Raw genomic sequence first — 72089 nt, 5'->3', positions numbered from 1 at the left:
TCTATAACGTGAATGTCAAGAGGCATAAGCCTAATGAGATAAATCCGACATACTTCTGGCATTGCCGGCTTGGACACATTAGTCTAAAATGCATGAAGAAGCTCCATGATGATGGACTCCTAACTTCGACCAACTTTGGGTCGTTCGAGACATGTGAATCATGCTTGCTCAGCAAGATGACTAAGTCTCCTTTCACAAAGAGTTGTGAGAGGGCATCCGAGCTATTGGAACTGATACACAGTGATGTGTGTGGACCAATGAGCACAACTGCCAGAGGTGGCTATCAGTACTTCGTGACTTTTACCGACGACTTGAGTAGATACGGATATATCTATTTGATGAGGCACAAGTCACAGACTTTTGAAAAGTTCAAAGAGTTTCAAAATGAGGTTGAGAATTAGCTTGGCAAGACTATAAAACTTCTACGATCTGATCGTGGAGGTGAGTACATGAGCCAGGAGTTTGATGATCATCTGAAAAGCAGAGGTATAGTACCTCAGCTCACACCTCCGGGTATGCCACAGAGAAATGGTGTATCGGAATGGAGGAATCGCACCTTGTTGGACATGGTTCGATCTATGATGAGCAGGTCGGATTTACCCTTGTCATTCTAGGGATACGCTCTAGAAACTGCAGCTTTCACACTTAACAGGGTACCATCAAAATCCGTAGACAAGACACCACATGAGATGTGGATCGGGAAGAGTCCCAGTTTGTCTTTTCTAAAGATTTGGGGTTGTGAAGCATTTGTCAAGAAACTTATGTCAGACAAGCTTACACCCAAGTCGGATAAATGCATATTCGTGGGATATCCGAGGGAAACCTTGGGGTATAGCTTCTACAACCGGGAAGAGAACAAAGTGTTTGTTGCTCGGAATGGGGTTTTCCTTGAGAAAGAATTTCTCAGTCGGGAGGCCAGTGGGAGGACGGTCTGACTCGAAGAAATTCGAGGACCACTCGGGGATGGCTCGGCTGGTGATGAGATCATACCGGAGTCAGTCAGGGAACCCGTAGTGGAAGCGGCACCGAAACCACGGAGGTCAGAAAGATTGCGCAGAGTGCGCGATGTATTGTTGCTAGAAAGCGACGAGCCGGCCACATATGCAGAAGCGATGGTGAGCCCAGATTCCGAGGCATGGCTGGAGGCCATGAGATCCGAGTTAAAGTCCATGGATGAGAATCAAGTTTGGGACTTGGTTGATCCGCCGCCTGGCGTAACGGATATTAGTTGCAAATGGGTCTTAAGAAGAAAACCGATGTGGATGGAAATGTTTAGATCCACAAAGCTCGGCTTGTCGCTAAGGGTTATGGACAAGTTCAAGGAATTGACTACTACGAGACTTACTCGCCGGTAGCGATACTGAAGTCGGTGAGGATCGTACTAGCTATAGCTGCATATTTTGATTACGAGATATGGCAGATGGATGTCAAGACGGCTTTCCTTCACGGAAATTTAACCGAGGACGTGTATATGATACAGCCTGAGGGTTTTGTCGATCCAACTAGCACTAGTAAGGTATGCAAGCTCAAGAGATCCATTTATGGGTTGAGGCAAGCATCTCGGAGCTGGAACATTCGTTTTGATGAGGTCGTCACTGGTTTCGGCTTCATCAAAAGCGAAGAGGACTCTTGTTTATACAAGAAGTTAAGTGGGAGCTCGATAGTGTTTTTGATCTTGTATGTGGATGACATACTACTGATCGGAAATGATATTTCGATGCTGAACTCGGTCAAGGAGTCATTGAATGGCAAGTTTTTGATGAAGGACCTTGGTGAGGCAATGTACATTTTAGGCATTAAGATATATAGAGATAGATCAAGGAGGCTGCTCAGCTTAAGCCAAAGCACGTACATAGATAAAGTGTTGAAGCGGTTCAACATGAGTGAGGCAAAGAAAGGGTTCTTGCCACTCTCACATGGTATAAGGCTAAGCAAGACTCAGAGTCCTTCGACATCTGATGAGCGAAGCAGGATGAGTAGGATTCCATATGCCTCGGCAATCGGATCCATCATGTATTCCATGATATGTACGCGGCCCGATGTTGCTTTTGCAATAAGCCTAACAAGTAGATACCAGGCCAACCCGGGTGAGAGTCACTGGGCAGCGGTAAAGACTATTTGAAGTACCTGAAAAGGACTAAAGAGATGTTCCTAGTTTATGGAGGTGAGGAAGAGCTCGTCGTAAGGGGTTACGCCGATGCTAGTTTCCAAACTGACAGAGATGATTGTCGATCACAGTCCGGATCCGTGTATGTCATGAACGGAGGAGCAGTTGAGCTGGATGAGTTCCAAGCAAGATACGATGGCCGATTCTACCACACAAGCCGAATACATTGCGGCTTGTGAAGCTGCAAAGGAAGGTGTTTGGATCCAGAACTTTCTGGATGATCTTGGTATTTTCCCAGCCTCGGTAAAACCATTGGACCTTTATTGTGATAATTCTGGTGCCATCGCACAAGCCAAGGAGTCGAGGAATCACCACAAGGTCAGACACATAGATCGGAAATATCACCTGATACGAACAATCGTAAAGAGTGGTGATGTAGAGTTATGCAAAATTCACACGGATGCAAATGTTGCAGATTCGTTGACTAAGCCGCTTCCACAACCCAAGCATGAGGGGCACGTTAGAGCTATGGGCATTCGATGTCTATTGATTGACTCTAGTGCAAGTGGGAGACTGTTGGAGATATGCCCTAGAGGCAATCATGTATGATGATATTTCCTATGTGTTTATGAATAAAGATAGTCCTTGGACATTATCAATGATGTGTATCAGCAAGTACGTGACTTGTTTGTGGGACTATGCATTGTATGATGATTGTCCTGAAAGGTCCCTAGTCGAAAGGGCTGTGTGGACACGCAGCCAACTATACTAGCATATGACACAGTCGATGGCTTGGTCTCACTAACCATGGAGCATTGGATGCTAACCGGATAATATGGACTTGGAAGGATCTGGTCAGATTCGACGTGGTCGGATCCGAGTCGAGATAAGGTCCGAGTCGGACAGACCCAACTATGAGACACAACGATATGTCATCTGTGAGTCTCTAGTACAACATATGTTCTATGTCCTAAGACCTGAGCTGACGCATGTACTCGGGATGGTGACAGACTTGCTTTGGGCCGACCAAACGCTGCTCCGTAACTGGGTAGTTATAAAGGTAGGTTTCGGGTTTGTCCAGAACCATGTTGCGAGACGTGGTCGAGCAAGATGGGATTTTCCCCTCCGACCAGGAGAGATATACTCTGGGCCCCTCGTGTGATCCGACCAGGATAAGCATGGCCATGCGACAAGGATTATGAGATAATCCAGTTTGTGGTCGGCATCACTGGAACGAGAAAGAGGTCGGGCTAGCACAAGGATGACAGACTCGCCTTGAGCTCGACAACATATATCGTGTGGCAAAAGGAATGGAAGTGTCATGTACAGGTTCGCTAACCAGCTTCATAGTCTGCTTGGTGTTCGGCATGCCTTGCTAGAGGCCGCTACAAACCATGCAGTTCGGAGGTGATCCGAACTGCGGCCAAGCCGACTTGAACCTAAGGGGTCGCGCGCTTATGGGAAGGAACCTACGAGGTCGGATCCGAGGACACTGGTCGGATGTGATCCGAACTGTATTCGGATTGTGGCCGAGTAGACTTATGGGCTTTAGGGTCCGTGCGAGGACCAAGTGTTGAGCCCGTGAAGGACGCCTATATATAGTGGAGGTGCGGCACACTCATGGGGGGGTCGCTTCGGAGTTGTCACTAGGGTTTGCATGTGTTGCGAATAGACACCTCCACTCGCCGCTGGTTGTGTGATCGGACCTAGTAGTCCGTCGCACGACGTTCCTCCTGCACGCGCGGATACCGTTAGAGGCGGTGCACTTGCACCGCTCCGGTGAACCTGTACGTGGGAACCGACCACCGGCTGTACGAGGGAGATCGGACGAGGAGGAGACGATCCATGCGGACGCGCTGCCCCAACTCTTCTTCCGCTGCACGGCATTGCGCGTCTAGTGGTAACAAACTGTGATCCATCTCCCGTAGCATGTTCTTGGTTGTTCTGCGCGTAGGAAATTTTAATTTGCAGTCGACGCCCTGAGAACGAGATATGTGCAGCTCCTATCGGGATTTGTCGGCACATTCGGGCGGTGTTGCTGGACTTGTTTTACCATTGTCAAGGATGTCTTGTAACCGGGATGCCGAGCCTGATCGGAATGTCTCGGGAGAAGGAATATCCTTCGTTGACCGTGAGAGCTGGTGATGGGCTAAGTTGGGACTCCCCTGCAGGGATTTGAACTTTCGAAAGCCGTGCCCGCGGTTATGGGCAGATGGGAATTTGTTAATGTCTGGTTGTAGATAACATGAAACTTAACTTAATTAAAATGAATCAACTGCGTGTGTAACCGTGATGGTCTCTTCTCGGCGGAGTCCGGGAAGTGAACACGGTGTTGGAGTAATGCTTGACGTAGGTTGTTCTAGGATCACTTCTTGATCATAGTTATTCGTCCGTGCTTTTGCCTTCTCTTCTCGCTCTCTTTTGCGTATGTTATCCACCATATATGCTAGTCGCTTGCTGCAGCTCCACATCATACCTTTGCCTTACCTATAAGCTGAAATAGTCTTGATCGCGAGGGTGCGAGATTGCTGAGTCCCCGTGACTCACAGATTACTTCCAAACCAGATGCAGGGACCGATGATACCGCTCCAGACGATGCGCTTGAGCTCAAGTGGGAGTTCGATGAAGACTCTCGTCGTTACTATGTGTCTTTCTCAGATGATCAGTAGTAGTGCCCAGTTGGGGCGATCGGGGACTTTGTCGCATGTGGGGGTTGATCTTTATTTTGGTACCGTAGCCGGACCATGAGTGTATTGGATGATTGTAATGTTATTCATGTATTTGTGTGATGTGGCGAGTGTAAGCCAACTATGTACCTTTTTCCCCTTTTATCTATTTACATGGGTTGTTGTGAAGATTACCTTACTTGCAACATTGCTTTCAATGCGGTTATGCCTCTAAGTCGTGCTTCGACACATAGGAGATATAGCCACATCGAGGGCGTTACAAGTTGGTAATCAGAGCCTTCCCCAACCTTAGGAGCCCCCTGCTTGATCGAATCATTGGTGTTGTTGAGTCTAGAAAAATGTTTTGAGTCATCTAGGATTATATGTATCGGAGAGTTTAGGAATTCTTTTTACTCCCCAGTCCCTTCATCGCTCTGGTGAGGCATCCTGACGTAGAGTTTTGACTCTTCTCTTCTCAAATTTCATAAAAAAAATTTAGGATCTCGCGGGTATCTTGGAATCGTTCCGATCGATTTGTGACGAGAACATTGTTCTTGGTGCCTCCTGTCATTTAGGGGTTGTGGCAGTGTCCCGGGGAGTTGAGCTCCGAGGTGTTGTCGTCACAATTTTATCGTTGAGATTCTGGAATACCTGAGTTTCGCCGACATCGAAAATCTCTTTTATGTAGTTGTTGGTGAGATAACCTCGACGCCACCCAGTACTGGGGCAGGAGTTCGGGAGTATTGCCATAACTTGTATAACGGATGCTTTTCGAAGGTTGACGTAAATGATTTCCGAAGGTTTCTCGGTTATGTGTTGAAGGATGGATACAGCTGGATGTAGGATTTGCTAGATTTGGGTGAGATATTATGCTTCCCCTGTATCCCCTACACCTGATTGCATAACCGGAAAGGTTCGGGAGTTTCATAGGTGGGAATTCTTGTAGCTCTAGTTCTTCTTCCGCGGATATTTGGTTTGGGATTGGGTAATCCTCACCAAGTATTTGTTCTTGTTCCGTACCTTGTTGTTTTTCTTCTACCTCAATTCTAAGTGGCTTCTCAATTTATGGTTATGTGACCATTTCGATTGGAATGCATTCGTTCATTTGGTTCGGATGTGAAGACTATATGTTGCAATTTCAACCCGTTTGATTCAGCTTCAATATTTGTCTGTCATGATGCTAATGGATGTCAACCTCTTCAGGATGGCTCCTCCAACGCGCACGACTCCGAATCCTGATCCGCCACCACCACCTCCACCTTCGGAGGCATGGCAAGCTGTGATGGCCGCTACCAATGCAAACACGCAGCTGATCATGCAACTTCTTCAAGAGCGGAACCAAGGGAACTAGGGACAGGGCAACAATCAGAATCAGTTTGCTACACTCAACCAGTTCCTTGCTAACCAGCCAAAGACCTTCAGCAATTGTGTTGAGGCAACAGACGCTGATGATTGGCTCGTGGACATATGCAAGCATTTCAAGTGCACTAACGTCAGGCCTGAGGACTTTGTCAAGTTCGCCTCCTTCCAACTCAAAGACCAAGCTGCAGAATGGTTTCAGCAGTACAAAGATTCGAGAGGAGGCCGTGTGATTACGTGGGATGAATTCCGTCAAGACTTCAAAGCTCATCATATTCCTCAGAGTGTGGCTGAGAGCAAGCGTGAGGAATTTCGCAACCTAAAGCAAGGCACTATGTCTGTTTACCAGTACAACATCATGTTTCAGAAGCTCGCCCGTTTTGCTAAGCAGGACGTCCCTGATGAGAAGAGCATGATATATCAGTTCAAGGGTGGTCTCAGAGAAGAAATCCAGCTAGCTCTCGTCCTCTTTGAGCCCAAGAAGTACGATGAGTTTTACAACATGGCATTGAAGCAAGAGATTGCTCAACTGAAGTGCGATGCTTCCAAGAAGCGAGCCAGAGATGCAACTCCTTCTTCCTCAACTCAAGTGGCTAAGCAGCAAAAGTATTGGCTTCCTCCTCCTCCGTTTCGTCAGCCTTATCAGTAGAAGAGCAAAGGTGGCAGTTGATCTTCCCACCCACTCGACCCTGGCTTTCAGAACAAGACTTCGTCTCAAGCTCCAAGATCAAGTGCTCCGTATCACCGTCCGCTCTCGGAGGTCACGTGCAACAAGTGCCAATAGAAGGGTCATTATGCCAACAAATGCTTCAATCAGAGGCGTCTCCCTCCTCCTCCTGTGAGATCGGCAAGTACAGCTGTGGTCAAGCATAACCCCAAGCACGCCAAGGTCAATTTGATGAATGCAGCTCAGGTAGAGGACTCGTCAGATGTCATCATGGGTAACCTTCCTGTTAACGATATTCCAGCTAAAGTACTTTTTAACTTTGGTGCATCGCATTCTTTCATGTCATTCCCATTTGCATCGGAGAACAATTTTGGTACTAAGGCATTACCTAGAGCATTGCAAGTTGTTTCTCCAGCTAAGCGTCTGAGTTCTAGCATGATGGTTCCGGATATTTCTATCATGATGGGTGATTTCAAGTTTCTGGCTTCTCCAATGGTCCTTGGTAACTCGGACATTGATCTTATTCTTGGAATGGACTGGCTTTCTAAGCACAAGGCTCAGCTTGATTGTGCCGCCAGGCAGATTCAATTGACTCATTCGTCTGAGGATGTAATTGTCTTTGCCGCTTGGGATAATACAATCCGTCTGTTTTCTCTCAATGAGAAGGATGAACTGGATGCCATCTCTCAAATTCCAGTCGTTTGCGAATACCAAGACGTCTTTCCAAAAGAGCTTCCAGGAATGCCTCTGCACCGGCTAGTTGAATTCGTCATCGATCTTGAGCCTGGCACGGAACCTGTTTGCAAACGTCCTTACAAACTGGGACCTAAAGAGTTGAAGGAGCTAAAGAAGCAACTCGATGAACAAGAGCGTATGGGTCTCATCTGACCTAGTTCTTCTCTGTGGGGTTGTGGAGTTCTTTTTGTGAAGAAGAAGGATGGAACGGACCGACTTTGTGTAGAATACCGTCCATTGAACAAGAAGACTATAACGAACAAGTACCCACTTCCCAACATCAACAAGCTGTTTGAACAACTCAAAGGTGCTCAAGTATTCTCCAAGCTTGATCTCCGTATGGGCTATCACCAGATTCGAATTCGTGAGCAAGATATCCCCAAGACAGCTTTCAGAACAAGCTACGGTTCATATGAATATACTGTCATGTCTTTTGGCCTCGTCAACGCTCCTCCGACTTTCTCTCGCATGATGAACTTCATCTTCAACCCCTACACAAATGACTTCGTCTTGGTCTACCTCGATGACATTTTGGTCTTTTCCAAGAACAAGGAAGATCATGCCAAGCACTTGCGTTTGGTGCTGGATAAGCTCAGAGAACATCAGTTCTATGCCAAGTTTTCAAAGTGCGAGTTTTGGCTCGATGAGGTTCTCTATCTTGGGCATATCATCTCTGCCAAGGGCATAGCGGTGAATCCTGAGAAGGTGTCTGCAATTGTGAATTGGGAACCACCTCAGAACGTGAAGCAACTACGCAGCTTCCTTGGTCTCGCAAGCTATTGTCGAAGGTTCGTTGAGAACTTCTCAAAGATCGCGAAGCCACTTCCCAACCTTCTCCAGAAGCACGTGAAGTACGTTTGGTCTCCTGAATGTGACATCGCTTTCAACACCCTGAAAGAGAAATTAGTCACTGCTCCAGTTCTGACTCCTCCTCATGAATCCAAACTGTTCGAGGTCTTCTGTGATGCCTCTCTTCAAGGGCTTGGTGCAGTGTTGATGCAAGAGTAGAAAGTTGTGGCCTATACTTCTCGCCATTTGAAGCCCAATGAAAAGAACTACCCCACTCACGACCTCGAGTTGGGGGCAGTTGTGCATGCTCTTTTGACTTGGAGACATCTCTTATTGGGAAGAAAAGTGGACATCTTCACAGGACACAAGAGTCTCAAGTACATCTTCACTCAGCCTAATCTCAACCTCAGGCAGACTCGTTGGGTCGAAATGATTCAAGAGTATAATCCGAGTATCGAATATACTCCAGGCAAGGCCAATGTAATTGCTGACGCTTTGAGCAGGAAGGCTTACTGCAATAGTTTGATTCTCAAGCCTTACCAACTCGAGCTTTGTGAAGCTTTCCGCAAACTCAATCTGCAAGTTGTTCCTCAAGGTTTCCTCGCCAACCTCCAAGTCTCTCCAACTTTGGAAGATCAAATTCGCGAGGCTCAACTTCTTGATGCTATGGTGAAGAAGGTGAAGATTGGGATTGCCAAGAGTCAATCCAAGTACAACTGCTATCGCCTTGGTGACAAGGATACTCTATTCTTCGAGGATCGCATTGTTGTGCCTAAAGGTGACCTTCGTAAAGTCATTATGAACGAGGCTCACAATTCACTCCTCCCCATCCACCATGGGAGCACAAAGATGTACCAGGACCTCAAGCAGGCGTATTGGTGGACTCGAATGAAGCGTGAGATTGCTCAGTTCGTGAATGAATGTGATGTCTGCAGAAGAGTGAAGGCAGAACACCAACGACTAGCTGGTCTCCTCCAACCTCTTGCCATTCCAGAATGGAAGTTTGACCACATTGAGATGGACTTTGTGACGGGATTTCCAAAGTCCAAGCGTGGCAATGATGCTATATTCGTTGTCATCGACAAACTCACTAAAGTGGCTCATTTCCTGACTATCAAAGAGTCTATCACTGCAGCTCAATTGGCGGAGCTTTATACCTCTTGGATTGTCTCTCTACACGGCATTCCGTAGTTGATCTCTTTAGATCGTGGCAGCATCTTTACCTCCAAGTTTTGGGATTCTTTTCAGAAGGCCATGGGCACCAACATCCGTTTCAGCACAGCTTTTCATCCTCAAACTAGCGGTCAAGTCGAGCGTGTCAATCAGATTCTCGAAGATATGCTCAGGGCTTGCGTTATCTCCTTCGATATGAAATGGGAAGATTGTATTCCATATGCCGAGTTTTCCTACAACAACAGTTTTCAAGCGAGTTCGGGCAAGGCCCCATTTGAAATTCTCTATGGCAGGAAGTGTCGTACTCCTATTAACTGGTCAGAGACTAGTGAGCGCCAACTTCTTGGAAATGACTTGATCACGGAGGCAGAAGAGACGTGCAAAGTCATTCGTGATAACCTCAAAGCAGCGCAATTGCGCCAGAAGAGCTACTATGATAGTAAGCATCGTGATTTGGCTTTCGAGATCGGAGACCATGTTTACCTCCATGTCCCTCCAATGAAAGGTACTCGTCGCTTCAGTATCAAAGGGAAGCTTGCCCCTAGATACGTGGGTCCTTTCAAGATCGTCAGCAAGAGGCGATCTCGCCTATCAACTCGAGCTTCCTTCCAACTTTGCAAATGTGCACGACGTGTTCCATGTCTCTCAGCTCCGCAAGTGCTTCAAGACCCCTGACCGCACCGTCAACTTCGAAGACATTGAACTCCAAGAAGACCTTTCTTATCGTGAGCACCCAGTTGCTATTCTTGAAGAAACTGAGCACAAGACTCGCAACAAGTCAATCAAATTCCTCAAAGTCAAGTGGTCACACCATTCCGACCGTGAAGCAACCTGTGAACGTGAGGATCACCTCCGTTCTGAGTACCCGGAGTTTTTCCAGTCCTAGATCTCGGGACGAGATCCTTTCATAGTGGTGGAGTGTTGTAACACCCCGGATGTAATTTACCTTATATGTATCCCAACTCTTGCCGTTTCCGGCACTAAGTTATTTTATTTTCCTCGGGTTCGGGTTTTTGTCTCCGTGTGTTTTTACCTTTGTCATGCATCTCATATCATGTCATCATGTGCATTGCATTGCATACGTGTTCGCCTCATGCATCCGAGCATTTTCCCCATTATCCGTTTTGCATTCCGGCGCTCCTATGTCACCCGGTGCCCCTTTCTACCTCTTTTCGTGTGTGGGCGTTAAACATTTCCGGATTGGACCGAGACTTGCCACGCGGCCTTGGTTTACTACCGGTAGACCGCTTGTCAAGTTTCGTACCATTTGGAGTTTGTTTGATACTCCAACGGTTAACCGAGGGACCGAGAAGGCCTCGTTTGTGTTGCAGCCCAACACCCTTCCAATTTGGCCCAAAGCCCACCAAAAACCCCTCCATCTTCTAGAGCGTTCAATCACGATCGCATGGCCGAAAACCGCACTCCATTTGGAGCTTCCTAGCTCCTCCTACCTATAAAACTAGGTCTCCCCCGAAATTTTCGGGTCTTCCCTACCCTAAACCTAGCTTCTCTTCCTCTCCGCGCGCGGACACGTCCGCCGCGCCGGACGAAACCGCTGCCGCCAATCACTGCATGCCACCTGTCCCGCTCAGAGCCCACTTCGCCGCCCTCCGCCGCGGCCCGTGGGAGCCCGCAACCGGCCCCCGCGGCCCAGATCTGCTCCGCCGCCCCACGCCTCTTCCCCGCCGCCCGGTCCTCGCCGTGCCGCCGTCTTCGCCCCGTACGCCGCCCGCCTCCGCCGCCCGCCAGCTCGTCGCCGGCGCCGACCCCACCGCCTTGCCCGGCCGCGCCTCGCCACCGGAGCGCCGCCCCGCTCCTCCGCCTCGGGCGCCGCCCCACTCCAGCGCCGCCGCCGCCTCCAAGCGCTCCTCTCCGTCCTCCGGCAAGTCCCACTCCGGCCGGATCTAACCTCCCTCTCCGGCGAGCTCGAAGATTCCGGCGAGTCTCCGTCAGCTACAGTACCCCAGATCCCAATCCGGTCTACAGTGAAGCCTAGATCTCGGTTGACCTCTTCCCCGAACCCTAATTTTTTTTTTTGCAAACTTTGGCATGTCATAACTCTCTCATCATACATTCGATTCGTGCGTGTAGCATATCAAAATGTTCGTCTCGACGAGTACATCATTTCATCTCATTGCATCATTTTCATTTGAGCTCATCTTGATGCCCAAAATGCTGTTGGAAGAGGGCTATGTGATGAATTTGGCAGATCTTTTCAGCAAATAGCATTTTGTCATTTTTGCCATGATTAATGTGTGCATGCTATGATCCTGAGCTCTACATGTGTTTTGTAGAATGCCATGACATCTTTACTGAGGTGCTTTCCATGTATTTTTGTGATATTTGTGGTGACTAGCACAAGCTTGCAAAGTAGCATAATCGGTAATGCTGATTTCAGGGACTTAGAATTTCACTAAGTCCTTGTCCTGTTTTTGTTGTTATGCCATATGTTCTTGTTGTTTCCTAGTGATCCGTGCCTCTTTTGAGGATGATCAATAAGGATGTTTTTTTAACATTGTGGTGCTATATCCATCCATGTCTTTGTTTGCATTTGAGGAGCGCCCTAGCTTGAGTCAATCGAGCTCTACTTTTGCTATAAAATGATCCTGGCAGATTGTTGACATGTTTAGCGATTTTGCCGAGGATGTTGCTATTGATCCGTGCATGCTATGATGTTTTTCTTGCTATGTCTAGCTCCTATGCCATGTATTCTTGATGGGTGCATGCTTAGTTTGTCATGCCATGCTCTGTAGTGAGTGCATCGAGCTCGTAAACATGCCTACTCGTTAACTGATTTGCATGCTCCGGTTTTTCACCGTCTGAATATGTTTGTGTTTTTGCTATGTTCACATGCGTGCAATTGTATTTTCTGATCCCTTTTGGCTCAAGGTCACTAAGGGACTTTTGTTAAGTGCTTTGAGTAGCTTCATGTCATGCCTTGCTTTGCCATTTTAAGTTCCTGTAGCTTGTAGTTTTCATGCTCTAAAGTGTGCTTCCTGATGATAAATTCCAGACTTGTGTTAATTTAAACCTAGCCTCTTTTTCCCTTGGGTTTCCGGAGCCCGAGGGTCATCTTTATTTAAACCCCCCCCCTGGGCCAGTGCTCCTCTAAGTGTTGGTCCGACTGAGCTGCCTGCGGGGCCACCTCGGGGAAACTTGAGGGTTGGTTTTACTCGTAGCTAGTCTCATCTGAGTGTGCCCTGAGAACGAGATATGTGCAGCTCCTATCGGGATTTGTCAGCACATTCGGGCGGTGTTGCTGGACTTGTTTTACCATTGTCAAGGATGTCTTGTAACCGGGATGCTGAGTCTGGTCGGAATGTCTCGGGAGAAGGAATATCCTTCGTTGACCATGAGAGCTTGTGATGGGCTAAGTTGGGACTACCCTGCAGGGATTTGAACTTTCGAAAGTTGTGCCCGTGGTTATGGGCAGATGGGAATTTGTTAATGTCCGGTTGTAGATAACATGAAACTTAACTTAATTAAAATGAATCAACCGCGTGTGTAACCGTGATGGTCTCTTCTCGGCGGAGTCCGGGAAGTGAACACGGTGTTGGAGTAATGCTTGACGTAGGTTGTTCTAGGATCACTTCTTGATCATAGTTATTCGTCCGTGCTTTTGCCTTCTCTTCTCGCTCTCTTTTGTGTATGTTAGCCACCATATATGCTAGTCACTTGCTGCAACTCCACATCATACCTTTGCCTTACCTATAAGCTTAAATAGTCTTGATCGCGAGGGTGCGAGATTGCTGAGTCCCCATGACTCACAGATTACTTCCAAATCAGATGCAGGGACCGATGATACTGCTCCAGACGATGCGCTTGAGCTCAAGTGGGAGTTCGGTGAAGACTCTCGTCGTTACTATGTGTCTTTCCCAGATGATCAGTAGTGGTGCCCAGTTGGGGCGATTGGGGACTTTGTCGCATGTGGGGGTTGATCTTTATTTTGGTACCGTAGCCGGACCATGAGTGTATTGGATGATTGTAATGTTATTCATGTATTTGTGTGACGTGGCGAGTGTAAGCCAACTATGTACCTTTTTCCCCTTTTATCTATTTACATGGGTTGTTGTGAAGATTACCTTACTTGCGACATTGCTTTCAATGTGGTTATGCCTCTAAGCCGTGCTTCGACACGTAGGAGATATAGCCACATCGAGGGCGTTACATCAGTTTTTAGGGGATGGACAGAATGGGAGTATAAAACATTTGACTATTGTATTTTTTAAATACTTATAAACATGGAGTATATATCATCGAGGTAGTACATGGATATCCAACATAATCAGAGACCTTATGGTCGGATCGGTCTTCATATATAGTAGAATGTTTTATTTGTTTGCGAGTTAGGTAATTGTTTTTTTCCTAGCCGTGATGTTTTCCATAGTACTAAATTAGTATTAGTTATTCCTACAAGTGTTAGTTGTTCATAAGCATATAATATAATATGCTACTATCAATATTTACCTCTGAAACTCTGGTATTCTACTCCTTTATTTCCCTGATACCTTGTCAGTCAATATGTACTGAGTATATCCACACTATAGGTTTCTGTAGTTCAAGATCGAAGGCAAGAATCAGCCAAATATGATGATGAGAACAATGCTAATGATGGAGAACCTTTATCTATCAAAGCTGAGCGGTCTATTGGGAATACTAAGTTTCAATGCACATCCTAGGTTTCAGTTACCTGAAATCAAGGCCAGTTTCAGTCGATGCCGAAGTAAACTACCACATGTAAGTTTAGGGACACACATTAGTTTCCGGCTAGGGATTTAATGGCTGCCGAACTTTATGCACATATATAGTTGAATTAGTATTAGTTATCTGAATTTTTTCTGACCTGCACTCTTCTTGCCTTTAGTTCTGTTCTTAACAGAATTATTACTTACTAACAGACGAATACTTGTTTGCCTTCATCGTCTGCATTTCAAATGACTCATTATGCATCAGGCTAGCTAGGCGATATGAAATTTTACTTCTTGGCTATAGTCACTGAGCACTGCAATTTGAAATTACAGCCACGAATTTTGGAGTAATCGAAAGGGCATTCTTAATCTGATACAGTCAACCGAGCACTGCAATTTTCAAAACAAGAAGCAGTTGCTACCATATTGTTTATGTTTACAATTAACAAACTACATCCTGACATTCCTTCTTATTTTTGTTTGCATCCAAACCTGATGACCTTGAGAAAATCCATGCACTTCAATTGGACGGGAGTTTTCTGCCACGTAATCGATGATGCACTTCACGTGACAGAACTGTAAGATCAGTACTTCTATCTACTCTATTCATCACATCTACACTTTTGTTTATTCATTCAATGAGCTCTCTATTTAAGAGAAACAACAGAGACTACTATTTAAGAATAGTAGCCTTTTCAATTAAATGCTGAAGTATGTGTTTTCTGCATGCACCCACAAGTTATTCAAGAAAAACTAGTTAATGCCTTAAACTTAAAAGTATCGCGTGGCCACAACAAACAGTTCACTCAAAATTAAAACAGGAACTACTTTTACTGGTAAGTGGTAACTATGCATCTCCATATTGTGCTGCAAACAAAAGCATAACAGGGTTTAGGAACCACAGTTTTAATTTTGAAAACCTTTAAGAGTTTAGCAACAAACCGGCATGGTAGCAAAGTTTTTAGAAATACAGGGTAATAAAAAATGTAGTACTTCAATGTGTGGGCAAGCAATAGTACGTTTTTTTATAACAACTATTAGGATGTGATTCGAGTATGACATGACATTTTCAATGGTAGTCACATTAGTAACGGCTGAAATGTATGCAACTTCTACATGGTGTCGTAATGTGATTTGAAGAGAGAAGTACTACTGCTTAAGATAAACAAATATTGACTGAAAAAATGTACCATGTCAAAACTGCCCAACTGAAATATCATGATCTGCACCTAAAGTGTTTTCTCGGTGATGAAGACAACTATATGTTGTTTCCTTAAGGAAAACATGCACACACATTATTGATAGACAAAAATGCCACAATAATTAATTATGTCTAGTGTATACTAACCGAACTGAAACATATAGACTTAAAACAGGGGGCGGTCGTCTCATGTTATTATCTAACATGTCATATTGGCTATACCTACATCTCGAGACGTTCTAAGCATAGGTGTATTGGATGCAAAAACTGTATAGATGCATACTCTAAATCCTTAGAGTCTGAGCAAAACGTGATAAAATTGAAGATGAAGCGCACTGGCCCGTAGCAACGCCACTGAAGCTGGGCATTCTTAATCTGATAGTGGTCGCGCACGTTTAAATAAAGATTGTAATCAAATAAAAACAAAGATAAACATCTGTACAAAAGCACTCCAGAGCAACAAATTATGTGCAGAATAAGAGTAAATGCTCTTGTCATATTCAAAACCCACCAGTTTCGTAAGTGCGGACTTCAGCCTGTAAGGACTTCCTTATAGACGATGTTCTTCATCGAGGTTTGTAAGGACAAGGAAGGTCTTTTTCGCTTATTTGATTTACCACTTTACTTCTTGCCATTATACTTCTCCTTCTCCTTCTCATTGAGGATCTTTATGTTCCTCTTCGCGGTGGCTCGAGACAACGCGACATAGAGTTGACCATGAGAGAACACCGGATTAGGTAGGTACACGCCAACAATAGGAATCGTCTGTCCTTGAGCCTTGTTAATCGTCATAGCAAAGCTAAGCCTTACAGGAAATTGCTTCCTCTTGCACTTGAATGGAAACATGTCATTGTCAGACGAGCATATGGGTATTCGAGGAAGGAATACCCTCCTACCTGCGTGTTGTCCAATCACAATTTCTGCGTCAATGGTGTTCCTCTCGAAACCTCGGACCACAAGCCTCGTCCCGTTACACAGACCATTAGCTGGATCAATGTTCCTCAGAAGTATGACAGGGCAGTTGAGCTTCAGTTTGAGTGCATGCGGAGGCAGACCGTTGGGAGTCAACCCATTCAGGAACTCGGGAGCGTAGTAGCCATATGGGTCGTCTTCTGCACTATCAAAGCTATGGTAGATTACTTATTCTCCCCGAAAATGCTCTACCATGCATATGTTTATCTTGTCCACATTGTCGTTTGTGGTGGAGAGGATTGCGCGTGAAGTCATGTAATTCAGATCGAACATGTTGTCATCTAGTCTCGGAAACACATGGTCAATCAGCTTCTCTAGGTCGTCACCCTCGCATGTAGATGGCACACAAATATCTTTAGGGAGTCGTATGTTTCCTTGATCGTCAACTTCCTCGGTGCCATTGCCTACCCTTAGCAAGTAATCCGCAAACCAGGTGTCATTATGAGCCCTCATGTTGGTGACGAGCCTTAGCTGGCGCATACCCTTCCAGAGATGTGAACTTCGGAGGGTTGCATCGATTATCTGACCCTGGGACCCCTCCTGATGACCGGAAGCACCTGCCTGAAGTCCCCGCCAAACACAACAGTTTTTCCTCCAAAGGGTCGGTCCCGGCTTCCCATGATGTCACGCATGCTGTTGTCCAGTGCCTCGACTGCCTGTCGCTTAGTCATGGTGGCCTCGTCCCATAGTATCAATGAGGCCGTCCTCAGTAGCTTGGCGGTACCACTCTGCTTCGTGAAGGTGCAGGAGGCGCCATCGTCGCAACTCAATGGGATCTTGAACCTAGAGTGGGCAGTCCTGCCTCCAGGCATGATAGAAGCCGCGACGCCTGACGTCACGGTAGCGATAGCGATGTTTCCCTTGCTTCAAACCTTGGCGAGCAGCGCCTTGTACAGGAAGGTCTTCCCTATACCTCCTGGGCCATCAACAAAGAACACACCCCCATCGCCGCTGTTGGTGTCAAAACCGGTGGATCTCGGGTAGGGGGTCCCGAACTGTGCGTCTAAGGCGGATGGTAACAGGAGGCAGGAGACACAATGTTTACCCAGGTTCGGGCCCTCTTGATGGAGGTAATACCATACGTCCTGCTTGATTGATCTTGATGATATAAGTATTACAAGAGTTGATCTACCACGAGATCGTAGAGGCTAAACCCTAGAAGCTAGCCTATGGTATGATTGTATGTTGTCCTACAGACTAAACCCTCCGGTTTATATAGACAATGGAGGGGGCTAGGGTTACACAGAGTCAGTTACAAGGGAGGAGATCTACATATCCGTATTGCCAAGCTTGCCTTCCACGCCAAGGAAAGTCCCATCCGGACACGGGACGAAGTCTTCAATCTTGTACCTTCATAGTCCACAGTCCGGCCAAAGGATATAGTCCGGCTGTCCGGAGACCCCCTAATCCAGGACTCCCTCAGTAGCCCCTGAACCAGGCTTCAATGACGATGAGTCCGGCACGCAGTTTTGTCTTCGGCATTGCAAGGCGGGTTCCTCCTCCGAATACTCCATAGAAGATTTTGAACACACGGATAGTGTCCGGCTCTGCAAAACAAGTTCCGCATACCACCGTAGAGAGAATAATATTTCCACAAATCTAATCTGCTGACACATTTTGACAGCATGACATCATGTCATGGCCCGGTCATTATTCGAACCGTTTTTCTCAACCAGCGCCGCACATATCGCGAGGCGGTTTTCTCGACAGGTCTTGTCAAAGCAGAGATCGTGTCCCCCTTATTACGGGATTCTCATCAATACAGATGTGGGTAACCCAACCGCGCCATCAATTACGACGCTTGGGGAATAAGCGATTTTACCAGGCAAGTGGGGAGGCGTATCACCTCTTCCGCCCTTATAAAGGGACAAAGATTCCTCCTTTTTACCCACGCCTTCTTCCTCCTCGCTTATCCATTCTCACGCACTCGAGCTCCAGCACCCAAGTTCGCGTCTTTCTTCTCAAACCACTCCAAGCATGTCCGGAGCGGGAGGCAAGTGGATGGTCTACTCCATCACGGAGGAGCACATCGCAAAGTTACGGGAAGCCGGATATCTAGCCGCGGATATCGCGCACCGGTTGCCAGATGCGGGGCAGATCATCCCTACGCGCGAACCCCAAGAGAGGGTAGTTTTTCTTACCCACTTCATCCGCGGACTGGGATTTCCCCTCCACCCATTTGTCCGCGGGCTCATGTTCTACTACGGGCTGGATTTTCATGATCTGGCCCCCAATTTCATCCTCAACATCTCGGTGTTTATCGTCGTGTGCGAGGCCTTCCTCCGCATCAGGCCCCACTTCGGAATGTGGCTGAAGACCTTCAATGTTAAGCCGAAGGTGGTGGTCGGCCAGCAAGCAGAGTGCGGAGGCGCCATGGTGGGCAAAATGCCTAACGTCACCTGGCTCGAAGGCTCCTATATGGAGACCATAAAGGGGTGGCAATCAGGGTGGTTCTACATCACCGAGCCGCGCGACACCAACTGGGTGGCGGCCCCCAAATTTCGATCCGGAATCCCCACGTGGCTCACCTCCTGGAAAGAGAAGGGCATGTCCTGGGGTTCTCCAGTAGAGCTGACCGGACTCCAAACCTGCATCAGGAACATGATGAGCAAGAAAATCAAGCTCGTCGACGTGGTCCAGGTCATGCTCTTCCACCGGATCCTCCCGTGTAAACGACGGGCATTCAATTTGTGGGAGTTCGACCCGGCCAAGCACCAGACACTGTGAGAGCTCTTCGACACGACGCACAAGGACATCTGGAAGGTGCTGTTCAAGGGCACCGAGGTACCTCCTCCCCTTACCGAGGACCGCGGACTCAGCGCAAAGCACCATGCCAATCCAGTAAGTTTTCATATCTCACGGGATATTTATTTGCCCCAGTTTAATCTTGTGCGGGATCTAAGCTTCCACACCATTAACAGGACTGGGTAAAGACAGCGGAGTAGCTCGATTGCCCAGCCCCCCTGCCTGAAGATCCTGCAGATGCTATCCTAACGGAGATGCTGGCTCTGGCACCTTACGAGGTGCCGGTGAAGAAGACCAAGAAGAAGGCCACGGGGACCCGAAAGGGTCTCCGGCGTAAGGTTATATCGGACTCATCGTCCGATGACTCCGACGCGCACTCCTCCCACGAAAACAAGGAGGAGGAGGAGGATGAAAGTTCTCCCCCCCCCCCAGCCGGGGGAGACAAGAAAAGGAAGGCCGACCCAATCGGGGAGGCCGAAGGGTCCAACAAGGGAAGGACCCTCCTTCCGGACTGCTCCATGACGGCCGCCTACAGCGGCGACGAGTGGTTACCCAGGGAGAAGCCCCTGGCGAAGTCGTAAGTATCCGGACACCATAGTAATTCATGGTATGTTTTATTGCACTATTTCTCATTACGCCGCATATGATTATGCCGTCCGGCCCGAGCCCATCTCGACGTATCTTCGTCGAACAGTTCATTGGACTCGTCGGATATGAATAGCGATTCACTTCTGACTGCCGCCACCCCTTTCCCTACGGACAACGTCGAGGTGTTGTCCCGAAAGGAACCGAGCCGAGGGGAGGTAGTCCTGGGGGGGCATCTCGAGGCGACCTTCCGGACCTAGGCGCAAAGGGAGCAAGACTCCCATGGGCTCCAAGTTCGGCTCCCGGCCGAATACTGCCCCAGAACCTTCGGTGGTTCCAGACTCCGGCAGGCGATCCCCCGTTAAGGGGGGCAAGCCGTCCGTGCCGGTGTCCTCTGTCTATCCAGAGGCACCGGACAACTTGCTGGAAGCGCTTCGCGGCGCTTCCATCGACGAAGAGCACCGCGCTATCATGAGTGCGGTGATCGAGAAAGTTCAGTCCGCCAAAAACGGACTGACCGAAGCTTGCGCCAGCCTCCTAACAGGCTTTGAGGTAAGCAATGAAAATATAAGAAAATATTACCGCATAGACAGTAGCCCCTGATGCTCTGTTCGGCGTTCGCGAAGAAAGGCCGAATAGAGGATCAAATGATGACTCGGGAGTCTAATCAGAATATGTCTATGTGTATGTGCAGGCTTCACTGCTGGCCGCTGCCGCACGTACTGCGGAGGTCTCTGCACTAAAGCAGGACCTGGAGCAGTCCGAGGACGAGCTCGGCCTTACCAAGAGGCAGCTCGGGGAGAGCAAAAGTAAGCAATACCTTATCTATATATTTAAAAAGAAGTTCGGGTGTAAAGTAATAGGATCATCATGAATTTGCTAGGGGCCACGACCGAAGTGGCGACCCTGAAGAAGGTGATGTCCGAGGCCGAAGACAAAGCGACCAAGGAGCGCATTGAGCGGGAAAAGCAAGAAGCCGAGGTAGACGAGGTGCAGCAAGAGCTCGAGGCTCTCGCCAAAAAACACGAGTCCTTGGAGCTTGACTCTAAGACGCGAGAGTCCGAGCTTGCGAAGGCGCTCGAAAGCACCCGGAGCGCCAAGGCTGAAGCCCACAAGGCCCTCCAGGAGATTGATGCGGTGAAGAAGATAGCAGCGGGTAAGGCATTCATTATGCAAAGCAAGCATGTGAAGGAAACTTTCCTTTTACTTACCAGAGTTCGGAGCTCTCCATAGGATCATCATGAATTTGCTAGGGGCCATGACCGAAGTGGCGACCCTGAAGAAGGTGATGTCCGAGGCCGAAGACAAAGCGACCAAGGAGCGCATTGAGCGGGAAAAGCAAGAAGCCCAGGTAGATGAGGTGCAGCAAGAGCTCGAGGCTCTCGCCAAAAAACACGAGTCCTTGGAGCTTGACTCTAAGACGCGAGAGTCCGAGCTTGCGAAGGCGCTCGAAAGCACCCGGAGCGCCAAGGCTGAAGCCCACAAGGCCCTCCAGGAGATTGATGCGGTGAAGAAGATAGCAGCGGGTAAGGCATTCATTATGCAAAGCAAGCATGTGAAGGAAACTTTCCTTTTACTTACCAGAGTTCGGAGCTCTCCAGGAGCATTTGCAGATCTTCCCCGCAGTGTACTGGATGCCGTGGAGTTTTACCGAGCTGAGGAGGGGAGCTCGACGGAGAAGTTGTTCTGGTCTCAGTATACTGGGACCGAACACCCAATGCCCTTGAGCGACCAGCTGAAGCAATTGGTCGAGCTTCACAAGGCGGCCGAACAGGCCATGAAGGGCCTTATAGTCTGGATGTGGCCTGGCGAGCCCCTGCCCGGCAACTACTTCGGTCTGGTGAGGCGGCTTGTGGATGCCTGCCCATGGCTTGAAGTCATAAAGCAATCTGTTTGCATCGAGGGTGCGCGTAGGGCTTTTGCCTGGGCGAAGCTGGACGCCGTGAAGCTGGTGAAGTAGGGGCCGCCGGAGGGCAAGGAGCATCGCTGCCCCGAAATGTATTATGACAGTGTCCTGAAGGGTTCCCGCCTTGTGGCGGATGAATGTGCCAGAGATGTAATTTTTGATTAAACATGCTCATGTGATCCTGTAATGTGAAACGAGTTCATTTGTGCTATGCAACGCTTTTTTAATTTAAAATATTACCTTCTGTGCGGCCGTTTATAAAATCTGAGAGCTGGCCAGTCATCGGCTTCTGCCCCCATGTACTAGTACTGGGGTGTTCGGGATAAACCTGAGCACTCTTTATCCCAATTTTGAGTCCTTCGAGGGAGGTGTTCAGCACAACGAACCAGGCAATCGGACTATAAGGCTTTATCACTCTCACTTAGCCATAGAAGTCTACAATTTTAAATTTTGGCGAAGCCCCTAGTATTCGGAAGGCCGGATTTGGGGCGCTATACACGCCTAAGTCGGGAAAGGCCGACTCCTCGCCCAAAGCAGAAAAAGTCTTTAAGGACTTGAGACCTCTCGAACAGCGACCAGCTCTCGCCTTATCATGACAGTCAGTTTTCGGCTTTCCCTACTGAGGTGCTCGTCCGGAAGAACCGGGACACAATCGCAGTAGTTCTCCCAGCGCTACCTTAGCCGATATAGCGGAACGTAAGGTACCAAAGCATGGGAGCCGGGCAAACCCAACTATTGACCCAAGACATGATTCGGAGCTGATGCATATAATGCTATAAGTTCGGGGTGCCGCACTGTCGAAAGTGTTCGGTCTTCTCACACCGTATTATGGGGTAAACAAAAGCCCCTGGCGTACTGACCGTACCAGAATGTATGGGTGCAAGTTGTCGTAAATGAACATATAAGAAAAAAGGGATGAATAATGCAATAATAGACTAATGCTATGAATTGTTATTTAAATAATACGTCGAAGCGTACTGATACAAGTAGTGCAATAAGCAGAAAATAGGACTATTTGACATGTCCTATCCAAGGGCAAGCTGCATATCGATACTAGAAAGCGGGTATATCGATTATTATTAGAGACCACCTGGGGGTTCCCATGTACATCTTAGCTTCTTGCCTCCTTGGTTGCTCCTTCTCGTAATGTGTCCGGCAATCGTACTGCCGGAAAGGGCTTCCAGAGAGTTAGGTCCTAAAAGAGAAAAAATGATAAAGGTATACAGCCCCTAGGGCGGTTAAGCCGCATTGCGGGACGTGCCTTGATCGTGCCCCCGCCTATGCCCATGGTATTTTTAGTGCGTAATTATGTACGTGCGACACGGATTTCGTCGCTTGACTGGGACTGGGACGGGGGCCGAATTGCTAGGCGAGCTCTGAACGTGCCAGGCGATCCTGTTGCAGTTTACTCCGGACTCGCTTGACGGTGTCCGGGGGCTGTATCGCCGAATTGGTGGTTTGCCTTAAAAGGTTGCTTTGTGCTTCTGCTGCGAGGGCCGCAGTGTGCTCTTCCGTGCGGAGTGAGCATTCTGTGTTTCCATTGACTTTTATGACCCCCCTAGGTCCTGGCATTTTGAGCTTGAGGTATGCATAATGCGGTACCACACTGAATTTTGCAAATGCGGTTCACCCGAGCAGTGCGTGATAGCAACTGCGGAATGGGACGATATCGAAGATTAACTCCTCGCTTCGGAAGTTGTTCGGAGATCCGAAGACCACTTCCAGTGTGATTGAGCCCGTGCAATGGGCCTCTACACCTGGGATGACGCCCTTAAAGGTGGTTTTGGTGGGTTTGATCCTCGAGGGATCTATACCCATTTTACGCACTGTATCCTGATAGAGCAGGTTCAGGCTGCTGCCGCCGTCCATAAGGACTCGAGTGAGGTGAAATCCATCGATGATGGGGTCTAGGACCAGTGCGGCGGATCTGCCATGACGGATACTAGTGGGGTGGTCCCTGCGATCAAAGTTGATCGGATAAGCGGACCATGGGTTGAACTTTGGGGCGACGGGCTCCATCGCGTAGACGTCCCTTAGTGCACGCTTCCGTTCCCTCTTGGGAATGTGGGTTGCGTATATCATGTTCACTATCTTCACTTGTGGGGGGAACCTCTTTTGTCCTCCCGTGTTCGGCGGCCGGGGCTCCTCCCCGTCATAACTATGCAGCCCCTTGTCCTTGTTTTCGGCATTTAACTTGCCAGCGTGCTTGAACACCCAGCATTCTCTATTGGTGTGATTGGCTGGCTTATCGGGGGTGCCGTGGATTTGACACGAGTGGTCAAGTATGCAATCCAAACTGGACGGGCCCGGAGTACTTCTTTTGAATGGCTTTTGCCGCTGACCGGATCTAGAGCCTCTGAATCCGGCATTGAATACCGTATCATCGGTCTTATCGCCATTGTTGCGGCGCTTTTGTCTGTTATGACGTGGTCTGCCGTTGGCATCTTTGGTATCTGGAGTGCCCGGAATCCTTGATGTGTTGTTGCTGCGAGCCAGCCAGCTATCCTCGCCCGTGCAAAAGCGGGTCATGAGTGTCGTGAGGGCTGCCATAGACTTCAGCTTCTCCTGGCCGAGGTGCCGGGCAAGCCACTCGTCACGGATGTTATGCTTGAATGCCGCTAAGGCCTCTGCATCCGGACAGTCGACAATTTGGTTTTTCTTAGCTAGGAACCGTGTCCAGAATTGCCTGGCCGATTCCCCTGGCCGCTAAGTTATATGTCTCAAGTCATCAGCATCCGGTGGTCGCACATAAGTGCCCTGGAAGTTGTCAAGAAATGCGTCTTCCAAATCCTCCCAACTGCCGATGGAGTCTGCTGGCAAGCTATTCAGCTAATGCCGAGCTGGTCCTTTCAGTTTTAGTGGGAGGTACTTGATGGCATGCAGATCATCACCGCGAGTCATGTGGATGTGAAGGAGGAAATCCTCAATCCATACAGCGGGATCTGTTGTACCATCGTATGGTTCGATATTTACGGGTTTAAAACCCTCCGGTAATTCGTGATCCATAACTTCATCAGTGAAGCATAGGGGGTGTGTGACGCCTCTGTGCCGGGCTATATCACGATGCAGTTCATATGAGTCTTGTCTGCTGTATTCGGCCCAGCCGGTTTTACTTTTAGTGTATCCAGTGCGACGGTCATCGTCCCGCGTTGGCGCGTGCCCCCGTGACTCATATATTGACCTTGCATGTTTTGCTCTCCTGTCCAATACGTCTCGCAGGTCCCGTGTGTTGCCCCGGGCCTTGGTATTTTTGATTGAGTGGCGGCGGGGTGCAGGCCGAACTTCAGGCTGAAACGCCTCTCTGGCTTGGCCACGCGGTGGCCGGTCAGCCGCATCGTACACCGGTGATGGAAGTTTCAATGCTTCCTCCTCGAGGTGAGGTAGCAACCTGCGCTTTGGGTAACTCTTGGAGGGGCGCTGGAGTTCGTATTCCTCGGCCGCAAGGACTTCGGTCCATCTGTCTGCTAGCAAGTCTTGATCAGCTTGAAGCTGTTGTTGATTTTTCTCCAGGCTATTTACTGTGGCCATAAGCCGGCGCTTGAAGCGCTCCTGCTCGCCGGGATCCTCAGGCACGATAAATTCTTCGTCGCCGAGGCTCACCTTGTCTTCGGAGAGAGGCATGTAATTGTCCTCCTCCGATTCTCCATCTGCTGCCTGCTCTGGAGGGCTAGCTTGTTCACCCTCCCACTCTACATCGTGCTGGAGGGGATTGTGGTTGTCTTCGGCACTATCCGGAGTGTTATTGTCTCTTGTGCCGGTATCACTACTTTTGCTGTGGCGGGACTTAGAGCGGCGCCGCTGACGTCCGCGCTTGGGTTGCTTCTTGGAGGGGTCATCCTCCACTGTCTCGTCGCCATTGCCTTCTTTGGGGGTGTCCACCATGTATATATCATATGATGAGGTGGCGGTCCAGCGCCCTGCGGGCGGTGCTTCCTGTTCGTCTCCTGCATCGTCGTCCATACTGTCGATGTCTTCGGAGTCGAAGTCGAGCATATCGGTTAAATCGTCGACAATGGCTACTAAGTGGGTGGTGGGTGGGCGGCGAATTTCTTCGTCATCCACATCCCATTCTAGCCGAACATAGTTTGGCCAAGGTTCTCCTGACAAGGAGAGAGACCTTAATGAATTTAGCACATCGCCGAAAGGCGAGTGCTGAAAGATATCCGCGGAGGTAAACTCCATGATCGGCACCCAATCTGATTCGATAGGCACGGATGTAGGCGGCTCGGAGTCCGTGGCCGGAGACGAATCCGGTGGTTCGGCAACACGGCTCTCGTAAGGGGTGAATCAGTATCCGGCTCCATCGCCACTGAGAGTGCGGCCTCCATGGCGGGGTCTATCCCTCCATCCTCGGATGGCGCAATTTGCTCCGAATTGAAGGTCGGAGTAGTCATAGGTGTGATCTCCCAAACACTGTCCGACGACAGAGCTAAATCATGCTTGTCGTGATCGTGCGGCGCACCTGACATGGGCTCGAATCCGTTGAAGATCAAGTCTCCACGGATGTCGGCAGTGTAGTTTAACTTTCCGAACCTGACCTGATGGCCAGGGGCGTAGCTCTCGATCTGCTCCAGATGGCCAAGCGAATTGGCCCGCAGTGCGAAGTCGCCGAACACGAAGATCTGTCCAGGGAGGAAAACCTCACCCTGTACCACATCGTTACCAATGATCGAAGGGGCCATCGAGCCTTATGGTGACGGCACAGTGGAACTCTCAATGAAAGCACCAATGTCGGTGTCAAAACTGGCAGATCTCGGGTAGGGGGTCCCAAACTGTGCATCTAAGGCGGATGGTAACAGGAGGCAGGGGACACGATGTTTACCCAGGTTCGGGCCCTCTCGATGGAGGTAATACCCTACGTCCCGTTTGATTGATCTTGATGATATAAGTATTACAAGAGTTGATCTACCACGAGATCGTAGAGGCTAAACCCTAGAAGCTAGCCTATGGTATGATTGTATGTTGTCCTACGGACTAAACCCTCCGGTTTATATAGACACCGGAGGGGGCTAGGGTTACACAGAGTCGGTTACAAGGGAGGAGATCTACATATCCGTATTACCAAGCTTGCCTTCCACGCCAAGGAAAGTCCCATCCGGACATGGGACGAAGTCTTCAATCTTGTGCCTTCATAGTCCAACAGTCCGGCCAAAGGATATAGTCCGGCTGTCCGGAGACCCCCTAATCCAGGACTCCCTCAACCGCCATCAACATCAGCTAGTATCTCGTCGTATGCAACCCTCTGCTCGAAGTTTAGCGACGATGCCAATTTAGTGTCGTTGATGTCAAAATCGATGTTGGATTCCTTGATCACTTCTCTGGCCTCGCCCTCGGTTGGGTTGAACGCATCGTCAATGCATGGAAGAGCGAAATCAGCTATGTCTTTGCCCATGGACTGCAGCATACCCCTAATGTCAAGCAACACCATCTGTTCCACCTCAATCGGGCACGTGTGTGATCGCCGATAGTCATCAGACATATGCTCGAGGTGCCTATCCCATTAACCACGCACGTCGCCTGGCTCACAGTGCACCAAAATTGTTGCAAAGAGCCTCCTGAGCGAACATGGCATCGCCCACTGCTCTGCCTCGGTAAGACAGTCGTCGAGCGTGTTATCTGCCTCGATGAGTCCCAACCTTTCGGCAGCCTCTCTAAAGCTCACATAGCCTACCGTCCACGGTGAGCAGGTCCTCATAGGATGTCTTGCCAGCAACATGGTTTAGCAGCACACGCAGATAGTATCGCTCCCCCTCGGCAGGATTGGCAGACACAATTCGACCTATCTGATAACGCTCCACCCGCTCTTTCCAGTACTTCTTACCCTTCTGCCAGGTGAACCTTCCAGGAAAATCCTTGTACAATATATTCCTAGCCCAGGGGTGGTTTTGGTTAGCTTTGAAATACTCTGTCAACATGGATTTGGAGGCATTCTCAGAGGCGACTACGTCGGTCAAGTGAGCTTGCTCATTGAAGGCCACCTTGTGCATATTCGGGAGATGAAGAGGCAACTGTAGGACAGGCGGGTCATTGGCACACAAGGGGAAGCCAAATATCCTCCACATCGCCTCTGGAGGAGTAACCCACCTTGCGTCTACGTATCATTTGATCTCATCAATGTTACCATCGGCGTTGGGCTGGTCGATGCTGAAAGAAGCCCTATCATGGCCCTTGTATATGTACTTGTAAAGGTATTTGACGGCCTTTATGCTGGAGCAAACCTCAACGTTGATGTGGCAATTGAACATCCACAGAAGGTAAGGGTTATACAACACAACCCATCTGTTGTCCAACATTTTACCACGGACCTTAGCTTGCCGACCATCATCTCGACGATGATAAACTGGGTATGAGTCCTTGCCATGTGTCATGTTTTCATTGAACGGCTGTGGGTATCTGCACTTGCACTCATTTTGTTGCATGCACACATTTTTGGGGTTGAGAGCACCGCATGGTCCGTGCATCATATGTTTCACCACCAAGGCGTGGAGTTCAGGATACTTCTGCTTGTCTGGGAGCTCGGCAGAAATGAGTCGGTCGTACTGCTCCAGAACGACAAGCTTATAGGCAGAATCCATGATCAACAAAAAGTGTGCGTGGGGGAGGCCCCTCTTCTGGAACTCGACTACGTATACATGTGCGACAACAACACCCATGACATTCTTCTTGAACAACAGCTCTTTCATAGCCTCTAGCTTGCCATGGAACACACGAGCCACAAGATCAGGTCGATCTTGCGTTGTGTGACCAGGAAACAACTCATTCATTATCTCTTCCCAGTTAGGGTTGCAGGTCACGGTCAAGAAGATTTCAGGCTTCCCGTACGTATGGACAATTGCCATGGCATCCATATGCCTCTGCTTTATGTCGCGGTCGCCACCTGGGTACGTTCCAGGGAGCATTATCCTTACTCCAACAGCGCTTGCCCGGGTCTCCCCAGATGTAATTGCGTCAACAACTCCTTTATACAGGTCGGCACGGATCTTTGTCTGGTTCTTCCTGTACCATTTCAACCTACAACTCTCAATCTTGATGTACATGTCCACCCCCCATTGTTGTAGCAATCGTGCTCCACAGAGTATGGGATTGAATATCCCAGGTCATGTCTGCAGCATGTAACAGTAGTAGTCTCTCACGGAGATGCATAACCTGCTATTCCCCTCTGCACATGGATGAGTAGCGTGGAAGTTAGAATTCATATGAGAACTACACAATACATCAAAACGACATAATATGCATAAGGCTTACATGCATCCTCATCATCCTCATCATCACGTCCACCTCTTGGTTGTTGCACAACTGGCCAGGGGACATTGCGTTTAGGTAGTTTCGGGTGCCAACCGAGCTCCCCCCTTGGGTAGAAGAGTGGGTAAGAGAGCGGGTCATACGAGCCAGCCGTCACATGTATATTGTGCCTCTGGTTGTCGTTCCCACAAAGTGTAATCCTACGATCGAACCTCTTCACTAGGTCAGTGCCCTCCACCCAAATTGCAGTGACATTAGATGACAAAGGTCTATTATACTTTCGTTGGTCTAGTCTCTGGTCAGTGTTGAGGTCTATCCTGTAATCGTCGAGGTTGTCCCTGTGCGCACCCAAACTCCCAAACTGCTGAGAGCACGGGTTTTCCCTGAGTATGTGCACCAACTTTCTGACGACATCCTGGTCTAATTGCTCGGTGGCAGCCTTGCGATGGGTTAGGCCTGGGTCATCATCGTAAAAGTACAACTGTAGATGATCTGGACGGAATGTTGGCCCGAAGGAATGAACATTGTGGTAGATGGTGACGTGCACCCGAAATGTGTACACCCCAGTCTTCATGTTTGTGTATGTTTCATCGAGGCTGATGCCGAGGGTTGTGAAGGAGAAGTGTCCGTTGAAGAACCGTATGTTCTCCCGAAAATGCCTAGAGTCTACATAAGTGCTAGACCAAAGCCTCATGAGCTCCGGGATGGGCTCCGGTTGCTTCAGCTCGATCTGCCCACTGCGACAACAGAATCCCGGGGCCTCGCTGACAAACTTCTTGGCCTTGCAGTGGTCGCAATTCGCGGCGTGCTTCAAGATGTGTGTGTTGGCTGGTAGGTTTGAGTACACATAGTTAAATGGATCATGGTCGACATAGTTTTTGTGACTTGAGTCTTCCAATTCGTCGTGCTCCAAGTCATCAGCATCTGAGCCTGCAAACAATGTCTCCAATTAGTGTGATACCCCCAACATGTGGATCACGCTCAAGCGAGTGTACATACCTTCACCAGCAAACAGGTAATATTCATCGTCAAAGAGGTCGTCAAGATTGACATTATCATTCATGAGACCATTGAGGTAAGCGTCCATGTCGTCTGCCCGGGTGCCAAACAACACAAAATGAGGGTTCGATCTCAAGGGATGCAAGGAGAGTAAGGATGGGGGTGTTACCTTCACTTCTGACCGTGTACTCCGGCATGCTAGATGATGTTGAGCCACCATGTGCTTCAACTACGGTAGGTTGCCCCGTTGAGATCATTTTCGGTATGGAGATGGACCTGACGGTTGGGGTATTCACCCTACCTGCAAACCTTTCATTACGACGATCTAGCAGAGCATTCCTCTCACCACGTGCACCTGCGTACATGTTTTTGGCTTGCCAATTTTCTCCTGACGCTTCATCGCTGCCATACTTCCCTTGCAAGCTCGCTCTCTTGTCCTACGCCAAGCTCTGGACTCATGACTCTGCTCGTCAGCTCCATTATCCGCAATTGTTACCGGATCACTGGTTTGCTGGTCGGCACTTTGTAGGTGCTCATTGATTTCGATGAGGTCGCCATCTACAGCACCATCACCTAAGGTTCTGCTTAGGTATGCACCTACAACATTATCAAATTTGGTATAAATAACCGATGAATGATTACAAAATGAAAGATGACCGTTGATGGGATAACTACCATCGGTTTCGGTGTTGTGAATGTATGTGGGGGCCAACTTGACAGTTGTATACAGATCTATCTGTTCACTGCCATATTGTTGTGTGATGGTTGGAAGTGTGAGTCGGACAATTGGCGTGAGGATTTAAAGAGGGAGAGTTGGACAATGCGCTAGTTAGATCTGGACGTGGCATTGCGATCGATTCAACACACGAGGTGTTTTTCCTTCTAGCATAGTCTGCCTTTCGCTTCGCACTTGACTCCCCCTGCTCATCAGGGGTCCTGTTGTTTCGTTGTTCCTTTCGTCGCTCATGCTGCACTCGATTATTGTTTTGGAGGTTGATCGTACCCTCTTCCTTTTTCTTCCGATAAGATGCCCGCCTATGTGCGTTTCTCCGATCCCTTCGTTCGTCAGCCATGTTACTACTGCGATCTCTTGCATGTTGCCTCCTAGCCAACTCTTTGTCATGATTGAATTCAGCAATGGCTGATGCGGACCCATCTTTTGGAGCATCATCATGTGACAAGGATGTATAGTTCAAGCTCGATGGGTACAATAAATGAATCTATATTATCATTGTTATGTTAAAACTTTAAACACCTGTACCTGGCATTGAAGCGGAAGGCTGATCAATATTAGTGATATCACCAAGAGGGGGTCGGGATGTATAGTTCCGGTTCGATGGGTTGGCTGGTTGAACAATAAGGTTAAAACACATCAATGCTCAACAATCATGAAGATCCCAAACCAAGCCAATCCGTCTACTGTTTTCTTCAGCCATTTTTTGTTCTATATATACTTTGTTAGTAAATGCCCTAATATTTCTTGTCTAGCAAGCATGTATTTTGTACTACAGTGAGTTGATGTGAAATCCTGCGGTATTTTGTAATGATTATCTAATTTTGAGTGGCATTTACTTGCAGGTTTTTTAAAGGAACTTTTGGCAAGAAATACACAACCATGTCATTCAGTGCTGGAAGTCTGTTATTGGCAAGAAATACACTAATGTGTAGCTCACTGCTGAGGTAACATCAAATTCGTATAATACTTGTTCTTGCATGTAGAAGTAAAATGCTCTTTCAGAATTCAGTTATTAGTGTCAGTATATTCTTCAGTTTAGCAAACTATGATTGATTGCTCTTTATGCTAATCTAAAGAAGTTTAGAACCGTATGCATTCTGAATATTGGCAAGTCCGCTTACATAAATTCTTCTATTTTGCCATTGCAACGGGAGAAAAAAAATATATACATGCAGTGCCAATGGAGAACTTGGCCCAATTGATAATATACCCATCTTGGGAGTAGGGCATTTTGGAGACCGAGCTCCATGGAGCCCTTTATTTTGAATCATTCAAAATTCATAAATTTCAGTTTCAAAAAATTCTGAAAAAAATACACATGTATGCAAGGATGTAAAGTGTATGTGTGAAAAATTTCAGGATGAAATACCTTGAATTGCGAGCTGCACAAAAAAACCAAAATCATGGACTTTATAGATGAACAGTACATATGCTAAAAGGCCTCAGATTTGTCTTTTTTGTGCAGCTCACATTTTGATGTATTTCGACCTGAAAATTTGCACACATGTACATTATGTATCTAGGTATATGTCTATTTATTTTCAGAATTTTTTGAAACATAAAAGTTTGGATTTTAAAGTTTTCAAATAAAGGGCTCCATGGAGCTCGGTCTCCGTTTGCCATTTTCGCCATCTTGGGCACTATACATCTATTTCATATCAACGTTTGCTACTGACGTTGTGATAGTTAATGTATCATACTCTAGATTTATTTATTTTTCACACAAATGGAGAACCATCTATCATATTATTCACCTTACAAATTTCTGTTATTTTGTTAGAAAAGCTACTTTCTGTCTTTGAGTGCTGGTAAATTTAATTTAATTTTTTTAATCCATTTACGTCTTTCTAACACCGTAGATGTTTTTCTAAGCGTTCCGATATATGACATTTCTTGATCGTTCATATTTCAAACTCCACTTTTTTACTTCATATTGAATCGATTATTGTAAGTCGAAGCTAAAAGTGCGTATTCTAATATTTGATTCCCAAATTTGGTTTGTCACCGCCGTAAGCTCATAACTTTAAACACCCGTACCTGGCATGGAACCGGAAGGCTGATCAATATTAGTGATATCACCAAGAGGGGGTCAGGAAACAGTCTGCTCTTCATTTTGGAGCTTGACCTGTTCGTCCTTTTTCTTTCGATAAGTTGCTCGCCTTCGTGTGTTTCTCTACTCCCTTTTGTCGTCTGATATGCTATAACTCACTTGGTCATTCACAACAACACATGTTGTCTGGGAATGAGTTGGGTATACATCACATGTTGGGTAAGACGATGTCACAAGCTCTGAACTACCACAACCAAGGGCATTAAGACACACATCATTGTGGGTAGATTCTCTGGCTGCATGAACAAAAGAAAATATGTCCATTAGGCTAATACATGAACATGCATCCCTTTAAGCACAAATCTGGCCATATGAAAGGCATATCGGCTCACACCACTTGAGCCTTCTGCATGACCTGTGGCATAAAGTGATGCAAGAGTACTCCTATCCGGGAACGAAGGCACATTATTGTCTGCACGATGTATAAACAACAAATCTGGATGAGAATTAGTCAACATGTACATTCATAGAGACGTTTGATCACTATCCATGATGCACGTGTCGGATCATACCAAATGAACTTCCTGCAAGGCCGCAGGCACAAATATCTGTGAGAGTACTCGGACCAGGGAACAAAGCAACATCAGGGCTACAGAAGGAGACTGATGGGTTGTCTACATAACAAAACCAGTATAGAATGAGGCAGTTTCCTGCTAACCGAATAGGGTAGATAGTGCGATTAAATATGGAACCCACATACTAAACTCGCATGCCCAGGCTGATCAACAATTGTTATCTCAGAAAGAGGGTGTTTGGTTAGGTTTGCAAGCTCGTCCTGCTGTAACCGTGGCATGCCAGTTCCATCTATTTCCTTGTGTTAAAACCATATGATACAACGGATAGGGTTATTTACACACTCCAATACCTGGAGTCATTTGATAATTGTCAACATTGTCAGCTACGGGAATGATTGCTGGGTTGTATTCATCAACATTTCCGTCGACATTATGGCCTGCAACACATTAGCGAGATACAATGATTGTTGGGCACCCTTGACATCTGACTCATTTATGTTATTCTAACTTACCTTGGCTCCCTTGTGAATGTAGGTCAACAAGAGGGGGTACAGTCACATCTGACCCCTTTTTCTCTTCCGGCGCCTTACTATTTGCATTTCCCATTCGTGCCTATCATTTTTCAACAACATTAGTATTGATGTGGTATGTATACTTAACAATTGGCTTGCCATGTATTTTTGGCGTGCCAGCTGGGAACATGGGGAAGAAATGACAACATTGTATTTTTGGTGTTCGAACTGGGAACATGGGGAACATTTATTCATATGGCTCCATTGTATATGGCTCCATCTGGTGGCTCCATCGTATATGGCTCTGCTGTATATGGCTCCATCTGGTGACAATTATCTTTTGTAGCGTTGCGTGATCTTTAAGAGATCATGAGCGTACGTACCTTTAAGAAAGCAAGGTTGAAAACTGATCAGTGAAGACGCCCTGAACTGCTTGCCACCGTAGCCGCCGTCGTCGGAGGTCCGTGGCGTGTGGCTACTCGAGGCGGCGGCGGCGGCGGCGGTGTCTTGCTGATCCGCGAGAAGATCGTGGAACCCACGTACGTAAACTCGCATGCCCAGGCTGATCAACAATTGTTATCTCAGAAAGAGGGTGTTTGGTTAGGTTTGCAAGCTCGTCCTGCTCTAACCGTGGCATGCCAGTTCCATCTGTTTCCTTGTGTTAAAACCATATGATACAACGGATAGGGTTATTTACACACTCCAATACCTAGAGTCATTTGATAATTGTCAACATTGTCAGCTACGGGAATGATTGCTGGGTTGTATTCATCAACATTTCCGTCGACATTATGGCCTGCAACACATTAGTGAGATACAATGATTGTTGGGCACCCTTGACATCTGACTCATTTATGTTATTCTAACTTACCTTGGCTCCCTTGTGAATGTAGGTCAGCAAGAGGGGGTACAGGCACATCTGACCCCTTTTTCTCTTCCGGTGCCTTGCTATTTGCATTTCCCATTCGTACCTATCATTTTTCAACAGCATTAGTATTGATGTGGTATGTATACTGAACAATTGGCTTGCCATGTATTTTTGGCGTGCCAGCTGGGAACATGGGGAAGAAATGACAACATTGTATTTTTGGTGTTCGAACTGGGAACATGGGGAACATTTATTCATATGGCTCCATTGTATATGGCTCCATCTGGTGGCTCCATCGTATATGGCTCTGTTGTATATGGCTCCATCTGGCGACAATTTTCTTGTGTAGCGTTGCGTGATCTTTAAGAGATCATGAGCGTACGTACCTTTAAGAAAGTAAGGTTGAAAACTGATCAGTGAAGACGCCCTGAACTGCTTGCCGCCGTAGCCGCCGTCGTCGGAGGTCCGTGGCGTGTGGCTACTCGAGGCGGCGGCGGCGGTGTCTTGCTGATCCACGAGAAGATCGTGGTGTGTGGGTACCCGAGTTGGCGGCGGCGGCGGTGTCTTGCTGACCCGGGACGGGATCGTGTGTGGCGGCGGCAGTGGCGGTGTCTTGCTGGCCCGCGACGGGATCGTGGTGTGTGGGTACCTGAGGAGGCGGCGGCGGCGGCTTGCTGATCCGCGACGGTGTTGTTCGTGATCCGCCACGGGCGACGTATGTGAGGCGGCAGCGGCGGCGGCGGCGTTCTCGTGATCCAGGACGGACGTGGGAAACAAGGAGCGGATCGGGTCGGGTCCTCGTTCCGTACAGGAGCGTTGATCCGGTTTTTTGTCGATATGTAGATATGTAGATGAAAATCAGTAGTACAGGATGGTGGAAGGTGAGAAGAAATAAAACCGGACGAAAATAAAACCAAAGTAACAGACTACCAACTGCTTCATTAGGAATAGAGATCTCTACTCCTAATGGACGAGTTGGTTGAATAGTCCTCCCACTTTCGTCTGGTTTTTTTTCGTCCGGTTTATTTTCATCTCACCTCCCACCACCACTCCCATGTTAATTTTTTCTTCTTCACACTTAAAACCGAATCGTGTCTGATACTCCTTCCATTTATTCGTGCTTGCTTTGGCAGGTGTCGATTTAATTCAATCATTTAAATATTTGGTAATTAAGAATTCAAAAATAATACCATATACAGGAGATCACCTTCCAAACAAATCACCTCCCTCTCCGATTTATTTCTCCCACCGATCTCCTTCGATACTTAGCTCCGCTCGGGAAAAATACAACCGTCGAAGCCACCGATCTCTTTCCATACTTAGCTCCACCTTCGCTCCCTCCCACACACTTTTATGTAGCCCAAGAAATCCTCTCGCACGATCCTCGCAATAACTACAGAATATATCCTTCCCCAATTATCGCTTTCCTTGCCCGAGCGAGATCGTGGTCCCTTCTCCCCTCCTCCCTCCCACAGCTCGCTCAGGTTTTCTTCCGCTACACCTATCCTCTTCCGACCTCTTCCTGGAGCCCTCGGCTTCGTGCTCGTAGGAATCGGAGGCGGTGAAGCTCGACGTTGTCACGTCGAGGCTGGATCTAGGGGACAGGCAGCCGGCGCTCGTCACGGGAAGAGGAGCATGTAACTCATGGAGTCAAAGCTTGTGTGGGGCCGTTTGGCGACGCTCGACCGTGGCAGGGAGGCGAGGACGCGTGAACGCATATGTGCCTGCTCGCCGAGCGTCGCGACGTTGACGGGCTGGGGCTTGATGTCGAGGCCCTCCGCTTCCTGCACCTCTTCGTGTCGATGGCCAGAGGCACACACCGGTACTAGAAACACGATGGCCAGAGGTATACAGTTACTGGAAACACAATCCTGAATCTCTTCCGTGTATGTTCCCAAGGGTGTGTGTTTAGTTGTTTACCTCGTATCTTATCTTTGTCTATAGTCACCAATAGGATTAGAAGTCTGACTGCGCAGAATCTGTATTAAACAATACATGCCCTTATTATTTCTAACATAAAATCTTGTTTTGTTGACAGTAAGCAACCACCTAATTTTAGGAAGTATCGTGTGGTGGCAAAAAAAACTGATATTCAAGACTTCGTTTTCTACAGATGATGATCCAAAATGCATAGAAACATGGGTAGAGATGGGAAACTGTGAAAGCGATGGGAACTATCTGGTACGAACAGTGTCATCATCTTATAATGCTTCATCTATGTACACCATAATGATGCATCTTACATATCTATCTATTGTATCTGAAACCTTAATGCAATTAACTGTTGATTTTTCCCTACAACAGGAATACAGGATTGAGCGATCTAGCAGATACTTATGAACTTCTGAAGCTCGGTTGTTCAGATTATCATGGATGGGATGATAAGGAAGCGCCTGATATAGTAAGTGTCGATCTTCCGGTCTTGGCATTTTTAGATTCCTTGAGGTAGCTCAACAAATTTGCTGCAATGCTTTGTAGGATCATTTTGCAGATTTTACTCAAATGGTACCTGGTTTGAATTTGGTTATTTGCTCTATTTGTTTATTTATTTTCCTAGGAACAATCTGCTGTTACAAGCTTTGCTCTTAATTTTGATGTAAATCTCATGTTACCAGGTCCGCCATGACATGAATGCACCGTTGTCCCACTATTTCGTTACACCGCAGTACTCATATTTTACTAGCAATCAGCTAATCAGTGACTGCAGTGACGTTCCCATCATCATGGCTCTGCAAATAGGTGTCCGTGTAATTAAATTAGACATGGTGCTAAATTCTTCTAAAGATGATACTGATATTCTCCATCGAAGTACTGAATATGACTTCCATGGATAGTACTCATATTTATGCCTACCAATCTTTGTAAGTGTGGAACCTATATAATTCTCTTCGTATAAAATACTACTCCATCCATCTCAAAATACTAAAGTTGAACTCAACCAGCGATACTTATTTTGGGATGAATTGAGTACTATTTTGGGAAAGGCATCTAGCTGAGTTTTAATAAAACTCTTCAGATTTGTATGTTGAGATTGTCTTCAGCAAATAATATTTCTATGAGATGTAGATTAACGACAACTAACAAGGACTGCCATGATTAGAGCTACGATTTTGCCCCATGTTTTAGTATGCATTCTTGCAAGCAACAAAGGTAAGGACATTGGCATCATGTAGTTTCGGGTAGTGCATGGTTCTATTTACTTAGTTTTTTCACAAAATGGCTAATGGTGCTGGTTGATTAAATGTGTATGTGCATTGAACAAATTGGTCAGAACTGTCAACATCATTAAATTCAGAAATTCTGATACAAATAAAGAAGGAGAAAAAATGAGCTTCGTATGAATGAGAAAAGTGAGAATGAGCTTCGTATGAATGATGCATGACAAAGTTATCGTATTTACATGCCTGAGTACAGTATATCCTATACACAATATTGTATAGTTCAATGTTAAGTGAGTAAATATACATTTGACACCAACATGTTTGGAAATCCCAAGTCAATCTATTATTTTATAACTAAAAAAATTGGTGATTACATGAAAGCATATATAATAAATTCAATTCATTTATCGAACATTTTTTGAACGGGATGTGACTGCACCGAGATGGCCTGAACAGGGGAGCACGACGACAATGCTGACACTCTCTCATTTGATTTCAGATTACTGTGCTCACTCCTATCTCTCGCTTGCTTGCAGGCTTTCAAAATTGAAGTTGGGTCGCCGAATTGAGGCCAAGGCCCATGTTGTTCTGCATTTTTACAGATGGTCTTCTGTGATCAAATTGGCGTCTCAATGTAAGGACTGAAGTGATATAGTTATCTTGTTTCAGTTGTTTGCTTTTGCTTATTGATAGAGATAATTATTCCCTATTCAGTAGAGATGCTGTCCAATGAGAGAGTGTCCATGGCGTTTATCCCATCCACCCAGCAGTATGAAACGAGCACACACATATGTGTTCTATTCCATCCACCTAAGTTTATGAATCGATCTTTCTTCAAGATATTTATGGAATTTCACCGGTTTCTATGATTTAGTGTTGTGTTGTCAATGTCATCAGGCTCTGGATGATTAGCATTCCACCAACTATATTCCATATATATATGTATTCTTCAGTTCAACAAGGATGCTGATATGATGATTGAGGAAATGAAGCTTAGAGTTGTCTACACATTGCCCAGTGGAAGCTCAGACAACAACGGAGTTACATCTTTGGCATACAGGAGCTTCAGGAACTTCAGGCAGGGCACTATGATTTCTCGGTGAGATTGGCTAGCTTTATGTTCTATGTAGGAAACATATGTTTTGCTAATAAATTTGTAGTGCAAAGGCTAACTGTATCTGCACAAGAGCCGAACCTGAAGAAGTTGAGGGCCCATGCAGCGATTTCAGAACCTAGGGAAAACTAGACTGACTGGTCTTCAAGAAATAAAGGGCAACAGTAAAAAATTATCCATTTATATTGAATTAGGAACAATCTTCTAGCACACACATCTGGTTTGACATTTTGACATTTATATGGACAGAAACATGAGCAGACGCCTACGACCAGACGCCATCGCTTCACACGGTCGCCTTTCGGCCATAAGATTCACCGACGGGGTACTTGGAGCAGGGAGCCACGGATAGAAACTGACACACCTTATATGCATTATGCGGAACAATCGGTACTACTTGTTTTAGGAGTATGGTTTAAAAATTTGGTACCGACAATGATTAGGTTCCAACGATTCAGTAACCCTTATTTATATGCAGGATAAATTCAGTAGGAAAAGTAACCAACAGAATCTGGGTACAATAAAATGGAAACAAATTACTTCTAGCCCGAACATTAAATTCCAGCATAATTCTTTTGTGTCATTATGTGTGCCTGGGTGTAACATATGCAACTTTGAAGGTGACGCTGGCGAGGCATTACTATATCTTTCTAAGCTTCCACTCTGTGTTATTTTGTTTGTTCTGGAGATTCATAAATATTTCTATTTTCCGCTTCAGTATTCACTGAAAGGCTGGACTACGTTTACCTTTTGTTCTTTAAAATGGTAGTGTTTGTAATTCGTTTCCCGACATTTTGTGCATCTTCTCGATTCTGGTGGATTGAACTCATGTAAGCTAGCTTTGTAACATTTGGCTGCACGTATAAACTGATCTTAACACATCCGTTTGGACTTTTGATTTTATTTTGTCCTCGTAATTTGTAGATTCACATTTTCCCCACCTTTTTGTTTGTTAGTAAAATACTTTAGAACTTATATACTAGCAATAGAATATTAGGACAAACTTTGGGTGGCACTAGGTGCAGCAAAAAATGGTGCCATGGCAGCGGAATTGGACTGACGCTACAGTTCCCACTTTTAAAGGTTCGGTTGACCTTTTCCATGTCATTTATCTTGTGATTGTAGCCCATTTCTTTTGTAAGTGATCAACATTAATCCTTTTGTTACTCAAGGATGTTGGACACTGGTTAAGTATTACAGGCGGATTATGTTGGCTTAGTTTGCTACAATTTATGCCCGTTAAGAGAATAGTGGATACAATTGACTGTGAGTATCTCACACAAACTTATCTACTTTTTCTATGCTTTGTGATTCTATCGTGCCCTATCTTTAGAGTCACTCTGATTCAGTTAATTCAATGCCCGGCAATATCATCAATTCAACAAGCAGTTACTCGAAATTCCATCGCCCCAAATGGCATAGGATACCTCGGGCGTCCAACTTCTGGCATAAGTTTTTGTGCATTCAAAAATTTAGGAACCTGAACCACAAGGGCAAATGGAAGGCACCTTTGATCGGTAATCCAGGTAACCTCAGCTTCCCCACTACTATACATCCAGACTTCTGCCCGTTTATCTCTTCTGCTAAACTATAATATAGTGAAGCATCAAAGCTCATACGATTTTTCCCTTGTTTGTGCAGAGTACATGGATGATTCTTACACCTATGCTTTTGATAGGCTGATGCACATTGGCGTTGAGCCAAGGTAGGTTAGTGCTTCACAAGGACCAGCTCTAAGCATGACTTGTGCAGATATGGGAAAGAAGCCTAGGTAGGCCTCCTTTCTGAAGAAAAAATATATATGGGAAAGAAGACTAGATGAAAAATCTTGGGGAAGACTTTGGTGAAGAAGAACAAGGTGAATTTTATCAGTTCAACAAAATCAAGTTTGTTCCTGCACTTTGATGTTATGAATCACTGTGTAGTAAGCAGGAGTGCTTCTCAATCAATATTTTATATGTTTGTTAGAAATTGAAGAAACAAATATCTATCTGGCAGTCTATAATGGGTTTTGAGGCTGGTTCATTGCTACACATATAGTGGAGAGCTTCCTAAAAATTGGAGGGGACTTGTTGTAGCCTTATAATGTATTATCTCGGGTATTACATTTCTCATCCCATTTGCCAACATTTTGAATGAGTTTAAATGTTAGCACTCTTAGATAATTGACAATGTTTATTCAAAAATTATACTGCAGTTCTACGTGAGTTTCTCATCATAATTCTTTAAATTTCAAATCAGATACAAGTGTAACAAAATATAGACATGACAAGCTACTGAGCTCTCACATTTGAATGCTAATGTTCCTTTGTAGACATGGGTTTATTACCATGGTGCTAGCATTAGGTTCAACCTTCTAAACTTTTTTTTTGCTTTTCTTTGTTATTTCGTGTCTTCTTGCGGTCTATTTTCTATTATATAAAAAGTAGTGTTTTTCCATTTAGCTTCTTCATGGTCAACAGGATTCACTAATAGCATGGGCTGGAATTCGTATTGGCTTTGTACAGAGGAATAGCAGTTTCATATTTCTCATACTTGTTTTCCATGTTATTCTGTTGCTGGCTCATAGTTTCACCAATTTACAGTAGCAGGCTTCTAGCTATCTTATGGTTCTATATTTTGTGCATTATTTATCTCTTATGCATAAGAAATTACGCTATACAGAAAGTTGACTTTCAAGAAACAATTATTCCACAACACTTTACGTGGATTCTAAAATGAACATTGAATGTCAAGAAACATTTATTCCAGAAAGTTGCAGTTTGCTTAGGAAACATACAATTCTTGTTGTAAGTAATAGTACTACTGTAACAACTTTTTTGTATTTTTAATTTATATTGGGTGTTGTCATGGTAAGAGACACTTTTGTATTGTGCATATATTTCTTGCTATTTGTTTTCCATCTTGTTGAAGTTGGTAAAATATTTAGACGTCACCTACCCGAGTTTCTGAATGAATGTTGAAGTTTTGTTTGTTGATCTAATAATATACTAGCCTAGCATCGAACATATTAAAAAATACCACTGAAATTAATGTATTATGTAATCATGTACATATGTTTGCCTATTCTCTTGTTAGGTGGCATCAACTAAAGCAAGGCTTGGTTTATAAAATGGATGCAAAGCAATTAACATGTTGAATTTTACATGGGAGGAGGGGGTGCACTATATCCTCCATATGACTTTATTCATCAGTTGCTATGTATATTCCTGTTTCCTTTGGCAAGAAATGTATATTCACAGAACTCCTTAATTTGAAAACCATCATGTTGTTATATCTTGACACTTGTGCTTGTGATATAATTCTTGTGTATTCTGAAGTTAAAACACACACAGTACAAACGCCGATGTTTACAAACAGGTACACACACTCATCCTTATGAACGCATGCATGCACACTCTATCCATATGAGCACCTCCAAGATACTGAGCCAGTTGGTCTTGAGATTATCGACAAAAACATCGCCCACCATGACAATCGTCACTGTTTTCAAATGTATGTGACAATGAGAGAATATTAACGTGAGGTGTTTATTGAATTCATGCTCCAGCCAATTCATCAAAAAATCTGAACTGATGAAGCGAAATGGACAATATATTTCAACTAAATGTAATGCACTATCATGTTTAGGTTTATTTAGTGCTTAGATGTGTGATCGATGTAGAACGTACGATCTTCTATTTTAATACTGCGTTGGTGGGGTCTTGAACTCAAAAGACCTCTTGGCTTGGATACCATATTGATTCATGCTTCAGCCAACTTATTCAAAAGTTTGAACTAATGAAGAGATGGGCAATATATTTCAACTAAATGTAATGTACTATCATCCTTGATGGAAAGGATATGAACAATGAAAGAGAAGAGAGATGACTATGTGATAGCAAGGTCGGAGGTGAGGTCCAAGGTTTGTCAGAAAATAGGAGGCAGCTAGGGAGAATTAACATTTTTTTTTATTTTTTTTGCGAGAGAATGCACATGATGTCACGTCTTGTTGTGATGGTGAATATGGAGGAAATGGAAAGAAACGAGATATGAAATATTACCTTATGTCTTCCCACAATCTTGGTATATATCTAAAAGTATATATATTACCTGTATATGTAGAAAAGTTGAGGGACAACATTTTCATGAAGAAGATAAAAGATGGCCACAACTTATGCTTTTGGACTCATCTATATTTCTCTTGTGCCCGTAGCAACGCACGGGCATTCTAATAGTTATATTCTAACGCAAACAGCTGTTCACTGTAGCTCTGAGCCATCGGCCGGTGTAAACAGCGCACCACGGAGCCGCCCCTCCCAGCTATTCTCTCCCTAGTCCCTACTTTCCTTAAAAAAAAAAGCTATTCTCTCCCTACTACTCAAAAAAAAAAAGCTATTCTCTCCCTACTACTCAAAAAAAAAAAGCTATTCTCTCCCTACTACTCAAAAAAAAAAAGAAGCTATTCTCTCCCTCTCCTCCCGACCCGACACAAGCCGAATTCCCCAACCCCTCCTAACCAAAGCACCGCGTCGGCGTCCAAACCCTAGCCCCGCGCGCGCGCGAGTTGCGAGGAGGGCAGGAGGATGGACGGCCCCAAGAGGTCGCAGCTGCGGGTGCGGCTCCGGGTGACGGCACGCCGGCGGGGCGGCGATGGAGCGGACAGGGCCGGGCCGGGCGGTGGCACCGGGGGCGAGCGGAAGCGGCGCATGGACGCCCCACTCATCAACTCCGCGGCCAAGCTGCAGCGCCGCGAGATCGGGGGGCGGCAGCTCGCCGCGCGCGGCGGCGGCGCCGCGGCCGCCGTGCCTGAGCGGTTCCGGAACATGCAGCTCCAGGTAAGCTACCGACCGCGGCGTCCCCCTGCGCATTTTTGGGGATGGTGTGGCCGGTGGTCTCCGGATCTCTATGGTTTGGCTTCTCGTTGGTCGTAATTGAGGAGGCGAAGCCATCGTTTTGTGGCGCCGTGAATGGTTTGGGAGGCAAAATTGATGGGGAGTTTTGCTTGAGGGTGACTTTCTTTTGCGTTAACTTTTAAGGTTGTGATCCGGCAGAAGTTTTGGTTTTCGGGACCTAAGTTCGTTGAGTTCATACGGAAAAATGTCAGATCTTGAGGGTTGTTCCGAGGGTTCTGTATTGTGTAGGCAGCGTTGAGACTGTTACTTCTGGCATGCGGAGTTCCATTTCAGATAATTGAATTGCCAGTATCTGGGTTATGGCTACTGAATTGAGTTGTGGCGTCCCCGGTTAGGATTGGATCTTTGGTATTATGCTACGGGTTATTCAATAAGTGAACCAGATGGTTTAAAATGGCATTTCATGAAATCGTTTTAAAAGGACCTTCCAAGTTCCAACTATCTCAATACTCACGAGAGTGCGTATCATATATTAAAGGGGTAGGAAAGGGTTACAGAAGAAACCCTGCCGCCAGAGTGGGATTGTTACACGGTAGCCCGCCGGCTACCATTCCACACACGCCCTACATCCAACTACTCTGGATACACCCACCGCTATGGCCGCGAGGAAATTCGCGCGATCACCCTTAAGGATCCCGGCCGATTGCCAAACACGCCCCTCCAAATCAATCCGACGTATGACCTCCTGGAATGACGGCAGGGCACCGTCAAAGATGATGGCATTCCTATGCTTCTATACCTCCCACAGCACCAAAGTGATGAGGGTCCTGAATGGAAACAATGGTGTTCGCCAGGGCCATCCTATCTAACTGCACATATAATACTGAAGCAACTTTTTTACTAAGTAGTGATGTCTGTATTTTCGGAACCAATATTCCGACGCGAACTACTACCCCTGTTTCTAAATATAAGATGTTTTGGCAGTTTTAATTGAACTGCCAAAAAAGAAGTACCCCCTCCTATCCAAATTAATTAAAGCACACTTAGTACAACTTTGTACTAAAGTATACAAAGTGTGTATGGTTATAATAAGTGTGTGTAAAGTTGTACTAAGTGTGCGTCAATTAATTTGGATCGGAGGGAGTACCACTAATTATATTATACCATTTTAACCATATGCATTTAGAGTGTTTACTTTCTTTCCAAAATAAGAAGTACCTCTAATTATATTATATTGGAGGAAAGGAAAAATGGCCTAAAAAAGAGGGATCGTACACAGCTGAAGTACATGTCCGGGTCACGCCTATGTGTATGGGTTATACTAGAGAAGAATTGAACAGGGCACCTTATCCTATGTAGCCATTACTGGTTGAACTTGCATCTGCCAGTGCAACTATGCACAATAACACACCACACAAAATTTTGGATAGCTGGAGTCTGGAGACTGCTTCAAGTCACTCGAGCTGACTCAGTTTGCCACCTTCGTTGACCTGGTTAGAGCATCTCCAACCGGGGACCTCAAATCCTCCTCATATGTCCGGGTGGACAGCCTGGATAGTGCTCGGACAAGAGAAAGAAGGAAAAAGGCTACCCAACCAGGCCTCATAAATCATCCTCGTATGTCTGAGCTGTCCGCGAACCTCAAATCCAGTCCATATGTGAGGAGGAAATGAGGGCTCTGGGCGTGCCAGGACAGCCCGCCATGTCGAACCTGGACCACCCTGGACCACTTTTTTCTTTCTTTTCTCTTTCTCCATCCCCACCAATCATATGCATGTGCCCTGACAATTTGGGGGGACACCGCTGCGTGCACGGACAAATCAGTGTTCGAAACGGACACACCCGGTCACCCGGACACTGACCGGGTGTGTACGCGGACATATAGGGGCTCAGATTAGGCAAGTCTGTTTGGAGATGCTCATACAATTTTCTGTTGCTTGTTGAAAAGCATATGTTTTGGGGGTATTTTGCAGCCTTAATAAGCTAGCTTAAATAGCTTGTTACTTGCAGAAGACTGGATTTGAGCCTCGAAGCATTTGTGATTACTAGTAAATGCACACGTGCAACGCACGTTAATATTTAGGCAATATATTAACTGCACGCGTTGCACGTTAATATTTAGACAATATATTAATTGCACGCAGATATTAGGTATGCTATTATTTGTGTGTTAATTTTGTGATTAGTGCAATATTTGGTATGATATTAATTGCACGTTAAACACGTTTAACGCTCGCCATTGGAGCAGTGTAGGTCGTTGGATTGACTTAGTTTGATGGCCGAGATCAATTGGATCTGCCCCTTTGGGTCTTTTTATATTGGTATAGATATAGATATAGATACTTCTCGACGTGGCTATTTTCCACTCCCTCCGTCCCATAATGTAATACGTTTTTTGACACTACACTAGTGTCAAGGAATGTCTTACATTATGGGACAGAAGGAGTACGTTAGATAAGCTTAAACTGTGTCACTTCCATGTGATAGTTATAATGCTCAAGATAACTCAGTGCTGACCTGCTGGATCCTGATTCCTTATTTGCTGAATTAGTGGTTCTATTGTTTTTTCCTCAACTTCGATTTTTGTAGTAGAAGACCCAAAATGGGCATATCGTTACATATTTAGCTAGCGAAATTTCAGCTAAGGTGTACAACTTGTGTCTATATGTAATCTGCTACTCCCTTCACAAATATAAGATGTTCTGAACTTCTTTCTGAATCGGATATATATATATATATATTATATATATATATATATATATATATATATATATATATAAAGTTTTAGTGTGTTTGTTCACAAACTTATGTTTTAATGTGTTTGTTCACTCATTTCAGTCAGTATGTAGTCCATATTCAAATATCCAAAACATCTTATATTTATGAACAGAGGGAGTACTAAGACTTCCACTATGTACAATTGCTCACCTTTTATGTTATTCTTATTTGGGAAAAAATACATTATATTTTCCTCTTAATATGAATCATCTAAATAAGAGTAAAGCGACATCATAAATAGCTTCCAGTATGTATAATTGCTCGTCCTGTATGGGGTTCTTAATTGAGAAAAAACTACATTACATGTTCCTCTTAATATGAATCATCTAAATATGAGTAGACTGACATTATTAATATATATTTGGTGCAGGAAGAGTTTGACACATATGATCATGATGCTCACCTATTTGTGAAGCTACAGTTTCTCAAAAAAAGATCCAAAATTATTGAGATCGTCGCAGCAAAAGATATTATATTTGCTCTTGCTCACTCTGGGCTTTGTGCTGCTTTTAGTCGAGGTAGGTATTTGCGCCTCCTGTAAAACGTGTCTGTATTTGACAGGCAGTGATGAAGACCAGTGATGTTATTTGACCTCTTGCATTGTGTTTTTGCTTCTGCAGTAACAAATAAGCGGTTATCCTTCTTGAATTTAAGCCCGGACGAAGTGATCCGGAGTTTGTTCTACAACAAGAACAACGATTCACTTATTACTGTCTCAGTTTATGCATCAGACCATTTTAGCACATTGAAGTGCAGAACAACCCCAATCGAGTAAGAGCATATGCTAATGCCTTAATCTGTAACTTGTCAAGAAACACTCTTATATATTCCCTCCGTTCCTAAATATTTGTCTTTCTAGACATTTCAAACAGACTACAACATACGGATGTATGTAGACATATTTTAGAGTGTAGATACACTCATTTTGCTCCGTATGTAGTCACTTGTTGAAATCTCTAGAAAGACAAATATTTAGGAACGGAGGGAGTATATTTTACTGTTACCTGTGATTTTCTATATTTACAAGTTATGCAATTGCATATTTAGTTTTTTTTTTACTTTTTCATGATAATGTCGCTATTTTCATTGAATACAGTTAACTTACTAAAGTTCTTATATGTTCAATATATATGCGTTCTTTCAGGTATATAAGGAGGGACCAATTAGATGCTGGGTTTCCTCTTTTTGAATCGGAATCTCTAAAGTGGCCTGGCTTTGTTGAGTTTGATGATGTAAATGGAAAAGTACTCACTTACTCGGCCCAGGATGGGTATGCCTTCTTAAACATTCGTCACATTATAATGTGCACTAAACAATGTTTACTGTTGTAATGGTCAATACTTTTTCTGGCAGTATCTACAAGGTTTTTGATCTGAAGAACTATTCCTTTCTATATTCAATACCTGATACCAATGTGCAGGAGATAAAGATTAGGTCTGCACCCTTTTCCTTGTTTATTATATTTTTCGTTTTCATATTCGAACCATGTTAAGTTATTCCTTTGATTTCTCCTTTCAGTCCAGGAATTATGCTCTTAATATATGATCGAACGCCAAGTTATGTTCCTTTGAGGATATTATCTATTGAAGATGGAAAGCCACTCAAATTATTCAAGCACTTGTTGCACCGCGGCAAGAAAATTGATTTTATTGAGCAATTCAATGAGAAGCTCCTTGTGAAGCAAGAAGACGAGAACCTTCAGATACTTGATGTATGGCACGATACATCAGTTTATTATACTTATCTTGTAACTTTTACTGTTTTGTAAGCCTAATAGCTTCTTCTTCATGAAGGTACGAAGTTCTGAGCTAATTGAAATCAGTATTGAGAAGTTTATGACCCCGTCAGCATTCATTTTTCTGTATGAGAACAATCTCTTCTTGACATTCCGAAACAGAACAGTTGCTGTATGGAATTTCCGAGGAGAGCTTGTTACATCGTTTGAGGACCATTTGCTATGGCATCAAGATTGTAGTACCAACAATATTTACATTACAACCGACCAGGATCTGATTATATCCTACTGTAAATCCGATGCAGCGGCTGATGACGGTACAGGTGCACCCTAATTTCTTCTCCAACAATTAAATTGCATTATTTGTGTCCAACTACTTCCTGTCATTTGGATAGTCTGCCCACAGTGGCAAGTTGTACTTGCATGTATGCTCTGTCATCTACGGATTGCTAATATCAATATATTGGGCAGTTATACAAAGATAAGATATGGTATATGACCAAATAAATGTGATTAAATTCATTTGGTTTTGTACAACTAGTTATGGAAAATTATCTTAACTCAAGTGATGCACATGCAGCTTCTTCAATTGGATCCATCAACATGAGCGACATTATGACTGGCAAGTGCATTGCCAAGATTGCAGCGAATGATCCTGCCCTTAGTATAGCCCCTCGCAAGAATGGTAGCCCTTCAATCTGGAGTAGTATCCCAGAAGCTCTGGAGGATGTCACAGCACTGTTCTACGACGAGGACAGGAACGAGATCTACACTGGCAACAGTCAGGGGCTGGTGCATGTATGGTCCAGTTAGGTGGTATATATATACATGTCACTTTTTGATGTGATGAGAAGATTGGATGCATTCAGTGCTGCATTCTGTATCATCTCCGGGTTTGGTTACCTCTGCAGTAGATTGTAATTCCTGGGGGGCAGTATGAGAAAATGTAGTTCCCTGTAAATATTTTGTGTGATAGTGTTATCTACCATGCAATAGTTAGTTTAGAAAAAGCTCATCTACAGCTTTCTGTAGGAACCTTGTGCTATTTTTCATTTATGTCCATGAAATGATGCGTTTTCAACAAATTTACATGTTTCTTGACTCTGGTAATCATCTTTGGAATTTACTGAGAGGGCATAACTATGCTATGTACCCACTTCATTTGCGTTGAGAAGAAATAAGTACTCCCTGTCCCATAATATAGGTCGTTTTTGCAAGCTAACATAGATTGTTAAAACGTCTTATATTATGGGACGGAGGGAGTACAAGAGAAGCTAATTTTTTTTAAATAATACATTTTTTTTATTAATTTGCATAAATATTACGCTCAAAAAATAATTTTTGAAAATAATACACCGTCGGCCCGCAGCAGGCCGAGTGGGCCTAGTCGGTCCACAACAGGCTGACTGAGACCCTATCGGCTTGCTGTTGGCCGATTGGCCTGTCGGCCACCAGTTCAGGTCCAGTCGGCCAGTAGTGGGCCGACAGGGCCTAATTGGCCAGCTGTGGGCCGACAGCGACTAATTGGCCAGCTGTGCGCCGACAGGGACTAATTGGCCCGCTGTGGGCTGACCGGTGCATGCCACCATTTTTTTCCCGAACGATCATTGGATTTTTTTATAAACTGTGACGTATTTCGTGTAACCCTTTGCCCATAATATTTTCCCGCCATATGTTCACGCCAACTCTTTCCCGCCACCCGTTTTCCGCCATATATTCGCGCCAACTCTTTCCCGCCATATGTTCGCGCCAACTCTTTCCCGCCATATGTTCGCGCCAACTCTTTCCGCCACCCGTTTCCCGTCATATGTTCGCGCCAACTCTTTCCCGCCACCTGTTTCCGCCATACCGCAGTCGTTCTTTCCCGCCATTTTCTCATCCCTACCTATAAAACCCCCTTCAGACAGAGGAGGATAAGCATTCCAGTGTAGTGTAGTTGAGATGTCCCATTATCCTTTCGATCGTAGTTTTCACCCTGAGATGAGCAGGACTCTTCTGAGGCTAGTTACCGATTTCAGGATGGACAATAGGATAGTCCCATGGGACGAACTCACCGGTAGTGACACCATAATGAATGAGTTGGCTCATGAATTACGTATGTCTGGGTGGCCTGAAAGGACCTATGAGGAGGTACGTATAGAACTTCTTAGGTTGCATGCAAGGTGGAAGAAGGTAGTGGAGCCGGAGAGTGAAACTTTCAGAAGGGCTGCAGAAAAGCATCTCTTGCAGCTTTCCTGTTCCTCACCGCTGCATCTCTTGCAGCTTTCCTGTCCCTCACGTGTCTCTGCGTGCACACATTAAGTCTGTCGCGTATCAAATTGTACCTCCATAGCTGGTTCTGCTTGCAGAGTTTTTTGAACAGATTCATCAGGTTCTTATTTCTAAACTGCGAGAAGAAATTAGCCCCCAGATGGCGCATGCACCAACGGCTCTGCAAGTCCTGCCATGGAACTTGTTCCTCAGGGCCTGGGTTTGTCAGTGTCCTTATCGCACTGAGTATACCTGCATGCCTATCATGAAGGATGCACACATTGGGCTTCTCATTCACAACTGATATTTTCAACTGCCTGAAGAACCATGTCCAACTTTCAATGTTCTCACTCTCCACAAAAGCAAATGCGAGTGGGATGACTTGATTTTGGCCGTCTTGACCTATGGCTGTTAGGATCTGACCCTTGTACTTGCCTGTGAGAAAAGTACCGTCAACACATATCACCGGTCGGCAATGCCTGAAAGCTTCGATGCATACACCGAAAGAGAAGAAGAGACGATGCAACACCCTCACAGTTGGGAACTCTGGCATGAACATGTCTTGGATATCGATATATGTGCCTGGATTCCGCTGCTGCAGGGTGTGGAGGAGCTGGACAACAGAGTCATATGCATCAAAATAAGAACCAAATCTTCTCTCAAGCGCCGCATGCTTAGCCCTCCAAGCCTTGCCATAAGAAATTCTGTACTTGAACCTGGCGAAGACTTTTGTTTGGACTGCCTTCACTTCCATAGCTTTGCCCTGCACTATCTCATCGTAAAACAACCGAGCAATAAGCGTCGATGAAAGGTTGGCATGATCATGAGGGATGCAGGGAATAAGACAACTATGATTAACTAAGTCACTTATCACCCAACTTGTGCCATACTTAGGGAGAAAGCCGTGCACCCTGGCGGGATAATCTGCGTTCTTGCATACCATTGTCAGGAATTTCTGACTAGACACCTGAGCTGTGAAAACCCTTTGCGTGGACATTGCCCAGTTAATTATTGCATCTTTTAGGGCTTGCTTGTTCGGATACATAGCACCCGTCGCAATATTGTTCTGGTGATATTGCCAGGCTGAATCATGTCCATCATTCACGGTCATTGCAGATGAGAAGTCATGATTCCACGATGCAGGATTCGGGACCTCCTCTGCATTTTCTTCTTCATCTGACTCGTCAGAATCATCGACATGACCCCTTTCAACATCGGTGTCTTCTTCTTCCATCTGGTCCTGCATGTGCCCATCTACCTCGTCAGCGTCCACCTCGCCATTGTAATCACCATCGGCATTTCCTACTTCTACCTGACTACTCTGCCCTGGTTCATAACCATAAGCATTTCCTCCTTCTACCTGACTGCTCTATCCATGTTCGTAATCATCATCTCCAGCATTTGACATAGATAACCGCCTCCCTACACTGCTATGACCAGGATCGTAGCCACCCTCGCCTTCATGTGCAGTGACCTCCTTCATGACGGGAAGCACTAAAGCAACAGGATTGCATCCCCTTCGTTCACAACCTTGTAACCACCGCACCCATTCGGAGTCTCGCTCTATCGGCCTCAAATAAAAGTAAATTATTGAACTTGACCGTGTCCACAATGCATGAACACCGACGGTGTGTGTTTCAGTATCAAGACCTAAACTTGCCGCAATCCATTCTTTCAACTGACTGACTGACCATGTTTGAGGTGCGCTCATTGGCACATCTATATGAGTAAATTCACTCAAATCTGCTCCCATCTCAGTTGTTTGGACAGTACCAGGACCATAGCAAAATCTGAAGTTCACTACATCGGACATCTCGGCTCACCTATTTTTTTCAACAACGAAATATAGGTATTAAGCAACAACTTAATATACCCCCACTAAGAAATATTAGACATGTCTATATATTAGCTAGCTATATATTACAGAATATTAACGGAGTAACTAATACCATTGAAAAAAATAGCGCTATATCGCCGCTAATAGCACGCTATAGCATATAGAGAATTGTCTCGCTAAAATAAATCAATGTACTACCGGAGCATTATAGCACGCCAATAGCATATTTTCAGGGGTGACGCTATTTTCTATAGCGCGCTATTTTTTTCATTGACTAATACTACCGGAGCAACTAAAATATTTTTACACAACTAATTAGTTAACATCTAAATATATTTACGTATACTACCGGAGTAACTAACAATAATCACACACCTAATTTATTTCACATCGAAACATATTAACAAATACTACCGGAGCACCTACGAAAAATAAAATGTTGGTTGAAATATACCCTTGAAGCGTGCGTGCGAACGACGAACGACGGCCTTCAATCACCGGAATCGGAGCGGGAAACTCCACCAAACTGCCGGAGCTTCACCTCCACCGCCTCCACCACACTGCCCCAACTTCTCCACCACCACCTCCACCTCCACCGCCGCAACAAGCTCCACCAATGAGCTGGAAAAAAAACTCCACCTAAATGCTCACCATGACCGCCACGAGCTACCCCATCAGTAGATCGAGGTCTCTTTTGGTTGCCCTAACTGAGTAGAATCCATTCACGGTGCCAAATCCGCAAATAAATGGTTCATTTAGGTGTAGAAATTGAGGGCATTTTGGTGTACAGAGAGGAGAAGGAAAGAACAGAAGAAGAACCCTCGCATGCGTGGGAGGAGGAAGAAGAGGCAGGGAGCCTGCCGTGCCGCGCGAGGTGGGTCCACACCCTGTCGGCCCGCAGCTGGCCGATCGGCCCGCGGTAAGCCGATAGGCCTGCGGTAAGCCGACAGGGGCTCGCCCCGTGACCGCCGGGCCGACAGCTCCCTCTCTCCCCCTCGCGACGTGGCCTGCCCAATCCGCGCGCGACACGTCGCAGGCTGGCCAGCTGTCGGCCAGCTACTGGCCGAGTGCACCCAGTCGGCCTGCTGTGGGCTGACTAGGCCCAGTCGGTCCGCAGCGGGCCGACGGTGTATTATTTCTGAAATTCTTTTTTTAGCGTAATATTTATGCAAATTAATAAAAATAGGTATTATTTAAAAAAATTAGCACAAGAGAAAGGGTGCCAAAGTGTGTCTCTTCTTGTACCTTGAGCGTGTTTGTGTGTCTTGTATCCTGGGAAAGCAATCAGGTGGCGGCCTGTGTAGACCCAACAGGTGACTTGATTGGTGCCTGTGATAGGCGGGTTGAGTGATTGTAACATCAGCATAATGGTGCCTGTGATAGGCTGGTTGAGTGATTGTAACACCAGCATAAGTAAATTTGGTCATCGCCTCCTGCTACCTGAGCATTTTCAGTTCTAATTCAAGTTCTGTAACCAACAAAACGCACAGCGAGTCTAAGAGCATCTTCAGCCGCGCCCTCAACAAGGTCCCCAGGCGATATTTCGGCCGCCGGCGTCGAAAAATCGACCCAGTCGCGTTTTTAAAGGCCTTTTTTTGCCGGCTCAGGCCGAAATTGGCGCCGGCGGACCTAGGCCGAACCCAGCACGTTGGGGGCGCCGACCGAATCGTTTTTGGCGCGAAAGTCGGCGGGCCCTCCTTGGCAGCGACTCGGCTCTTCTCGCCGCTTTATCGTCCTCATCGCCTCGGTTCCCGCGGCGAATCAATGCCAAAGCTGTCACAGGCTGTCGCGCCGGTCAGCCTCCTCCATTGATGCCTCACGGGCGGCGCAGTGAAGACCGGACGATGCGCGTCCCTCGCCCGCCACGCGTAACATGGCGGCCATGCGTACGCGCGGCACCTCCGCCTATATAAGCCGCCCCCAGCGCGCCGGTGACGCACAGACTCTCCATCGCCGACGCCCCGTTCCTCCCCCGTCCCTCCCTCTCCTCTCGCCGTTCCAGTTCAACCATGGCCGAGCGCTTCCCAGGCGACGGCGCGGCAGCGAACGGCTTCGGTCGCCGCCACCTCCACGAGGATGAAACTCGGCTCCTCTATGAAGCCGAGTACCCGGTCTCGCCGGGCATGCGGGTGCCCGGGGCGTGGAGGATCAGCGCCGGCGGGGTCCCGGTGCCACCACCGCCCACCGGAGCGACACGACATGCGGAGATCGCGCGTATCCGCGCCTCTCTGCCGCGGGCGGTGAGGGAAGGCCCACGGTACGTCCCCGACAGCCCGCTGTGGGAGCCCTACTTCCGCCGCCGCCATGCCGAGCAGCTCGAGGCCACCAACGGCGTCGTGCCCTCCGGGAGGCTCAACTCCGAAGGCCGCCGCCGATGGTGGGGCGTGCCCGGCCGCACGCTGGAGGCCGTCCTCGAGTACATCAAGGGCGGCAACACGCCCAGGCTGGAGTACCCCGCTCCCCCGTCCTTTTCCTGCCGGCGTGGGAGCTCGTGGACGGCGAGGCGCATGGACCCGGGTGCGTCCTCCTCCTTGTCCGTTCGCTCGACCGGCTCTCCCAGCCTCCGCCCCGTCAAGCCGGAGCCCCAGGACACGCCGGTCATCCACCGCACCCGCAGCTCCGGCGTCCGCATCGCCGACTCCTCCCCCACCTTTGGCCACCTCGCCCTCGTTAGGCCGAAGGCGGAGCCCGGCCTCCCCGCGGAGTACGAGGCCATAGTCCGGCGTGGCTTCTCCGACGAGGAGGCCCTAAAGTGGGCGCGTGATGACTACCTCCATGACGAGATGGTCCGGCAGCGCTGAGCCCTGGAGGAGATAGCCGCCCGCAAGCGTGGGCGCGAGGACGAGCATGGCGTGGTGATCCTCGACAGCGACGAGGACGAGGACGCCCCCGGACCGTCCAACCCGCCGCGCCAACCTGGGGAGGGGTGCAGCAGGGATGGCGGCCGCGGAGGAGGCGACAACGACGACGATGACAACGGCGACTACACACAGTTCTACAGGCTCCTCGGCATGTAGAGCTTCAAGGGCGGCGGGAGGCGAGGGCAACGACGGGCCGCGGCGAGTAGCTTTTTTTTTTCTTTTTCTTTTTGTAAAATATTTTAAATATGTATGAACTCGCGGAAGTTTGGATGAATTTGTGCCTAGTTTGTGGTTTTCAAATAAATCGTGGGCGCCGCGACTGGGGGCATCACGCCCCCAGCACACGGTTTTCGCCGGTGCGCCCCAAGGGGGTGATTTTAGCGCCTCCTGGGGGGCCAACGGCTAGATATGCTCTAAGGGCCCTCTTTCCACTTCTCTGTTGTTCCGGGTGGGATGGGCTGAGGACCCTAGGGCTTCGGTTCGGTGGTGGTAGGGTTAGACATGAATTTAGTGTTAGCTTTAGTTCGGCGGTGGTGAGATGATGACGGGGCCGTTGGCATCGAATGAGATATTCCTCCCTTGTCCTTATTCCGGTGATGCTTCTTCGTATCGTCAGATGGTGTGTCCTTAGATCTGGTTTTCCAAGTCAGGTGTTTTTTCTATAGGTTTATCTTGGTCGCGCCGTCCTGTGTTCTTTGGCTCCAGCTCTGGCGGATGAAGATTGGCCATTCTTAGCCTCAACGGAGAACGTGTGAGAGTTGTCTTCTCCAACTGTATCTGGCCGAAACCAGGGCATTTTACGTGCCATCTTGGACAATTTTCTTTTCTTTTGAGGCGGCAATTCGCTACGCAAATCATAGTCGCCGGCATTTTCTGGTCTGCATCGACGACTTTCTGGCTTGTGCTTCTACAAGCTCTTGGGTTTAAACAGGTTTGCTCTGTTGTGACAAAGGCCAGAAGGCAGCAACGAGCTTTTCTTATGGCGCGTCGCTAGTGGATGCAGGAGGAAGAAACTTTCACCTCTCAAAGATTTGGATGTATTTTTCATTTTTCAATAAGAGTTTTTGTAGGAGTTTGTGCTACTTAATCTATGGCCTTGGTCTTTTTCCATAAAAAAATCTAGCCGCCTGCTTCTTCTTTTTTTTTGAAAAGGAGGAGGACCCCCGGCCTCTGGATCTGGACGATGCATGCAACTACTTTATTAATTATTCAATCAAGACCTTACAAAGTCATACAATAGTAAGACTAAAGCCACCGTCTAGGCAACATCTGTCGCTACTACTATCCAGTTGATGTAGGGATGCTGATAGCCTGGGCCTAATATCAAACATACCTCGCAGCAAAACTTAACATCTAAGACCCGAGGTCCCAACCAGGACGCCTGCCAGGTATGGGGCACCCACCAGTCCGACGCACTCCTCAACCAGGACGCCTGCCGGGTATGAGGCCGCCACAGCCACCTGCCACCAATCCATCTTCAGTGTTGTATTGCTGCATCTACCTTGCCCGGTCTAGCTGCCGTCGACGCCACCACGACGCCAGACAACGCCACCATCCCGCGCTCGTCCATCATCACACGCCCACCGGCGAGACCCCGCTTCTCCATGCCGCTGAGTCACGCCGTTGTCGACATGCTAGATGCCATGCCGCTCATCTGACGCGAAACACCACCTGTTGCCACTGGTCCCATTCCCTCCGCATGCAGTTCCTCAAACCAAGCACCCAAAAGCCCCAGGCGGCGCCTCCAAGAAGGGTACAACACACACAGTGTCGCCGCCGCCCAATCTAAGGAGATTTAGGGTTTTCACCCGGGCATGGGGTTGGGGTGGAGGGCAGGGACCTCGACGGCGCCTGCAAGGAGGAGAACGGCGACCCTGGTCATCGCCACCATCGGGATGAACGAGTCATCCAGAGTTTCCTCAGGTCTGATGCCACCTCTACCAGCCCCCGCAAACGCACCGAGACCGACGACTGCGATCGTAAGCCACCAAGTGCAGCGGGAGAGAGCCAGCAGCGCGGAGGAGATCCACCGGTGACTCACCACCCATGCAGTCAAGACGCCGTCCATCCACCCCCCGCGTACGACGCCAGCCGAGGGCGCCGCCGCCATGCCTAACGGAACCACCGCCCCTGGCCCAGGTCCCTCCATGAAGGCCCGACGAGATCCGCCACGAGCGACGAGATCCGGCACCGCGCGGCCGACGCCATCGCCCAAGCCCGTCGTCGACCGATCCCGCCACCGAGAGCCCGCACGCCGCCGGGAGTCCCACACCCATGGATCTGGGCACCCGTGCACTGCCGCGAGTCCGCTGCCACCGGGATCCACCACACCGTCGGGAGGGCCGCACCCCGCGGATCAGGACGCCCACGCCGCCGCAGATCCGGGAACGGGAGGAGAGACCATCCGCCGTTGCCGTCACACGCATAGGTGCTTCTTAACCCGGTTGAAGCACCAAAATGTCATTCTATAGCGTTCACACCATGTGTCTGGATGTAACATCCCAATTTTCAATTTGGATGTTAATCATTAGGTCATCATATGCATCCATGATTTGAGCATTTTTGAATTTGATTTATTTGGACATTTTTGATCCAAGAGGCCTTAAGCAACTCAAGGACCATTTGAGAGAGTTGGAGGTTTTCATAAAATTTCATTTTTGAATTTTCAAAATTTGGTAATTTGGATCAAGGTGATTTTTATCTGAAATTATTTTTCCAATTTTTTGAAAATAAACAAAATAATGAGAGAAGATAATATGACTTCTTCAATACAACGAGGAAATAATGGACATTTAATTTTGAATAAAAATATATTTTATTTGAATTTTATTCGGTTAAGTTAGGGAAAAATTGCATTTTAGCCCAGAAAAATATTCACTTTATCCTAAATATTAGGAGAGGACCATGAAAATTATTTTTGAGATTTTAGGATTTTTTTTATTTTATTTTGGATTTTTTTTCTTTCTGTCTGCGGCGATTTTTTTTAAATCGCACGTGCCGACTGGGCCGTCCCAGTCGAAGCCAGGCCAAGGCCCGAGCCGCCGCCGCCTTCCCCACTCGCGCATCGCCCGTGTCCTCGCCGGACTCCGGCTAGGAGTCCGGGTCGGAGCCGCCTCCCGCCGACCCCCTCCCCAAGTCGGCCAGCCCCCTCCCTTTATAAGCCGACCCCGCCGCCCCTCCTCCTCCCAAGTCGCCGCCGCCCCGAGCCGCCCGCACCGCGTCGCCGCTTGCCGCCGCCCACCCCGTGCCGCCGCCGCCAGTCCGCGCCGCTGCCGACGCACCACCCCGCCGCCGCCTCGCGTTGCCGGAACCTCGTCGAAGTTTGCCGCCGCCGCCGGTTTTTTTCCCGAACCGGTATAACTGCTAAAACCCGCCCGGTTTTTATTTAGTTCGGTTTTATTTTTTTAGATCGGTTTATTTATTAGGTTAATTTATTTAGTGATCATTCGCCCGTTTGGTTCTGTTAGCGAACGAATTCGTTCGTTAGTCTCTGTTAGTGGACGTTCGTCCGATAGATTTTTCTTTTTCACTTTATTTTTCAGCCTGGGACCTATCCGTGATTAGTTTTCTTACAGATTAGTCTCTGATCTTTAAAACCTCAATACTTTTTGCTCATTTATCCAAATCCAGTGAAACCAACGCCAAAATCTTCGTCTTGATCCCCTCTGTCCAGATAAACAACGTGAACATGATTTGAAAATTTTAAATTTGGTTTCAAGAAGATTTGAATTTGAACTTTTTTGATCGTAGTTTGAGTTTTGTAACTCCGATTCGATTGACTCTTTTTGCAAATCGAAGCTCTTCACTTGAACTTTTTGGTTTAGACCTTTTCTTTTGGTTTCACCCTTGCATCTTATGCTTGAGTGCTTATGTATGCCATTGTTTGTTCACGGTAGAGTTTCCGGAGTGCGAGGCTTGCTACTACGAAACTCTAGGGTTTTTCGATCGTCAGCAAGGCAAGTAACACTTTGATCATATCCCTTTATTACCCAGTTTTATGCATTAGTTTCAACCCTCAAACATTGCATGAGTAGGATTGTGAACATGTGGATTGGGAAGTAGTTGATGAGGTAGGAACTTATTGTCTTTTTATCAACCTCGGGATTTACACGTTATGCTCATATTGCTTAGCCATGATCGTAGACGTGGATTGGTATGTGAGATTCATGAAAGATGTGAGAGTTAATATTTAACTAAGGGAAACTTAAGGTGGCTACTTTAATACACATCTGGGTGGATTAGTTATGGGCACCTAGAGCAATCTAGTGTTGTCCTAGGATATCCCGGAGTACCCGTGTGATCATCCTATGGAATGCAACCTAGGCTCAAAGGGATCGTAATATTATTCATGCTTAGAAAATTCCATGTGCAGCCACAAGCCATTATGGGCTCTGGCATAGTTGAGTAAGTTGTGTGACCTCTTTCAGTGGTAGGCCAACAGATGTAGGGGAAAGTAGGTGGTAGTGTCTACCCAGAGTAAAGAGTTAATGCTTTAGAAAGACTATGTCTTGATCATCCGATCATGGATGTGGTCGAGTCTTGTGGGGAAAAGTGCGCAAACCTCTACAAAGTGTATAAACTAATCATGATTAGCCGTGTCCCCGGTTATGGACATCTTGAGTATCTGGTATTTGAATTATTGATTGATCTCATCACTTTACTTAATGAATTTGTTGGGTTATTAATATTATTTTGGGATTGAGTTGGAGGAACCTTCTCAATAATGACATAAACTTTGTAGTTCAATAAAATCTATTCCTTTGTGGTAGGGAAAAATCAGCTTTATGCAAATGGTAACCGTAGAGCCTCCACCAGCCAAATATGCATGTAGTGATAGTTGTTATTCTGTTCATTGCTCTATAGTGTTATCTTGCCAGCATATTCCATGTGCTGACCTACACGGCTGCAACGTATCATGTTGCAGAATTTTCAAACGAATAGTAAAGTGCGATAGGTCATTATCATGCACTCAATTTTGCCGTGGAGTTGGATGGATTCATTTATGTTCGAAGCTTCCGTAGTTATCTTATTTAGATAGCCTTCAGCCATATTATTGTAATAAGTACTCTTTTCAAGACACTCGATGTAATAAGTGCGTGATTGAACTCTGCAATAAATCCTCGAGTACCGTGTGTGTCAGCAATACCGATCCAGGGATGACACTTAAGCACAGAGACTATGATCCATTGGGATCGGGTCGCTACAAGATGGTATCAGAGCACACGCTGACTGTAGGACACGATCACTAGGAAAAAGCCACATGATACTCTTCTCTACTCATTTCTAACTCTTCTCCATTTCTACTCTATAGATGTCAGACCCAAGGAACAAGTTCACTCAACCGGATGACGACACACCTTTCGGACGACACTTGAAGGAAGTCACTAGGTACCTGAACATCAGCATACCAAAGCTTCACCGGAAACTTCACCGCCACTTTACCAGAAGAGGAGCGCTGGACGATTCAAGTTCATGTTCCAGGAAGGACTTTTGCACCAATTACCGAGCCCATCGAGTTTTCCTTTGATGCACCAACATGGAGTTTAGGAAAGAGCATGGCTGCCCACATCGCCATTGGACGCATAGGCGAAGTGTACAACAAGGATCTTAAGGACACCATCTACCAGATATGTGGACACCGAGATGAGCAATCAGAGATGATTCACACCAGGAAGGATAAGTCCATTGCAGCCTATATACAGGAGTTGAACTAGCATATTCGACGCTACGAGAATCAGATGTGCGCCAACATGATAGACACGAAGAAGATGATGACCCGGAACATGGAGCTGGAGGAAGAACTCAAGTCTACACACGATGGATATGAAGAAGAAATTGCTGTACTACTGGAGAAGAATGAAGACCTGAAGAAGAAGCTAGGAACATTCATGGGGGATCCTGAACCTGAAGTGGACATTCGTTCAGAAGATTACATCATACTAGACGACACAGACTCTGACCCCGACAGCGATGATGATTATGAAGACGAAGCTGAAGAAGATATTATGGAGTCTTCCACCGATCAAAATTTCTAGTCGACCACCATATTACGATTAGAGTACTTCCATGTATATAGTTATAGTCCGCGAGGTTTTGTAACAGTAGCTTAGATCGAATGTATGAATCTTGTTTGAATTGAGTGGTGTGAAATGAATGTGTTTGTCTCATGTGCATATGGGTAGTGAAATATCTCTTTAGACCTCATTCTATTCTGTTCTCACCCCTCTAAACCTATCAGATGCCTTCGAGACATGACCCCGCATTCGCCTTTCCACCGAAGCTCACTCAATTGATCCAACAGCAGAATGCCTTGATGCAGTTGCTAGTACAGAACCAAGGCAACAACAACAACAATAACAACCCACCGCCACCACCCCTAGTTGACAACTTAGCCCATTTTCTAAGGTTGAATCCGCCGGTGTTCTCTAGTAGCACCGAGCCGATCGTTGCCGATGACTGTCTCCGCAAGATTGGAAGGGAGCTGACCACCGTAGGTTGCACAGATGCTGAGAAGGTGCGCTTTGCCACACATCAACTGGATGGACCTACAACCTCATGGTGGGAGAACTACACCGCCACTTTCCCCGTGGCCAATGTCACTTGGGATCAGTTTCAGCAAGCATTCCGCACTGCACATGTATCAGCTAGAGCTATGAGTATGAAGAAGTGTGAGTTCCGCAACTTACGCCAGGGGAATCGTACTGTGGTGCAGTACGTGGATGAGTTCAGCAAGTTAGCACGCTACACCCCAGATGATGTGGCCACAGATGCCGCGAAGCAGGAGAAGTTTCTTGAGGGGATGAATGATGAGCTGAGTATGCAGTTGATGGTGGCAACATTCACCAACTACCAGGAGCTGGTAGACAGGGCTCTCATAATTGAAGGCAAGCAGCAGCAGATAGAGAACCGCAAACGGAAGTATGTACAGGGAAAGTACAACTCTGGAGCCCAGCAGAAGCCTCGTTTTACCCCGTACTCGGGAGGACACACCCATCATAACCATGGAGGCCATTCTCACAATGGAGGAAGTTCACACAACCACGGTGGCCCTAAGAATGGCAATGGGAATGGAGGAAACACTAGTCAGAACTGTTCCAACCCTGCTACACTCGCCAAGAAGGATCTAAGTCACATTACTTGTTTCAAGTGTGGGAAGACTGGACATTACGCCACCGAGTGTCCTGAAGCAAAGAATGGAAATGGCAACGGAAACTCAGTGAAGAAGCCAAATCCCTTCACCAAAGGTCAGAACCACATCAACATGGAGGAAGTTGAAGATCAGCCTGACGCAGTGATTGGTAAGTTTTTGATTAAGTCATTTACCACCCTTGTTCTTTTTGACACTGGTGCATCACATTCATACATATCAAGGGGATTTGTGGACAAGTTTAAATTACCAACCTTAGCCCTTAGGTCACCCATGTTAGTAAGCTCACCAGGAGCGGAGTATATGGCCAGCCGATGGTGTGATCGGTTGCCACTGACCATTGGTCAGCATGTTTGCCCCCCAGACCTAATTATTTTGGAATCACAAGGATTGGATATAATACTAGGCATGGACTGGCTATCGAAGTATGGAGGAAACATTAATTGTGCTAGTAAGTCAATTCTCCTCACCACCCTAGAAGGTAAACGGACCAAGTATGTGCCTAGGCATGCGCCAAGGAGGACTCAAGTAAATTCACTCTCGGGAGTTGTTCAAGAGGAAGTGCCAATTGTGAAGGATTATCCCGATGTATTTCCGGAGGAACTACCCGGCATGCCACCAGATCGAGACATAGAGTTTTTGATAGAGCTGTTACCAGGCACCGGACCAATATCTAAGAGACCGTATCGGATGCCTGCAAATGACCCGGAGGAGATTAAGAAGCAGATTAAGGAGTTATTGGAGAAAGGTTATATTCGACCAAGTTTATCACCGTGGGGAGCCCCAGTGCTCTTAGTTGAGAAGAAGGATGGATCCTTGAGAATGGTTGTTGATTATCGTGCATTGAATGAGGTGACAATCAAGAACAAATACCCACTACCGATGATCAATGATTTGTTTGACCAGCTGCAGGGAGCTAAAGTATTCTCCAAGATCGATCTTCGATCAAGATACCACCAGCTGAAGATCCGAGAACAGGATATACCTAAGACAGCTTTACCACAAGGTACGGGCTATATGAGTACACGATCATGTCTTTTGGCTTGACTAACACCCTTGCCTACTTTATGAGCATGATGAATAAGGTGTTCATGGAATTCTTGGACAAGTTTGTCGTGGTGTTCATAGATGATATATTGGTATACTCGAAGAATGAAGAAGAACACAAGGAACATTTGCGCTTAGTTCTCGAGGAGCTCAGGGAACATCAGTTATATGCCAAGTTCAGCAAATGTGAGTTTTGGTTGAAGGAAGTTGAATTTCTTGGACATGTTATATCAGGAGAAGGTATAGCAGTAGACCCTTCCAAAGTTCAGTCTGTCACTGAGTGGTTGGCACCCACCTCAGTTGGAGAGATACGCAGTTTTCTTGGACTCGCAGGATACTATCGGAGATTCATTGAGAATTTTTCCAAGATTGCGAGGCCCATGACGGAGTTATGGAAGAAGGACACCAAGTTCAAATGGACCGAAGAATGTGAGGCCAGTTTTCAGGAGTTGAAGATACGTTTAGTTACAACCCCCATGCTAATTCTTCCGGATATACGCAAGGATTTCCAAGTATATTGTGATGCTTCTCGCCAGGGACTTGGAGGCATACTTATGCAAGACGGAAAAGTTGTTTCATATGCCTCACGTCAGCTTCGACCTCATGAGTTGAATTATGCCACACATGATTTGGAGTTAGCAGCCGTAGTGCATGCACTCAAGACCTGGAGACATTTTCTTATTGCAAACCGTTGTGATGTATACACGTATCATAAGAGTTTGAAGTACATCTTCACGCAGAAGGAGTTGAACCTCAGGCAAAGGAGATGGTTGGAGCTCATAAAGGATTATGATATCAAGCTATATTATCATCCAAGAAAGGCCAATGTTGTAGCAGACGCGTTGAGCCGCAAGAGTTATGCTAATACCCTCATAACATGAGGATTACCTCAGAAGTTAGCCGAAGATCTCAGAGAGCTTCGAATGAAGATAGTTCCAAGAGGTTTTGTTGCATCATTGGAAGTTCAGTCCACATTGTTGGGAAAGATTCAAGAAGCTCAGAAGACTGATAAGGATATTGCAGAGATAAAGGAAAAGATGAGTAAAGGAAAGGCCAAAGGTTTTCGTGATGATGAAACCGAAACTTTATGGTTTGAGGATCGTATTTATGTGCCCAATGACTCAGAGATCAGGAAGTTACTACTTCAGGAGGCTCACGACTCGCCATACTCAATTCACCCAAGAACCAAGATGTATTTGGATTTGAAGGAACGTTTCTGGTGGATAGGTGTAAAGAAGGATATTGCCAAGTATGTAGCCATATGTGATGTATGTTAGAGAGTTAAGGCAGAACATCAGAAGCTAGCAGGATTACTTCAGCCTGTGCCGACACCCGAATGGAAGTGGGATAAGCTTGGCATGGATTTCATCACCGGATTACCTAGGACACGATCAGGCTACAACTCCATCTGGGTAGTAGTTGATCACTTGACCAAAGTGGCTCACTTTATCCCCGTGAAACCACTTATACGAGCACGAAGTTGGCCAAGATATATATGACCAGGATCGTATGTCTGCATGGAGTTCCAAGGACCATCGTAATAGATAGAGGGACACAGTTTACCTCGAAGTTTTGGAATCAATTATAGCAGACTTTGGGTACCAGGCTAGAGTTCAGTACAACCTTTCATCCGCAGACAGATGGACAGACCGAGAGAGTCAATCAGATTCTGGAGAACATGTTGAGAGCTTGTGCGCTAGGTTATGGATCCAGTTGGGATGATAATTTGCCTTACGTAGAGTTCTCGTACAACAACAGCTACCAGGCTAGTTTGAAGATGGCCCCTTTCGAAGCTTTGTATGGAAGAAGGTGCAAGACACCGTTGATGTGGGGTGAAGTTGGACATTGACAATTGTTCGGACCAGATTTAATCAGAGAGTCTAAAGAGAAGGTCAAGTTGATTCGCGATAGACTGAAGGTAGCTCAGTCCAGGTAGAAGAGTTCTGTTGACACTAAACGAAAGGAGGTAGCCTATGAAGTCAGAGACAGAGCATATCTCTGTGTGTCAGCACTTCGAGGATTTAAACAATTTGGAGTCAAGGGAAAGTTATCCCCAAGATTTGTAGGACCATACCGAGTTTTGGAACGCATGGGAGAAGTTGCCTTCAAGTTGGAGTTACCCGAAGGTTTGTTAGGAGTTCATGATGTTTTTCACGTTTCCCAATTGAAGAAGTGTGATGCAGAGATGGCCGATATTCCTATGAGAGATACAGTGCCCCTAGAAGCAATTCAGTTGGAAAGTGACCTAACCTACGAGGAGAAACCCGTCAAGATTCTCGAGTTTGCCAACCGAGTTACACGCAGCAAGGTCATCAAGTTTTGGAAAGTTCAGTGGAGCCACCATACCGTGGAAGAAGCCACCTGAGAGCGAGAAGAAGACCTACGGAAAGACCGACCACACCTTTTTGCTAGCCAACCCGAATCTCGAGGACGAGATTCATTTTAAGGGGGTAGGTTTGTAACATCCCAATTTCAATTTGGATGTTAATCATTAGGTCATCATATGCATCCATGATTTGAGCATTTTTTTAATTTGATTTATTTGGACATTTTTGATCCAAGAGACCTTAAGCAACTCAAGGACCATTTGAGAGAGTTGGAGGTTTTCATAAAATTCCATTTTTGAATTTTCAAAAATTGGTAATTTGGATCAAGGTGATTTTTATTTGAAATTATTTTTCCAATTATTTGAAAATAAATAAAATAATGAGAGAAGATAATATGACTTCTTCAAAACAGCGAGGAATAATGGAAATTTAATTTTCAATAAAAATATATTTTATTTGAATTTTACTTGATATTTTATTCGGTTAAATGAGGGGAAAATTGCATTTTAGCCGAGAAAAATGTTCACTTTGTCCTAAATATTAGGAGAGGACCGTGAAAATTATTTTTGGGATTTTAGGATTTTTATTTTGGATTTTTTTTCTTTCTCTCTGCGGCGAAAATTTTTAAATCACGCATGCCGACTGGGCCGGCCCAGCCGAAGCCAGGCCAAGGCCCGAACCGCCGCCGCCTTCCCCGCTCGCGCACCGCCCGTGTCCTCGCCGGACTCTAGCTAGGAGTCCGGGTCGGAGCCGCCTCCCGCCGCCCCCCTCCCCAAGTCGGCCAGCCCCCCTCCCTTTATAAGCCAACCCCGCCACCCCTCCTCCTCCCAAGTCGCCGCCGCCCTGAGCCGCACCGCATCTTCGCTCGCCGCTGCCGTCGCCGCCGCACAGTGCCACGCCGCCGCCGCCAGTCCGCGCCGCCGCCGTCGCTCGCCGCTGCCGCCGCACTACCCCGCCGCCGCCCCGCATCGCCGAAACCCCGTCGGAGTTTGCCGCCGCCGCCGTTTTTTTCCTGAACCGATATAACTGCTAAAACCCGCCCAATTTTTATGTAGTTCAGTTTTATTTTTTAGATCGGTTTATTTTTTAGGTTAATTTATTTATTGAGTGTTGGCCCGTTTGGTTCTGTTAACGAACGAATTCGTTCGTTAGTCTCTGTTAGCGGATGTTCGTTCGATAGATTTTTCTTTTTCAGTTTATTTTTTGGCAGGGACCTATCCGTGATTAGTTTTCTTACAGATTAGTCCCTGATCTTTAAAACCTCACTACTTTTTGCCTGTTTATCTAAATCCAGTGAAACCAATGCCAAAATCTTCGTCTTGTTCCCCTCTGTCCAGATAAACAACTTGAACATGATTTTGAAAATTTAAAATTTCATTTCAAGAAGATTTGAATTTGAACTTCTTTCGATCGTAGTTTGAGTTTCGTAACTCCGATTCGATTGATTCTTTTTGCAAATCGAAGCTCTTCACTTGAACTTTTTGGTTTAGACCTTTTCTTTTGGTTTTACCCTTGCATATTATGCTTGAGTGCTTATGTATGCTATTGTTTGTTTACGATAGAGTTTCCGGAGTGCGAGGCTTGCTATTATGAATCTCTAGGGTTTTTCGATCGTCAGCAAGGAAAGTAACACTTTGATCATATCCCTTTATTACCCAGTCTTATGCATTAGTTTCAACCCTCAAACATTGCATGAGTAGGATTGTGAACATGTGGATTGGGAAGTAGTTGATGAGGTAGGAACCTATTGTCTTTTTATCAACCTCGGGATTTACACGTTATGCTCATATTGCTTAGCCATGCTCGTAGACGTAGATTGGTATGTGAGATTAATGAAAGATGTGAGAGTTAATATTTTACTAAGGGAAACTTAAGGTGGCTACTTTAATACACATCTGGGTGGATTGGTTGTGGGCACCTGGAGCAATCCTGTGTTGTCCTAGGATATCCCGGAGTACCCGTGTGATCATCCTATGGAATGCCACCCAGGCTCAAAGGGATCATAATATTATTCATGCTTAGAAACTTCCGTGTACAGCCACAAGCCATTATGGGCTCTGGCATAGTTGAGTAAGTTGTGTGACCTCTTTCAGTGGTAGGCTAGCAGATGTAGGGGAAATTAGTTGGTACTGTGTACCCAGAGTAAAGAGTTAATGCTTCAGAAAGACTATGTATCGATCATCCGATCATGGATGTGGTTGAGTCTTGTGGGGAAAAATGCGCAAACCTCTACAGAGTGTATAAACTAATCATGATTAGCCGTGTCCCCGGTTATGGACATCTTGAGTATTTGGTATTTGAATTATTGATTGATCTCATCACTTTACATAATGAATTTGTTGGGTTATTAATATTATTTTGGGATTGAGTTGGAGGAACCTTCTCAATAATGACATAAACTTTGTAGTTAAATAAAATCTATTCCTTTGTGGTAGGGAAAAATCAGCTTTATGCAAATGATAACCGTAGGGCCTCCACCAGCCAAATATGCATGTAGTGATAGCTGTTATTCTGTTCATTGTTGTATAGTGTTATCTTGCCAGCATATTTCATGTGCTGACCTACATGGCTGCAACGTATCATGTTGCAGAATTTTCAGACAAAGAGTAAGGTGCGACAGGTCGTTGTCATGCACTCAGTTTTGCCATGGAGTTGGATGGACTCATTTATCTTTGAAGCTTCCGCGATTATCTTATTTAGATGGCCTTCAGCCATATTATTGTAATAAGTACTATTTTGAGACACTCGATGTAATAAGTGCATGATTGAACTCTGCAATAAATCCTCGAGTACTATGTGTGTCAGCAATACCAATCCAGGGATGACACTTAAGCACATAGACTATGGTCCATTGGGATCGGGTCACTACACTGGACCTCCTTAAGTTCGGATCGAGTGGAGTCGATGGACAATAAGTTGAAGCCTAGGAATAGTTGCTTGATCAGTACATGGATCAACTGGAGCAAGAATGTCGGATGGAAAGTGGTTGCCTATGTTGCCAAGGGAGATGTTCGACCTAGGCCCATGGAGGAAGGAAACATCAATCTGGGCGCTGCTACCTCTTGAGCATGTGTTGGTTTTCCCTTGAAGAGGAAAGGGTGATGCAACAAAGTAACATAAGTATTTCTCTCAGTTTTTGAGAACCAAGGTATCAATCCAGTAGGAGATTACACGCAAGTCCCTTGTACCTGCACAAACAAACAAGAACCTCACAACCAACGCGATAAAGGGGTTGTCAATCCCTTCACAGTCACTTACAAAAGTGAGATTTGATAGAGATAATAAGATACATATATTTTTGGTATTTTTGTATAGATTGGAAAGTAAAGATTGCAAAATAAATGGCGACAGAAATTGCTAGTTGTTGGGAGAATAATATAATGGAGAATAGACCCGGGGGCCATAGGTTTCACTAGTGGCTTCTCTCAAGATAGAAAATTCTATGGTGGGTGAACAAATTACTGTCACAGAAATGGCTAGTTGCTGGGAGAATAATATAATGGAGAATAGACCCGGGGGCCATAGGTTTCACTAGTGGCTTCTCGCAAGATAGCAAATTCTATGGTGGGTGAAAAAATTACTGTCAAGCAATTGATAGAAAAGCGAATAGTTATGAGAATATCTAAGCATGATCATGTATATAGGCATCACATCCGCGACAAGTAGACCGAAACGATTCTGCATCTACTACTATTACTCCACACATCAACCGCTATCCAGCATGCATCTAGAGTATTATGTTCATAAGAACAGAGTAATGCATTAGGCAAGATGACATGATGTAGAGGGATAAACTCAAGCAATATGATATAAACACCATCTTGTTATCCTCGATAGCAACAATACAATACATGCCTTGCTGCCCCTGCTGTCACTGGGAAAGGACACCACAAGATTGAACCCAAAGCTAAGCACTTCTCCCATTGCAAGAAAGATCAATCTAGTAGGCCAAACCAAACTGATAATTTGAAGAGACTTGCAAAGATATTAAATCATGCATAAAAGATTTCAGAGAAGAATCAAATATTGTTCATAGATAATCTTGATCATAAACCCACAATTCATCGGATCTCGACAACCACACCGCAAAAAGAATTACATCGAATAGATCTCCAAGAGAATCGAGGAGAACTTTGTATTGAGATCCAAAGAGAGAGAAGAAGCCATCTAGCTAATAACTATGAACCTGAAGGTCTGTGGTAAACTACTCACACATCATCAGAGAGGCTATGGTGTTGATGTAGAAGCCCTCCATGATCGATTCCCCCTCCGGCGGAGTGCCAGAAAAGGCCCCAAGATGGGATCTCATGGGCACAGAAGGTTGCAACGGTGGAAATAGGGTTTCGTGGTGCTCCTGGATGTTTTCAGGGTATATGGGTATATATAGGAGGAAGAAGTACGTCGGTGGAGCTGCGAGGGGCCCATGAGGGTGGGGGGCGCGCCTCCCCCTGGGCGCGCCCTCCTGCCTCGTGGCCTCCTCGCTTCTTTCTTGACGTCCACTCCAAGTCTCCTGGATCACGTTTGTTCCAAAAATAACTCTCCCGAAGGTTTCATTCCGTTTGGATTCCATTTGATATTCCTTTTTTGTGAAACACTGAAATAGGCAAAAAATAGCAATTTGCACTGGGCCTTTGGTTAGTATGTTAGTCCAAAAAATAATATAAAAATGTATATTAAAGCTCATTAAACATCTAAAACATATAATATAATAGCATGGAACAATAAAAAATTATAGATACATTGGAGACGTATCAAGCATCCCCAAGCTTAATTCCCACTCGTCCTCTAGTAAGTAAATGATAAAAACAGAATTTTTAATGTGGAATGCTACCTAGCATAATTCTCAATGTAATTTTCTTTAGTGTGGCATGAATGTTCAGATCCAAAAGATTCAAGACAAAAATTTAATATTGACATAAAAATAATAATACTTCAAGCATACTAACAAAGCAATTATGTCTTCTCAAAATAACATGGCCAAAGAAAGTTATCCCTACAAAATCATATAGTCTGGCTATGCTCTATCTTCATCACAAAAAGTATTTAAATCATGCACAACCCCGATGACAAGCCAAGAAATTGTTTCATACTTTTGATGTTCTCAATTTTTTTCAATCTTCACGCAATATATGAGCGTGAGCCGTGGACATAGCACTATAGGTGGAATAGAATGGTGGTTGTGGAGAAGACAAAAAGGATAAGATAGTCTCACATCAACTAGGCGTATTAACGGGCTATGGAGATGCCCATTGTCGGTGTCAAAACTGGCGGATCTCGGGTAGGGGGTCCCGAACTATGCGTCTAAGGCGGACGGTAACAGGAGGCAGGGGACACGATGTTTTACCCAAGTTCAGGCCCTCTTGATGGAGGTAAAACCCTACGTCCTGCTTGATTATTCTTGATAATATGAGTAGTACAAGAGTTGATCTACCACGAGATCAGAGAGGCTAAACCCTAGAAGCTAGCCTATGGTATGATTGTATGTTGTCCTACGGACTAAAACCCTCCAGTTTATATAGACACCGGAGGAGGCTAGGGTTACATAAGGTCGGTCACAAAGGAGGAGATATGCATATCCGTATTGCCTAGCTTGCCTTCCACGCCAAGTAGAGTCCCATCTGGACACGGGACAAAGTCTTCAATCTCGTATCTTCATAGTCCAATAGTCTGGCCAAAGGATATAGTCCGGCTGTCCGGAGACCCCCTAATCCAGGACTCCCTCAGTAGCCCCTGAACCAGGCTTCAATGATGATGAGTCCGGCGCGTAGTGTTGTCTTCGGCATTGCAAGGCGGGTTCCTCCTCCGAATACACCACGGAAGAGTTTGAATACAAGGATAGTGTCCGACCCTACAAAATAAGTTCCACATACCACCATAGAGAGAATAATATTTCCACAAATCTAATCTACTGACACGTTTTGGCATCATGACATCAGGCCACGGCCCGGTAATTATTTGAACCATTTTTATTTAACCAGCCCCGCACATAGCGCGAGGCAGTTTCTTGACACGTCTTGTCAAAGCAGAGATCGTGTTCCCCTTATCATGGGATTCTCATCAATACAAACGTGGGTAACCCAACCATGCCTGTTGGTATGACTCCTAGATCTTAGGTAAGTCTCGAATGGCCACGAGGAGGACGCTTGATATTCATCCCCTTTATAAAGGGACAATGCCTTTTCTTTTTTCCCTCCCGTGCTCGATCGAATCCTTCCCCCGCCTCGAGTTCTAACACCCAAAGCCCAGGTCAGGTGCTTCGGACCTTCAATCATGTCCGGATCCAGCCTTCAAGGCCGGTGGATGCCTTCCTCCATCATGGAGGAGGACATCAAGAAGTTGAGGGAGGCCAGATATCTGACCGCCGAAATTTCGCATAGGCTGCCCGCCCGAGGGCAGGTCGTCCCTACTCCCGAACCCAACGA

The 72089-nt window shown here is 46.2% G+C and overlaps 2 protein-coding genes and 1 pseudogene across 2 annotated transcripts; 1 reads left to right on the top strand and 2 right to left on the bottom strand.

Annotated features, from left to right (window-relative positions):
* Positions 1-27691: 27691 nt before the first annotated feature.
* Positions 27692-28630, bottom strand: LOC147970766 (uncharacterized). The gene has a single exon (XM_087523613.1). It carries the CDS (start codon positions 28628-28630, stop codon positions 27692-27694), a length of 939 nt encoding a protein of 312 aa, XP_087379739.1.
* Positions 28631-43276: 14646 nt separating this feature from the next.
* Positions 43277-49308, top strand: LOC125508451 (uncharacterized). Its single transcript, XM_048673166.2, has 8 exons — positions 43277-43667; positions 46834-46981; positions 47084-47234; positions 47608-47733; positions 47817-47897; positions 47982-48174; positions 48257-48521; positions 48779-49308. The coding sequence occupies exons 1-8, from the start codon at positions 43416-43418 to the stop codon at positions 49009-49011; spliced, it is 1449 nt and encodes a 482-aa protein (XP_048529123.1). The 5' UTR covers positions 43277-43415; the 3' UTR covers positions 49012-49308.
* Positions 49309-50395: 1087 nt separating this feature from the next.
* On the bottom strand, positions 50396-52261 carry LOC147970765 (uncharacterized; annotated as a pseudogene).
* Between the last annotated feature and the right edge of the window lie 19828 nt (positions 52262-72089).

This window comes from Triticum urartu, chromosome 5A (genome assembly GCF_056163025.1).
Source record: "Triticum urartu cultivar PI428250 chromosome 5A, HENAU_Tu73, whole genome shotgun sequence".
Classification (NCBI taxonomy): domain Eukaryota; kingdom Viridiplantae; phylum Streptophyta; class Magnoliopsida; order Poales; family Poaceae; genus Triticum; species Triticum urartu.
This window is presented reverse-complemented; position numbering and strand designations above follow the sequence as displayed.

Coding starts and splice junctions, on each gene's coding strand:
- LOC147970766 (XM_087523613.1), bottom strand. CDS start 28,630: ATGTACATCAAGATTGAGAGTTGTAGGTTGAAATGGTACAGGAAGAAC.
- LOC125508451 (XM_048673166.2), top strand. CDS start 43,416: ATGGACGGCCCCAAGAGGTCGCAGCTGCGGGTGCGGCTCCGGGTGACG. Junction 47,235..47,607: donor TGCAGAACAACCCCAATCGA/GTAAGAGCATAT, acceptor GCGTTCTTTCAG/GTATATAAGGAGGGACCAAT. Junction 48,175..48,256: donor AGAACCTTCAGATACTTGAT/GTATGGCACGAT, acceptor TTCTTCATGAAG/GTACGAAGTTCTGAGCTAAT.